Source organism: Thamnophis sirtalis, unplaced genomic scaffold (assembly GCF_051295495.1).
Source record: "Thamnophis sirtalis isolate CommonGarterSnake01/CBP01778 unplaced genomic scaffold, rThaSir2_p1.2 scaffold_5, whole genome shotgun sequence".
In the NCBI taxonomy this organism is placed as follows: Eukaryota; Metazoa; Chordata; class Lepidosauria; order Squamata; family Natricidae; genus Thamnophis; species Thamnophis sirtalis.
The window spans coordinates 49,626,082-49,698,170 of record NW_028261385.1 but is presented as its reverse complement, the minus strand read 5'-3'; the positions used below and the strand labels follow the sequence as shown (position 1 = coordinate 49,698,170).

The 72,089-nt window shown below is 36.0% G+C and overlaps 1 protein-coding gene across 1 annotated transcript; it reads right to left on the bottom strand.

Moving 5' to 3' along the window:
* Window positions 1-15,460: 15,460 nt before the first annotated feature.
* On the bottom strand, window positions 15,461-68,234 carry MAN2A1 (mannosidase alpha class 2A member 1). The gene is made up of 22 exons (XM_014059757.2): window positions 67,689-68,234; window positions 58,575-58,835; window positions 53,668-53,812; window positions 49,683-49,854; window positions 48,609-48,736; window positions 47,622-47,795; window positions 45,209-45,395; window positions 42,200-42,377; window positions 40,567-40,769; window positions 38,687-38,872; window positions 38,351-38,465; window positions 37,338-37,405; window positions 29,389-29,554; window positions 28,166-28,399; window positions 27,961-28,083; window positions 26,681-26,795; window positions 24,133-24,266; window positions 22,927-23,068; window positions 22,502-22,635; window positions 20,089-20,283; window positions 18,387-18,497; window positions 15,461-17,353 (listed from the first exon to the last, which is right to left on the bottom strand). Exons 1-22 carry the CDS (start codon window positions 67,827-67,829, stop codon window positions 17,201-17,203), a joined length of 3,465 nt encoding a protein of 1,154 aa, XP_013915232.1. The 5' UTR covers window positions 67,830-68,234; the 3' UTR covers window positions 15,461-17,200.
* Between the last annotated feature and the right edge of the window lie 3,855 nt (window positions 68,235-72,089).

Below are 72,089 nucleotides of genomic sequence, written 5' to 3'. Positions count from 1 at the left end.
CTTAAAGCTGTCAAGTTTGAACACCCCTGGGTTTTTTTAAAGGGTTAGGAGAGCAAGGGTCTTGTAACTTGACAGCTTTAAGACTTGTGTGCTTCAAATGCCAGAGTTTCTGAGCCAACATTTTGGTTGCTAAGCAAGAACATTGTTAAGTGAGTTTCACCACATTTTACAAGTCTGCCATGCCCTCCCGGTCACATGGCCAGCTATCCACTCCCACAAAGCAGGCCACACCTACAGAAGAGGTTCTAAAAAACTTTGAAACCCACCACTGGTAGGAAGTATGGGGACCATGTTTCAGGTTGACTTTTCAGGTTGATTTAAGCACTTCAGTTTCCAAGGAGAAAACAATGAAAAACTAAAATATTATATCTCCATAGGATAGATTTAATAATTGACCTTTGACCATATAGTTAGGTCCATGTTTGTTCATTTTATAAGGCATAAAATGCATCTTTGCTACTTGTAAAAACATGGATAGGTTCTCGGTGTCATGGATAGGTTCTCGGTGTCATATAGTTGCTCTATCTATTGACATAATTCAGAATTATGTCAATTTTGCCTAACAACCAGTCAGTTCAGTTTGAAGTTAAGAAAAGTAGGATGAACTCCCTCCAGATTCTATGTAGGTGAGAATCCTATTTGATGGGAATTCAGAAGTTGTCATTTAAATCATCACCTCCATCATCTGGAATTTCCTCCCTAGAGGGATCTGATCTTCTTTTCCCCTTCTGGGTTTCAAGACTGGTTAAATCCTGCCTAGCCCATCAAATGCAGGAGGAAAGTATGCTGGGGTAATGGAGTGAATTTGCAAAAGCATGATTTTAAGTATTTTCCTTTGCATTATTAGAATTTGGGGTTTTTTTGTTGACACTTTGGAATAGTGTGCTCCCAAAGTAAGCAAAATCAGCTAGAATAAGAAAAAGCATCATGAGAAAGGGAGGAACTAGGTCACTCTGACCTGCATTTTCTGAATAGTCAAGGCCATTTTATACGACCATCCATTTTCACTTGTTCCTTGACATTCCAAAGCCCACCAGTTTGTCACCTTCTGCTTTATGTGACATGTTCTCAACCTCTGATTCACAGTTCATGCTAACAGTCACTTTATTTTTAGGCATTGGAGTGCAATTCTACATATATTTAACTGCAAGTAAATTTCACTGAGTATAATGAAATTTATTTTTCAGTAAGCATATATACAGAAGTGTAGCATTCCACTCAGCTAATTATTATTCTGCTATTCACTGACATCCATCAAGATCATCATAATCAAAAATTAATATCTGATAGGAAAAAAAGGCAAGAAAGAAAAGAAAAGAAAAGAAAGAAAGAAAGAAAAGCTTCTTTTCCTAGGGATGAAAGTTGATATTATTATTCTCTTTTAAAAGGTAGGGAGGGAAAATAAAAATAAAAAGTAAGCTGACTATCAAAGTGATTAAAATTTTGTTAAATATTAAGTAGGGACAAATTTGCATGCTGTGTTTTTCAACTCTCAAGGGAAAAGGAGCAATTTATATGCTGTGCTTAGGTTTGTTCTTACCCTTTGAAATCTTTGGTGAAGTTTTAAAACATTACAAAAAGAATGATAAGAAAAAGAATATTCTTAACTTGCTTTTAAGAATATGTCCTTTCCCTGACCTTCAATGTCAAATTGCAAAGAAGCAATTTGAACAGATGTTTTTATGTCCCAGGTATTTCTTTAATCACATCTTCAAAGAATTTGTCTTAAACTATGGAAGATTTAATTGATCTGCTTAATTACTTGGTATATCGACTCCAAGGACCATTATTACTGCTTTAGGTTGCAATCTTATGCTCATACTTGCCACAATATGTCATATGAAAGAGCTACATTGCCAGCTACAAAAAATTAACTTTTCCTATTATGGGAAAAGTAGCTTCCTCCTCCTCCTCCTCCTCCTCCTCCTCCTCCTCCTCCTCCTCCTCCTCCTCCTCCTCCTCCTCCTCCTCCTCCTCCTCCTCCTCCTTCTTTTAAGGCATCAACCTTTCTCTTGCCTTTTGGATCCATAGATGTACAGTGTGTAATACACTAGCTAAGAAACAGAGATGTAAAGTAATTGACCCTGAGTTAAATGCTGCATCACTGCCACGAATTTATTACATCCTCTCGCTCAGTGGCCCCCAACCTTTCGGGCACCAGAGATCAGTTCTGTGGAGAGAGGTTTTTCCACGGACTGGAGGGAGCATGGTTTCATATTCTGCCTGCATCCTGCAGATGGGGTTCACTTGTTTGTGCGGCCTGATTTCTGGCATGGCGCAGATCGATACTAGTCCTGGGTTGGGGATCCCTGCTGTAGCCAATTAATTAACACTTGCAATATAATAGTGCTGCCTCTTGCCTATAAAAGCAGTGTTTATCAGCCTGTCTCATTGCTGAAAAGTCTGAGGACACAATCCACAATTTGAAAATTATCATGGTTAGGAAATTCTCTTCTGAAATTCTGAATGAGGAATTTGCACCTCTTGTCCAGATGTTGCTAAATTATTATACAACTAGTGGTGAGGGATCCTGATATTTAGAATTTATCCATATAAAAAGGGCAATGTGTTGCTTACCATACCACAGCTTTATACATTTATTCATAACATATATAGAATGCCTGTTTTGTCTTAGGACACACAATTCCCTAAAAGGCACAATTATTCTGAAAAAATAAATGAAACTTAAAGAAAAGAAAAAATAGAACGTTTCTTGCATAGCAGTTCAAAGATGCTGATTCAGAGGAAAAATCCTGGTTAGTCTTGTTTTTGCAGGAGAAGCTCCAGTTGGAATATTTTCAACAATACACTAACCTCTTAGGCCACTTTTATCCATAATGCCTTTTTTTCTATGCCATATTTTTAGTGAGTGGTCTGTTACAGCTGAGTCATATTCTCAGTGGGTGGCCCTGACTCAATTGGCATGTATCATTTGTTTTGTTGTTGTCTCCCTAATGAAATCAGAGCTCATTCTGGTCTCTTCATGGTTCAAATCTCTAAAACTGGTAGGCCTTTTTAAAAATATCATTAATTATCTCTCTGAGGTGAATCAGCTTGCAATGGATTTGATTATTCAGACCAGCTTTTTCCAAATTTGAATGTATGCTTGGACTAAAACTTCCAAAAGATTTCAGGAGACATGACCAATATATTGGTAGTCATTTAGGGAACATTAATGTTCTGATTTCCATTCAGAACAATTGGGACTTTTATTTCTGATACACTCTGGAAAGTCACATTTCTTTTGCTCCTCTGGTCTAAATGAGTCCAGACTAAACTGGATTTTCATGACTTTAATAGCTAGCCCAAAACATTTATTGTAAACTGACAATGGACTGAGATAACATGCCACTTCCACCCTATGTGCATCTTGCTCCCCTCCATCTCACCTTTGATTATCTTATAGTCAGTTTTAATGTTAATATTTATTATTTTAATATTTTGTCTTGTTTTACTTAGATATAAGCTGCCTAGAGTCACCTCTTGGTGAGATGGGTGACATACAAATGTAATGAATAAATTATAATGTTTAAATTACAATAAAGATGCTAGAATAGGCACAAGGCAATGCATGAAAATTCATCTTAATTATCACTTATTTCTCTGCTCATCTTTCCAACAATTCTTTATAAGTTCCAAGGTAGTAACAGTTTAGTCATAAAACCGCAAGGTCATGGCTTAGCTTAATAAGGAAGTCTTGGTTATATAAATTACAATGGCACCAAGAAATTAATATAAGATGTTTTTGGGAAAATAAGGATATTTGGAATTCAATGGGGCCAGCAGACACCAATTTTGAAAACTGAAGCCTTTAAATACATTATTAATATAAATGGGTTGTACAAAAGACTAATATGGCTTGCTGCTCTGAACAATACAGGCATTCATTTTAGTGATTAACTTAACAGTTGCTCTAGAATGCATCTTAGTCTTTGTTGAACTCATAATTTCCAGCTTGCACAACTCTAACTTAACATGTGCATATGGAATGAGGGACCTACATATCTGGAGATTACTAATTGGGATATAAAAGCATAGATGCAAATGTGAAGGAATAAACAGCATCCATATTTTTGGAGCAGAAATGCCTAGTGGATTATGCTAAAATTTTCAGAAATATTCTCAAGTGCTTTTTCTTTTTTCTTTTAAGGAAACTGAGCAGTGATATTTTAGCATGTTGATAGCTTTCTTGTGTTTAATACATTTTTGCTTGAATAACCTATAGTAATTTCTTTCGAAAGCAAACTTAACTACTATGGTAGTTGCTTAGACTCGCAAATTAAATTAAGCTTCTGGCATATGATTTAAACTTTGGTACAGCTAATTAAGTATCTAATGGGTGAGGATGTTAAGAATCAGCAATGTTAAGGGCTAATAGCATAGTCAAATCTTCCTTCTAACCATCGTCTACCTCCTTCAATGTCAGTGGTTTGCAATGTCCTACTAGGATTTCAAATTATTTTGGCTAATTGATCTTCAGTTGTAAGGACCCTAGTGACACTTGGGGGGTCATTTGCAATGTGCTAGCTCAGATGCTGTCAATACAAAGAAAAATTCACAAGCTTTCAGGAAAACATCTATTGAAAGCAGAGGGTAAATCAGTATGCACTGATAGATCACAAAGGATTTATGATTTGCTCTTTGGTAGCAATAGCTGTTTCCCATCCTAAAGAGAAATAAAGCAATGAGCCAGGAATGGGCAATCTGAAGTTGCTTTTCATGAGGAATTTGTGCTTGCAATTAAGTTTTGATATCCAAAATAAGCCTAGGATTGAAACTCTTTTTCCCCCCAAGTGCATTCCTTTTGAGCCAAGATCAAGTGCATAGCAAGATTTCACTAAAAAGTAAAGTTAATCCTGTTAACTTGGAAACACTGTAATGTTGATTGAAAGGAGTGGGGGAAATTTGTGGTTTTAAATATCAAGACCTTTGAATGTTCTTTGACAAAACTAAGGCATGTTTAGTTAATCTAGATCAAAGATTTCTATATGTAATGTCTTTTAATAAAAGAATAGCTGAATAGCATTAAGCATTTGTCATTTACAAAGTTGATTAGATAAATCTTAATTATTGCACCTCTTGGCTTCTATTTAGTGATGTTCCAAACAGCATAGTAGCAATGAAAGTAAAAGGCAAACAAATTTACAAAAACAGGCCATTTTCCAAGCGTCATTTGAAAGTGTTCTGCTCCAGCAGTTACTTCTTTACTCATGTATGGAGAGTTGCAAAAATAGTATATCTAGCTAAAACATTTGTAGAAACAGATCAAAAGCACATATTGTATATATAAAATCAGTTTGTTGGAATACGTTTCCTGAGATTAGGAAAAACAACAGCATAAATAAGTAAATAAATAAATAAATAAGCACACCAACGTGCCTACTGTCCTTGTCCTAATGTTCCCTTTTATTCATATCCATCTCATGTATTGAAAATCATGTTTATACTTATTTATGTTATCTAATACATGCTTGACGAAATAAATAAATAAATAAATAACATGCTTGGTGAAATAAATAAATAAATAGGGCTAATTGTAGAATTAGCGCACGCGCACCCCCCCCCCCCACAAAAATCACTCTTCAGTGGTGCTATTGCACTGCAAGAACTTCAGTAGAACATACTGTCCAGTAGTGGGTTCCGGATCTCATCACAACCGGTACACTGCAACAGGGCCGGGAGTCCACCATATCTTCGTGTGCTGCGCATGCATGCACACCCACTGCCTGCGACACTCCACCTGCTCGGCGGAGCATCGCACAGGCGCTTTATGCTGTGCACGCATGCATAAATGGTTGGTCAAATACAGCTCAGGAATGCGGGCGGGCAGGTGCCCTCCGAAGCACCGTACTGGAACAGTGCCTGCTGCTCCCAGCAGGCACCGGCACGCGTACTGCTCACAGCCCATCACTGATACTATCCTGTAAATTCTAATTATTCTTCTTAAGATGGGGCTCACAATAGTTAAAAATGCAATTGTCTCTACATTTTTAGGTGTCAATTCTACAGATTTCTATTTTTTAAGGGCTTCTTCATACCACCTTCACCAAATTCTTGTAAAAGTTAAATTAGCATTGTTAATTACAACTTTGTATGCTTTTAAAAATATACATGAACACCCTTTTTAGGACTCTGCATTTTCTATTCAGAGTACACATGGTAACTACCAAAGCAATGTTGCTAATTACTGCAATCATAGAAGGGGGAAAATTAATTTATTTTTTTCTGGTCTTACTATAGTCTGGGCAAAGATCTTAAAATGCCATTTGGAATAGAAACTACAGAAATAACAGAAAAGTTATTTCCATTACCAACAAAGGAACTACAAAGAAAGATTTCTTTCCTGAATGAAATTGATACCTTATCTACATAGTGTATTTTTAAACAAATGCCTATAAAATGTAACAAAATCTTCAACATCAAGATTTAGCTTTACGTCATGAGCAGCGGTGATGAGACCACAGCCTGGATCTGTGCAGATCTTCAACCACTTCAATTTGTGGTCCCTAAAGTTTCTCAAATGATGAAATGTATCAGTAATCTGGCAAATAATTAAGCTATATATTTTCTATCATTAAAAGGAGAGAAAAAACAGAAGTGGGAGGAAAAGGAAAATAATTCTGTTAATATTTACATGTTTAGGAATTTATTTTATTCATTTCAGTTTATGGATTACTTTATACAATTCTAAAGAGCCTAGAATATTCAGATATAAAAATTTCCCTAAAAACATTTCATCATTAGAATAATATATGTTGCTGTTGTAAGTAAAGTCTTCCATAGCTTTTGTATGGCACAGTTTTCACCATTTTTCTGAAATACAAAATAATTGAAGCCAATCTGACTTCAGGGGGTAAGCTATCCTACAAGGAATGTTATATACTGATCCCAGCAATCCTCTTCAGGACATTCATGGATGGAATATCCATGAATTAATGTACCAGCAGTGGCCCCATCATGCTAGAATTCAGTTTCAAGAAACTGTCTCTTCCTTACAGTTTCTGGATATTAGGACAGGACATATAGCACATTTTTTACTTAAACTGGGATAAAAAAGACTACAACTGAATAATAATCAGCATTTTGATGTTACCTAATTCCATACTGATAGATCATCTTCTCTAATAGTTTCATGCATGTACATTAGATAGGAACCTCAGAACAGTGGTGAGTTGCAGGTAGTACGCCCTGGTACGGGCGTACTGGAGCCTACCCGGAGCACTGGAAACAGTTCCGGATGGTGTTCTGGAGAGCCCATACTCCCACCCACGCTCCTTACTTAAGTCTTTGGTGCTTCCATGCATGTGCACCTGTGCGATGCTCCACTGAGCAGCTTGAGTGTTGCAGAGACTCGCAGAGGTGCTAAGACGCATGCGCACGTGCTGTGCACGTCCATGTGGACACTGCCGGGCCCATTCCAACCCTACCGTTTGAAACGGGATCGGGAATCCACCACTGCCTCAGGAGCACTCTACAGTGGCATGGCCAAAGCTTAAACTCTCCTCCCCCAGCAATATAGGTAGTCTCAATTAATAACTGCCTCATTAAGTGTCTGCTTGTAGTTACAATGATGATGAAAAAGTAACTTTCTGACCAATTCTTACATTTACCACGTTCATAGCTCGATAAAGCAAAAGAAAGATGAAGGTCATAAGCACAATTGTGGTTTCACTTAGCAAGTGTTTTTCTTATGACCAGGTTGTTTGCTTGACAATCAGCTGTTGATTGTTAAATGAGGATTACCTGTAGTGATTAGGAAGGATGAGAGCCACAATATCTCTGATTTTTGTAGATAGCTAGAAAGGATCATTACCAATGCTATTGAATGCTACTGAGAGGTCTCCCATAATAATGTGAACCACATCACTCCCCTTCAAGTCCCACTGCAGCTCATACATAAGAATAATCAATTCAGTCTCTGTTCTATGTCTAGGCCTGATTCCTAGATGGAAGGGATATAAATAATTAGGACCTTCTGAATAGAATCTAATCATTTTTTCAACCTTACCAAAAATGGTAGGTAGGAAACTAGATAATTATCAAGGAAAGCTAGGTCAAGGAAAAGGGGAGACCACCACTGCTTCCTTCAAATAATAGGCACTGCCTCTTTTGCAAAGATGCATTCACTTTTTGTACTCATACCATTATGTCCCTGTTATCTGCACATTATGGGGCTAATTTGCCAATGATTTGTTTCATCCTACACATGACTGTGTCAACTTTTTCCAGCCATCACAGACTCAAAAGAGCCCCAACTGATCATGCAAAAATAATCTCACATGATTCTATCCATTCAGTATCCACTTCAGAGCAAACATGGGTGATTTTGTCTTTTTAAAAACTAGCCAAACTGTGCCAAAAGGCCAGCAGGAAGATCTTTTAGGTTCTCAAGGCCGAGAATGGAATGTTGTTACCTAAATGACATTACCCATTGACACTTTATTGAATAAATGTGTACTCTACCATCATGGTATAGGCCCAGGCATGGACTTATAACTGTCTTTAGTCCTTGTCTTTCATCAGCATTACTCCTGGCATCTCATCTGGTGCTTCATCTTTTGAAGATAATCAATAAATAAGGAGCACTTGGAGACTAGTTGGGAACAGTAGTGCCATAGCTTAAAAGTAACAGAGGTTTTCTGGGGTTGCTGGGAATTTCCCAAGTGCCTAAGTAGATCTATAAGCTGCTTGAGATGAACCAGTTTAATGAGCCTGTTCTTCTAAGATGGTTATTAGTGGCTGCAAATCTCAAAGCAATTAGATAGTAATCTGCTACGATAATGGATTGAAGTTAATCTCCTCTCCTGTCAATTCACAGTCTTGTCAGTAGTAAGATGAAAACCAGTTCCAGTATATATGTGAAGATAAGATAAAGTTGTGATGATTTTGGATAAAACCCTAATTGTCATGATAACCATAAGATCCTGAACTTACACCCCATCTTTCAAAGGCATGGAAGGTTAAATTCATGTCTCAGTACATGAAACCTGGGGTGGATTGGGTAATGAATAATTTCTAGCTTAGTATAACCTCTAAATTCAGGCAGTTGTGCCTTATTCAGCTAACCACAGCTCTGCTTACATTAATGTATGAACACAATTGCACAAACATTTTTGTTTCAGCTGGCTTTGAAGTATGGTGACAATACAGTTTTTTCTTAGAAAAAATAAAGAACAAACATGATTCATAATGATAAACATATTTAATTGTTTGCTTATAACTTTGCTTTACAGAGTGTTAGGCTCTAGAGCAAAACCAACAAAAACATATACCATATTTTTCAGAGTATAAGATGCTCCGGAATATAGGACGCACCTTAGTTTTTGGGGAGGAAAATAAGAAGAAAAAAAATTCTGCCTCTGCCTACCAGCATCCATGGTATTCAGCAGGCTAGCTTCCTGACTTGGAACACATGTTAACAAGGTCAGCTAATGAATTGGCATATCAACTAAATTAGCCAATGAGGGCTATTTGGACTCTGAAACAGTATTTGCTGTGTGAGCAACAAAGAGACCGGAAGGAGCCTGGCTTAGCTGAGAACTGAAAGTGAAACTGCTTGTGTTTTGCTTGTATTTACTGCTACCTTGGAAAATCTGGTATTGCTTTGTACATTATTATTATTCTGAATCCTGCTGAATCAGTTACTCCTGTGTGTTTGCTGAATGTGATTGCTGCTGCAAACTCTGACCAACCAGGTCAGCCTCATCACTTATTGCAGCCTGATTCAACACAGCTGATTGGTGTGTGGATGGGACTGCCAGAATACCCCAATCAGCTGTTCCAGGCTGCAGGGATTGCCATAGACCATCACTGCCTCCATGCCTAGCGTTTTTGGCCTCTGGTGGGGGAGGGGGAGGCTACATTCGGTGAATAAGATGCACCCAAATTTTCACCCTCTTTTTGAGGGGGGGAGGTGTGTTTTATAATCCCCAAAATAGGGTATTCTAATAAAATATCTAAAATCAAACATAGGTATATAAATTATTTTAAAATGTTTAATTTCTTGTTAAAGATTAGGTGTGGTACTATTTGTAATCTAAAAGTTAAATGACTAAAATAAATAAAAAGGACAGTTTTCTCCAAAACCCTTCTTTATAATAAAAGACATGTGGCCACTGTACTTACAAGATATGAAAAGTGTTTCTCCCAAAGTTGTCTTAAGTTTTTTCCAAACTGTTCTCTGCTTCTTGCTGTAGATTGTAGTATTGTTTAGGAAAATTAAACTTGGCTGTAATCACAGAAGGGAGAGGTTGGTATGTTGGCTAGATTGCCTTCCTTCATTCCACTTGTGATGGGAGGTCAGGGGCTGTAGTGGCACACTTGCCATACTTGGGTAGCCTTTGTATGCAAAGGCTGAAGAGCATGCAGGAAGTCTTCCCAACAAGGAGGGTCCATTGAATTATTGTGGAAACCAGAATGCACAATAACGTGCCCTACAAATTGCTTTCAGCAAACACACAAACACCAACTGTAATGTGGCTAAAATACATTGGTGATTGGAAGGTTGTCTGAGCCTTTTGTAGCAACAAAGGAGAATATTTGTAGCTCAGGGTTGAAATAAGGGACTTTGGTGCTCTCTGAGCTTGCTTGTTTTCTTGCAGACATTTCATTACCCAAACTAGATAATAGTACCAGTGTTGTCTTTTGTCTTTCTGGAAATCATTTATTCCCATTAATTATATATTTACCATGTAAACTGCAGGATAATTGAATAGATCCAAACCCCAAATCCCAAGTATTCTTGTACTTCAGAAAGTATTCGACTCATGGGGAACAAATTATTTCTACTTGGATATCCACATAACCCCAACATCAAACTATTTTGTATTTGGACTATCCAGTTTCCATATTCAAATAGAGGTTTGCCATACACAACCGTGGTTTTGTTTATTACATGTTGTTAATCTTCTGTTAGCTGGATCTTCACTTTTGTAATGACGATTTGGATGCAAAATCAAGTCAGCCTACATACAGCAGAGCCAGGATGAAATATCAAGGAGAGAATAGAGCCATTGCCATAGCAACTGCAGAAAGATAGGAATGGTGGCGATCAGTGGATAAGTGAAACTCCATAGATTGGGATAGTATCAAAACTTATGCAATCATTTTGCTTCTATCAAGTCTTAGTTATAGCCAAAATAAAGACATTTACTTTTCCTGCTTGGTGTAATTGTATGGGAACTATTAATGTCCAGACTGCTTGATAGTGACCACATTAAATCAGGGCATGCACTTTATTTGATTAGAGGCTGCATTTTAATTTGATCTTGAGGCTAAAAGCAGCAGAAGCAACACAGATTTAAGAGGAGAGGCAATAGGAGGAATCTGAGGGAATTTAATAGCTTAAGTGTCTTATTTTGTATTATAAAATACCTAAAATGATCATACTACTTGCAGAACATATTTAAGGAATTGCAAAATGACACCCATAATTTGTTTCATTGCCTTGTGCTTTTACTTTATAAGCTTATTGCTTTTGTAATTCACAATATTTATAATTGTTAATAACTACATTTGTATCCTATCCTGTATGAAAAACATCACTGGCAATTCTTTCTGCAGTGTAACTTCATCACTGAAGCCAACTTGCTGGCATAGAGTGATGAATGTGTGGCAGAGGTTAGGATAAAAGATCTGGAACATGATTTTATTCTACAGATTTCACAATGAGCTTTAAAAGTTAGTTTCCTATATACAGGTAGTCCTCGTGTATACAGGTAGTCTTACAATTGAGCCCAGCATTTCTGTTGCTAAGTTAAACTTTTAAGTAAATTTTGCCCCATTTTATGGCCTTTCTTGCCACAGTTATTAAGTAAATCATTGAAGTTGTTAATGACATGGTTGATAAGTGAATCTGGCTTCCCCATTGACTTTGCTTGTAAAAAGATAATTACATGACCCCAGGATACTGCAATCATCTTAAATATGAACTACTGGTAATTGCCAAGTGTTCAGATTTTGATCACATGACCATAGGGATGCTGCAACAGTTGCAAGTGAAAAAACAGTCATGAGCATTGGTAGGTTGTAGGTGGAACACCCTGGTACGGACGTACTGGTGTCTGCCCGGGTCACTGGGTACTGTTCCGTTATGGTGCTCCGGAGGGCTCACCTGCCCGCCCATCATTCTTAACTGTATTTGAACTCTTCAGCGCTTCTGTGCATGCGCATAGTGCGTACGGTGCCTGTGTGATGCTCCACCAAGCAGCTGGAGTGTTGCGGAGGCGTCAATGGAGGGTAGGACACATGCACGCATGTTCATGTGGTGCATGCCGGGCCCCGTTGCATTGTACCGGTTGCAACGGGATCCGTAACCCACCACTGATCATAAGGCACTTTTTCCAGTGCTATTGTTACCTTGAATAGCAAGTTAGACTTATATACCGCTTCATAGGGCTTTCAGCCCTCTCTAAGTGGTTTACAGAGTCAGCATATTGCCCCCAACAACAATCTGGGTCCTCATTTTACCTACCTCGGAAGGATGGAAGGCTGAGTCAACCTTGAGCCTGGTGGGATTTGAACAGCCGAACTGCTGAACTGCAGTCAGCTGAAGTAGCCTGCAGTGCTGCATTTAACCACTGCGCCACCTTGGCTCAAGGTTAGTGAATAGTCATTAGTGAATAGTCACTAAATGAACTGTTTTAAGTCAAGGACTACCTGTATTCCAGATTACAGGGGAAAATAAACAGAGAAGTCAAGAAACTTTTTGATATTCCAAGAATTGTTATGAGGCAGTTCTATAGACACCTTCCTCAAAATGCAAAACAGCATATACTGTGGAAAAGCTGCCCTGCCCCAACTTTCAGCTCTATTGATATATGTATAAACCTAACCTGTATACAATGGATGGGTCTTGTTTATAGTAAAGCATTTGTCCTGAAGAACCACAGCCTTATTTTGAGACAAAGGTTTATCTAAAATGACTATCAAGACAGCATCACGCATGGTTATCATAACAGAATTTTTTATTGGCAAACACATTATACTCCCCCTGCAAGAAAAAGAAAAGAAAATCTATGGAAATAAAGATATGAAAATGATCATACAAATTAAATCACTTGATTTCAAAAGAAATCAAAATATAAAGAAATGTTCAAAATTCACAACATACCTACAGAAGAAATTTGGTTTCAGCTTTACTAAGGGTAGCAGATACAATCTTTTAACTGCTTAGTATGTGGTATATACAAACTGATCTTAAAATACCCAAGATGGGATCCAGAATTTACCAGCAGTAGCATTCCTTGAACAGACCTTTGCTCATAATGCTTTCATTTACAGAGACAGGAAGCTAAGCAATTTTCATCAATTCCCTTCCCCATTAATCACTCCACCTAAAGTACTCCAGAGACTACCAATCTTTGTGGAACAGATTTAAAGTGGTTGCAAGGAGAAATTAACAAAAATGATCTCTTAATTTATTAGCAAGTTCCTTCTTTTGAATCAGATGCCTACTATGAAAGAATTTTGCTTTTTGGGGGCAAACTCTGGATCATATCTGAATAGGTACTAGAAATTATACCACCAAAAACTGAGAAGTTATCAATTATATAGAGAAATAAATATTACAAATTGGACTGTTTTTGACAAACTTCAGAATGTAAACAATCAATTACTATTATTGCAAAAGGCCATATTATGAAATAAAGCAAAAGATCATTAATAATTTAGACATGATTGTACAGTTTAAGACTTAAGGTCATAAAACAAAGATCAGAATCCTTTATTAGAAAGATACATTAGATTCTATAATTATAAGGTAGGTTTAGGGTAGGACTGCAGCTCCCTTTGCAATTTAGTTCTCCAAAAGAGGTGACCAAATTTTCAATGCAATCTTTTAAAATTAAGTTTTGACAGCCAAGATTTGGGTGTGGGCAGTGTTCTAGCATAATAAAATAACCTATAGGAAAGGAAAATTTGTAGAGTTGTATTCATAACATATTTTAAAAAAATACTAGGTATTTCTCAATCTATTGAGCTAATCTTTTGTCATTTGGATGTTTTCTGTAGGGCATAGAGATTCAGGAAGTATATACAGGGCGGGGCATAACCTTTTCCTAGGGGGTCACAGCAACACTTGTAATAACAACACAAATAATTCATACACCATTCGAAAGCCCATCAAAAACTGAGTTTATTGACACGATTTAATAGTCAGTATGACCACCATTAGCCCTTCGAACAGCATTCAAACGAGGTGGATAAGAACACAACAAATCTTCAAACAGTCATTATTTTGCAATTCTAGGGCGGGGCATAACCTTTTCCTAGGGGGTCACAGCAAGATCGACAGCAGTTTACAACTTCTGCGACACCTCATTTTAAAGCCCATAAAAAACTGAATTGAATGAGCTATTAAATGTTAAATTTGCTTTAAGAATGGCTGGAAAATTCGATTCAGAAGAACAAAGGATCATTGACAGAATAAAATGCATTGCCTTTCGAGAGGCACCTCGTTTGAATGCTGTTCGAAGGGCTAATGGTGGTCATACTGACTATTAAATCGTGTCAATAAACTCAGTTTTTGATGGGCTTTCGAATGGTGTATGAATTATTTGTGTTGTTATTACAAGTGTTGCTGTGACCCCCTAGGAAAAGGTTATGCCCCGCCCTGTACAACATATGACTTCCATTCCTATTCAGCTACAATCCTGCCTACTTCAATGCCTTCCATATACGCTAGCTTAGAACCCCCATACATCAAGGACTGTTAAGAATCTAAAACTTTTAAATATCTGGAAGGAACTTGGTTGGGAAAGAGGCTTATACTAGTAATACTATAATTATTGAATTGAATTGATTTTATTTGTAGGCCGCCCTTTTCCCTGAGGGGACTCAGGGCGGCTCACAGAAAACCAGGGAAGGGGGAATACAACACTAAGACGACAACACATAATAAAATAGCAAACAACATGCATACAACATTCGGGCGGGGTAATGGTCCTTATCCCCAGGCCTGACGGGCGAGCCAGTTCTTCAAGGCTGTGCGGAAGGCCTGGACGGTGGAGAGGGTACGAATCTCTACGGGGAGCTCGTTCCAAAGGGTCGGGGCCGCTGCTGAGAAGGCCCTCCTCCTTGTAGTTGCCAGCCGACACTGGCTGGCCGATGGAATACGGAGGAGGCCTAACCTATGAGATCTTATAGGTCGTAGGGAGGTAATTGGCAGAAGGCGGTCTCTCAAGTATAAATTATGTGGTTGGCGCTTATTTTACTATTTAACATTTACTTATTTTACTTAATTTATAGGCGATCCAACTCCTAAACAACTTTGGGTGGCCTATAAATAAATAAAAATTAAAGATGTTCTATAGTAAAAAGTTAAACACTTATGAAATGGTTATTGGTATAATATGCTGAATAATTTTGGGAGGGACAATTTGTAAAATGTATAGTTCTATGACAACTGTAAGTAACAGTGACAGAAAGGTTCTGCACTTAAAATTCCATTTAAATAAAAGTATTCAAAAATATACACTTATTGCATAAATTTATTTTCAGTTCCTTATGCTCTTTGACTTTTTAATAGCACAGATGATACTCTCCTAGAACTGAAGTAGAGAAACTATAATGGGGATCTTCAACACTGAATATGATATATGCACTAAAAATTTGGAAGGGTGGCTAAATTAATAATACACACGTAAGTTGAATAGAATATAAAATATATGAACCTGAAAGCAATACTCTAGTTATTTGTTTTAAAGGAAGTTAAAAAATGAAAGAAAAAAAAAGGAATCGTACTGAACTAAATTTATTGCGCAAGCTTATACAGTACATTTCTTGACTGAAATCCATTAAGCTCAGTAGGACTTAATGTTCATACAGCAAAAGATACCAACTGATATCCTTTAGATACTCTGGACTACAACTTTCACACACAACCTCTTGTTTTCTTTTTTCAATGAGATAGACAGCAGCTGAAGTCTAAAATACCCAGAAGGTACTAGATTGCAATTGTTTTCAATGGTTTTATAGGACTACAGCTTTAAATAATTCTTAAAAAAAACCTTTAGAGATGAAAATGTTAAAGCCAAATGGCTTCAAGAACTTAACAAAAAATGCTTGATGCAAAGAAACTAAATTGGCTACATAACCATAAATACTGAGTTTGTACAACAGTATTTTAAAGAGGCACATGATGTTGTAATGCACATGACAAATTTCTGCCAGCCTTCAAATATTTATTTGCCAGCAAATGATTATTTTTAATCTTTTATTCATGTGTTTGTTTTATAAGCTTATTTTTCTACATTCATAGTGTTCAGAGCACCATTAGGTCACATAGGCTGCAGTAGATCAGAATGTGGCTGTTACTGTCAAATAAAAGGTACAGTTTCTTTTAACTGTTAACTCCACTTTGTCCTGTTTCTTGTATGGACACATAAAAAGTAACAACACTTATACAAAAAATAAGGCACATTTATTTTGATAAGGTTAAATTGAAATAGAAAACACAATTCAGAGAGCATTAGTATCCAAGTATTCAGTAAAAAAAACTTGTACTCAGACTTCCATCTTCCTTATTCTGTATTCTGGAGTAATTGCACGTATCCCAATGTGTCAAGTAACAGAACAGATTTAACGTATTTTCCAAAAAAGATTTATAATTCCAGAATTAAGTTCCACAGTTCAAGATGGTTGGCTAATATTAAAATCTTCCACATTTCTCAAAGGTTCTTGGATTTCACTCTAGAGTTAGATAGAGTGGGATAAATGCAGACTCCTTGAGCTGAAATAATTTATAGAAGTCTTTACAAGTATTTGGACAATAGCTTCACCAGAGAATTTTCAGGTTCAATCTCAAACTGTGATTTCAACAATGTATATATTTAAGAGTCAGCTAGGGATCAGAAAACAATTTAAATTCAGTGTTAGCTCCCTTTCAGGTACAAATTATGAACTTAGAAATCATAAGCTAATATTTAACCTGAGATTCATTTTGTTGATGAGAGATAATATCCTTTGTTTCTCCCTCAGTTTTTGTATTCATGTATACTGGTGTTGGCATTTTATTAGAGAATAAGAAAAACTGTTTGCATCATGGCTTTTATGGCATTTAAGATCAAATAGATTCTAAAATGAATGCATTGTCAAAGTATCTAGAAGCTGGAATTAAAATGTGCTTTTTATTGCACATCAATCTTTGAGAAGACACAGAATTGTATATTCTTCTTTAGTATCCAAGTCCAAACATCAGGTTTCATCTCAATTGAATTCTGTATGTGTTAATTTCCATAGGATTCATATTAATCTCACTGATATTTCTGGCATCTGGAGATGAATGCATCAAAGACAGGGACGCAGGTATTAGACTTTCCACATGGAATTTGTTAAAGAGTTTGTACACCCTTAACTGAAAATGGAAGAAGACAAAAAATAAATTACTGCCAATATCCAGTTGAATGCAAATTTTACTTCATTGTTTTAAAGATTATTCTTCCAAAGTTTTTAAACTGTATGCAGTATTTCTCTGGTTTAAAGAAACTCTCCACTGAAATCACCTGAAACAGGGCTAATGCACAAATGCCTACTTTTGCTAAAAGCAAGGATAGAGTTTGCCTAGAATGCCTAAAGGAAATTAATCAAGATCCAAAACGCTCTTCTGTTGTCAAGCCTGGATAAGAAAGCTTCACACAAGGCCTAGTAGCCACACTTTAGTGACAGGGAACACATACAACAAAAGTGATAAGTACATATTTTAGTTTTAATTATCTATTCATGGATTTTTAAATATCTATTTTACATATTATTGTTTATTTTTATTGGCTATTGTACGCCACTCAGAGTCATTTCTTGCAATATGGGTGACTAAAGAAATCTGATAAATAAGTAACCCCATACTACATAAGGCAATAATTGATGTGTTTGTGTGCATATTGCTTTTAAGGACAGCAGATAAACCAACTAAAACTATAAAGGAAAATTGAATGCCATTCTGACAAGTATAAATCTAGAGAATTCAATGGAATCTTAAGATTATTCCGTAAACTAAATTTATATTTTTCCTTACAAAATTTTAAAATTATGATGACATATGGCAGCAGAAAGTAATAAAAAGTTAATTAATATTAGGTACTACTGACTGAAAAACAAACCCATTCTTAATTGACAATATATGTTCAGAATTAACTCACAAGCTGAACATTTTTTCTTTCTATAACTTATATTAAGGATACCAAAATATGCACCCTAATATAATGTAATATGTAAAAACTATAAAGTCTACTATAAATCTGGTATCCCCAAAGAAATTCAAGCTCTGATTTGTTATAACAGCATGAAGCTTTACTCCTTAAAAAAATATTAACTCCATTGAGCATACTCAACTGGAAACCAAATAACCAGTTCAAGCAGTATACAGACCTTATTCAAATACTATATCTTACCTTTCCCTGAGTGGTGGAACAAAGGAGCCCTAAGTCTGTGTTTGCAAATCTACAATCAAAACCCTTTCTGTGAAAAATCAAGGCAGCTTCTTCAGATGGCCCTGAATCTGTCTGAAATCAAATTTGGAAAACAATTAGGAAGTTTAGGCAACTTATCTTACATAATGTTTAGGCTGCTTATAAGGTATTCTACTGCCTGACACTGTTCTGTCTAATCTGTATAATGGCTAGATTGAAATATTTATACACACCTGAAGTCCTGAATGTTATTATATGGTGAACGATATTTACAAACGTTAGAAAACAGTGGTTAACATAACAGGTAAAATCCTTTAATGATTTTAATAATTAATGATTTAGCAAACTTCCATACTGTTAATACACAATGACACTATTAAGAAATATTATAAATGTTTATTTATCTCTCAAAATTATTAAAAAGTTTGTTCCCTAAAAGTTTGTGTATATGTTTGTATTTATTGTACATATACCAATAATATTAAACAAATTCTTTTGTAACAAAAGAATGGCTAAAATAGTTTCAATTGGCAACTGGTACAAAAAAAAATTGCAGAAATTCTCAAGCAAAATCTCCCTGAAGATTATTCTTTGTTGTTACTCAAAAGAGCTATAGTAAATCAGATGAAAATTCATTAAATCCAACATGTGTTCTCTTATGTTCAGTCAAAAGTCCACGAGGCACGAAACTGGAAATTTTACAGAGACATCACAACTATTCCAAATTAAGTTAATGCCCATTCTAAAAGGAAAACTATGTCTTTACCAGACCTGATAGCAATCCCTACAATAAAGTAAAATCCCATTTTTGCTCCCTGCTATTCATAAAGGAATAGTATTTTTCTTTTTATGTTTTACTATTTTAAAGAATAGATTCTTTAAAATAGATATTTTTAAAGAATGTCTTCAGTCAATCTTTCCAATCTATTCAAAGCTGTCAAAAAGAATGTGCATATGCCATAATATTCTACTCTTAATTTAAAGAAGTATGAATAGAATGTATATGTCATGAAATATGTACCACTCCTTCCTGGTTACTGAAATATGTGACATATGTTGTCAGTCTTAATATGTTAATAGTACTAATTCATTATCTCACTATTTTAGCAATTTGGTGATATTTTTAGTCTTAGTGCTTCAGTGACACATACATTATTAGCCAGATAACTTCATAATATTATTGTTACCATTACAAAAATTGTAGTTTGTGATTTACAAGACACAAGACATTTATCACTCTTTCCTTCAGCAGGTTTGCATAATAACAACCCAGTTATACAGCAAATTCAATTCATTGTGAAATACAGTTTATGTTATGGAGAAAAAAAGAAATGCCCCTATAAATCAATGCACATTAAGAGGAGGCAGCTATTACTATATTATGCTTGTTACACAGAATAAGAAACTGTGGATCTCATCTGCAAGCATATCATGCCAGTTCTACACTACTCTGGAGCAGGGCTCTCCAATCTTGGCAACTTTAAGACTTGTGGACTTCAACTCCCAGAGTTCCTCGGCCAGCTCTGCTGGGAATTGAAGCCCACAAGTCTTAAAGTTCCAAGGTTGGAGACCCTTGCTCTGGAGAACACCACCTGAATGGTATCAGTAAGATTTCACAAACATTTATATATATAATATTTACAGGAATATTGGGATTTTGTAAGAATGTGCATTAGAAACTCACCTTTGACTGTATTGTCCTCAGGTTAACTATATGCATATCACATGGCATAGATGAAATTAAAGGAGAAAAAGTATTCAACAGTGAAGGGCTAAAGCTGCCTGCAGAAGTAATCATTGGAATCACAGGATGATTTATAAAAGATGATGTTATGTGACTGAGTATAGAAGGGTAGCTGACAGGTGACTGTTCTTCTTTCTATTAAAAAGCAGAAAGAAAATAATTAGATTTTTGCCTATGTGGTACAGTGGGCATATTTACATCTATTTAAATTGATAAATGAGTCTATGGATAAAACTAAATGCGTGCAAATTTTACATATGCCGAGTTGTCACAGTAATTAGTCCATTTATATATCTGCAACTTGGATTTGGGGTAAAGTGTTACTTACATTTTTCCCTTATCAACTTTTCTGTCTGTGTCAGACTTGGTCATGCTATATAACAGGGATGTCAAACTCGCATTATCACAGCATCATCATGTGATGTATTGCAACTCCCCCCCCCTTTGGTAAACCAGGCATGGGTGTGGCCAGTGTGTGATGCATCAGGCCTGTGGGCCGCGAGTTTGACACCCCTGCTGTATAAGAATGAATGACAGCAAAAATGCTGATTTTAATTTAAAGTCAGCATTATTTAAAGAATGAAGCACTTTATTTATTTATTTATTTTTACTATGGCATATGGGGCATTGTTGATACGTTTACAAGTCTTCTATTATTACTTTGCCTAATTCCCCTGAAAGTTTTGGTTCAAGACAATGTTATTCAGATCTTCTACCTAATTTGGTAGTCTATACTACCTCTGTAATATCTCAGTTGTTTCCACTCCATTATACAAGTAATCCTCACTTAACAACATAATTGGAATTGGACATAATTGGAATTTCCACCCCTAAGCTTCACGTTAGGCAAAATGTCACTGTTGCACTGTGTAAGTGATGAAAGTTCTGGCAGTTCACAATCTGCAACTGCTTGCTTACTTTGATTTGCCTTTTCTCATATACTGGGATGTGCTAACCCCTTAAAACTAAATATTTCAACACCATGGCAGCCAGGAGGTGGCACTTTGCTGCTAGGAGCCCCAACAGGCAGATTGGACTGGGTGGCGGGCTAAGAATATTGAAGTCTGGCAGTTGGGTCAACAGTGGCAAGCCCAGCACCAACAGAGCCCCAGAGCCAAGGAGGAGGAGGAAGTCTGCAAAGATCAGCAAGGGTTAGCAATGGAGGCCAGGGGGCCCTAAAGAGCACAGATGGGAGGGTGGGGGTGAGACAAAAGTGGGAAGAGTTGAAGTGCACAATGTAGTTGTAAATATGAATGGGCTGCCAAGCACCTGGATTTTGATCATATGACCAGAGGGATGTTGCAATGGTTGCAACTTTGAGGATGGGTCATATCTACCTTTTGTCAATATCGTAATGTCAAACAGTCACTGAATGAATGGCTGCTCATCAAAGACAACCAGTAGTTGTAGTGCAATAGTGCAATCTCTTGATTGCATTAAGACTTCCAGTTTTTCCTATTTGTTCCCCTTAATCTGTGCATTGGTAAAGAGATATTGGGCCTTTTTGGAGAAACCCTCCCCCTTACAGTGTTGCACTTCTTAAGCTTCTGAAATTATATACTATCATTAATTAAAATATGTATTTTCCAAAAGACAGCAAAGATATTTCTGTACTGTAACTTAAATCAGGGATAAGAAACAAAATCAAACATAAGGTCCAAGCCCTTTCCTAGTTTTGCTTCAGAAGCAGAAGTTTGAAATAGCATCTCCTTGAATTAGATATGCATTTTCAGTGAACCTGCTGAGGTATCTGCACACATAACTCTAGTTGTTTTTCATCAAACCAACATCTTTCTTTCAAGGAAAAGCACTGAGCAGTGTAGAAACAGCTACATTTACAAATGCCACATTACAAAATTAAGGCTTTCAGAGAAAGGCCTAGAACAGTGGTCCCCAATCTTTCCAGCTTGGCAGCCTGCCCGGCATGAGGAGGCATGTGAGTGGTAGGTGCATGCACGTGCACACAGCTCTATTTGTGCAAGTGGCAGACGTGTGCCCTCTTCACTCACATGAATGGAGGTTTGTGCGTGAGCAGAGGGCGCTTGTGCTTGCACTTGAAGCTCCACATGTGAGCACCAGACACTTGTGGAGTGGAGCTTTGCGTGCTGTTGCCTATCACTTGTGTGGCCCAGTTTTGAACAAGCCGTGACCTGGTAGTGGGCTGTGGCCTAGGGTTTGGGGACTCCTGCCTAGAAGGACAATACAATTATCCTGATGAAATTAACTCTGATTTGAACACTGAAGATGATTGCTTAATATAAGATTATAAAAAATATTGTGGAATATATTGATGATACATAAGTGAATATATTTAATAGTTGGCAGATTATAAGATGATGAAAGTGCTTCTTACCATATCTACTTCATTTCTTTTCTCCAGCAGAACTCGAAACAGATTAGCTGTTATTTTATTGTCCTGTACACCTTGCCCTAAACCTCTATTATCATCTTGCATAAGTCGACGATCCATGATAACCTCTAACTGGCCTAAAAAAAAAATCAAACACTGATTTTATTTCTACACATTTTAGCTATTAAACATTTACTGGATTATATTTCCCAGAAACTGTTATAAATGAAGCAATAATACAGGATATTTACAAAATAGCAAATTTAGAACTTCTCTACATTAATATTGTTATAAATTGTCAAACTCAAAATAGCAGTCCCAAATACTTGAGAAACAGAAAAGACTTTTAGATTATAGCGTACAATGGAATTATTAAAATAAATTGTGATTTTCATCAGTCATATCAAAATGTTACTACCATTTCTTACCACTTTTTAAACTTGCAACACCAAGAGACTGAGCAGAATGAAGGGTCAAGCGAATCTTGCTATCTTGTATATAAGCCATTGTACTCATTGGATAAAAATTTGCTTGAAGAGGCAATTTACTCATTGTCTGTCTAGGCTGAATCTAAATTAGAAAATGTAACTTCAGTGAATGTTGACTTCAGTGAATGTTGAAAAATTAAATAATACAAGAAGAAAAGCTGCTTTTGCTTCACAAAAATTACAAAAATAGTAATTGTAAATACTACTTTATATAATTTATAAAAGTATATATTTTGTGGATATTTCAATCACATTTTTAACATGAGGCTTGTCAATAACAAGAATACATTACTTCTTAGTTGTTACCAAAATGATTGCTAAAAATATTTCTGCAAAATTCAGCCACAAAAAGACCAGGCAAAGATGTTATTTACATTAGCCGTAGAAAATACATTTTAATGATATATTTTTTGAAAGTCTGAACAGTAAAAACTGTTGTTTTAAAACAAATGCCTACAAAAAAATAAGAGTTTAAGAAAAAGATTTTTTTACTCAATTTGGTGAGGCAGGCTACTCAGCCTCGGCAGGGGGTGTTAATTGGAACCCTGACACAATTCTTGTTGTTATGGTAGCATCTCAAATACACACACACATACACGCACACACACGCAGTTATCCATCAAAATTTCCCAAATATTATTTCCCTAGAACAGGGGTGTCAAACTCAAGGCCCAGGGTGTTTCTGCCAATGTAAATGGTCTCAAAGCTGTTTTCGGCTGCCACAGCCTCCTGCAACCCACTGCCAGTGAAAATGGAGCTCCATTTTCACTGGCAGAGGGTTGTAGGAGGCAGTTTTCACTGGCAAAGCGCTTGGGTCACCACAGGCACCCTTAAAAGAGTGATGTTGAGCTGGCGATACCCATCCTGGCCATGCCCCCCCAGCCCACCTGAGGTCAAACATAACCCTGATATAGCCCTCAATGAAATCGAGTTTGACACCCTAGCCTAGAAAAAAGTACATAATTTTTTCTAATAAAGAAATATATCTTTTCAGTGTTTAAAATAAGTTACTAGTTTTAAATAAATTTTTGTGTCCCAAAATTCAATTGGATTTTAGGCAGTTTATTATATAATTACTTTCAACAAAATATGTAAAAGGAACATGAAAATATATGCGAATGGTATTCATTAATTCGTGAGAATTACCTGATAACCATTGAGGTCAGTATAAAATTTGTTATGGCTTTCTGTATCCGATGAAATTCTCATTGCAATCTCACGATTGTATTCTCCTCTTATGTCCACAATATTGGATATCTCAAGAGACTGACCTTCTAATCCTAAATGTAAAAGGTATCTCATAATACACTGACATGACATTTCACAATAAGTCATTAGTTAAACTCATAAACCTAGCAGATACAAGTTTCTCCTAATCTCCTACTTTGGTAAAAAAAACTATTTGTCTGAAATGGTATAGGATCTCCTGCTTGAGCAGGAAGTTGGACTAGAAGACCTCCAAGGTCCAAGGACAGAAATAAGTAAGCATATAACTAAGTAAGTAACCAACTAACCATACACATATCTAAGCCTTCCAAAATCTGAATGTCCTCCAGCACTGTGAACTTAAATTCCTAAAATTATCCCCCAGCATGGTACTGCTGAGAATTCTGGGAATCGAATTTCACACATCTGAAAGTGCATACATCATTAGGAAAACATATGTATGTAAGCACACAAACGGACACATATTTTATTGCTCATTGGTTTTTTCTATTTCTTCATCGTACTCACAGAAGCAGAAACTAAGTATGCAATATAATTCAGGTGTTTCAGAAAGCTAAAATACTTTCCAAATAAATGTTATACATGTTTTATTTTCTATATTTTCTTACAAAAATAACTGAAGTATTACGTCTTGAAGGAAATATTCTTTTCAAATATTAATATATGGTTAACATTTGAACTTGCTAAAATACAATATCTTTGAGATGACCTTGCTGATAGTTCGGAGACTTTCAAAAGTCAAAGTCACCAGAGCTTGAACACTTTTCAAAGGCAGTTTCACATACAATTTATTACAATAGTCTAGCCTCAAGTACTCTGCATAAACTGAGCACATTAACCTCTGTTGCAGTTAAAACTAGATTAGAACTTCCCTAAACAGTCAGTAATGGGCTGGATGAAAAATAATAAATTGAAACTGAGTCCAGACAAAATTAAAGGGTTTATTGTTAGGAGTCAGGGTGTGTTAAGATACTAAGCTTGCCAGCTGGAAAGCCAGCAACCCAGATTCAAGACCTAAGCACCTCAGCTCCTGCCAACCTAGCAGTTTGAAAGCATGCATACCTGAGTAGATAAATGGGAACCACTACAGTGGGAAAGTAACAGTGCTCTGTGACATCCTTTATTATGAGGAGTCATATTTTCCCAGAGGTAATAGGTCTGCCTATTTGGAATGGAATAACTGTCAGCTCTGCCTGGTTTGGTTTGATGCCTCATAGGCATCCTGCCATCAAAAGAAGGAGGGATGAAAGAGGGAAGAAGGATGAAAGGGCAATAAAGCTTTGTGTGTATGTGATAGGAAATTGAGAGGGGGGAGTGACAGGTGATAAGGGGTAGAGCAGCCAGATCCCGATTGTACCAGTATCCCATGGCCAGGTGCCCTAAGAAATACGTGTATTACTACCAAACATCTCAAGAGTTCTCAAAACATCTTGGTGAGTTCCAATTGGCTGGAAATAGATGGTCAGGGGAGGAGGGATGGGCTGGGGAAAATCTACAACCTATTTTTGTATCTAGTAAGCATGGTAATTTCAGAGCTGGCTTGGCTTTATTGCAACCAATATCCTTAGTAAAATAATCTTTTGTTTAACCAAATGGAGTCAAAGGCTTTTATTTCCTAAGGGATCAGATTGGGGTAACATTCGCTCAAGAGCAGCAGGTATGAGGTGAAGCTCCTTGAATTTCTCTCTGGTTTCCCACATATAGGCAACAATCAGTATCAATCTTTTTATAAGGTCCAGTTGATATGCTAACTGCATTTCTTTCTGGAAGAAAATGTAGCATTAGTTCTCTACGCTTGACTATATTAATGCACTCTAAGTGGACCTGCCTTTGTGGTCAATCTAGAAATTCAGTTGCTACAAAACTCAAGAGGTTTCATTGGTCTTAGGAAGAATGCAAAAAAAACCCCAACACAATATCATGCATAGGCTTCATGCTCTGCACTGGTTGTCAATTTATTCCAGGGCAAAAAAACAAAATGTTAATTGTTATGGTGACCATGACCAAGGTCCATTATGATTAAGGGAACAACTCATTTCACAGGAGCTTCCATTCTCAGGGGCAAAGTTCCTACAGAGGATGAGAGTTCCTTCAGCAGGGACTTGGGCTTGTATCTTTTCTAGTGGTGCCTCAGTTCTCCGGAATGTAACTCCTCTGCAGTTGAGTTAGTATATGTATTAGCTTTTTGAAAGACCTTTAAAAGACATATTTTAGTGAGGCTTTTTAACTGTAGATTACTTTCAGCAATTGATTCTACTTGTTTTATTGTTTAATCAAATTGATTTTAATTTCTTAATTTGAAATTTGGTTTTATTGCAAATCACTGACAGATTTTAATGGTCAATAGCACAGCAAGTCAAACAAACAAATGATAGTCAGTCATAATCATCTATTCACTAGGAAAAAATATTTATTCTTATCTTTAAATAGAACAGAAGAGCTAACAACATTTGTTAATTTACCTTACCATGAACTTTATAAAGTCGTACAGTGTGTGTCACATGACTGAAAAAAGTAGTAACTTCAGAAAAAATTATCCCATGCGTCACTCGTATGATAGGTGGATCGGAAAAAACATAAGGCTGAAATAAAAGAAAAGAAAAGAAATTTGTACCTTCTAGTTTCAAGTTTCATGGTCTTGCTTGAAACAGAGAAGTGGAAGGGGAACTTATCATCCCTTCTATTCCAGTTAGTTCCTCCAAATGTTTAAACTAGGGCTCTCCAAACTTTAAACTTTAAAACTTCAACTTCCAGAATTCCCCAGCCAGTATGCCCACAAGTCTTACAATTGCCAAGTTTGAAGAACCCTAGATTAAACCATTCATGTATTTTACCATGAAGTAAATACAAGTATTCCTCCACTTATGAACACAATTGAGCCCAAAATTTCCATTGCTAAGGGAAAAGTTTGTTACATGAGTTTTGTCCCATTTTATGACTTTTCTTGCCACATTTGTTAAGTGAATCACTGCAGTTGATCAGCAACACAGCTGTTAAGTGAATCTGGCTTTCCCATTGAATTTGCTTGTCAGAAGGTCACAAAAGATGTTCACATGAGGCCAGGACACTGCAGCCATAATAAATAAGAACCAGTTGCCAAGTATATCTGAATGTAAATCACGTGACCATGGGGATGCAGGCATAAGTGTGAAAAAGGGTCATAAGTGGCGTTTTTTCAGTGCTATTGTAACTTTGAATGGTTACTAAATGAATTGTTATAAGTTGAGGACTACTTGTAGTAAGGCTAATTTTATTTCTCCATGTCACTCTTCACTAAGAATGAACACTAATCGAGTTAACAATTACCCCTTTCCCTTTTTAGCTTCCTGCTAGCAGATCTCAAATTCTAAATGGCAACATGAGAAATCATCCAAAAATTAAATCTTCTGAAATTCTAAATCCAGCCTAAACTCGTTTATCTTAAACTTAATCATATAATGAATGAGATTACAGTGTATAATATATAACACATTATTTCATTTAATTTGCCTGATTATTTATCAAAACAAAGAGCAGGCAGAGTACGTACATCAAATACAACTGTAATTTCAGCAACCAGTCAGCAACCCCATCCTCCTTTAATTAGTCTGGAGGCAGTTTTCTCAACATTCTTTTTACTAAGTCAAATTATTTTATTTTTACTGGGAAAGAATCAACTTTGATCCCAAGTGAATAAATCAACAGTCACTTCACTTCCCTCCTACAAAAACTCCAAAGGTAAACTTATTGCAAATGTAGTAATATTACCTTGGCCTCTCCATCTGGCAAGAAGAGATAAGCTCCACTTTTATCTCTGTTACTGGTAGTTCCATACCAAGCAAAGTCCAACTTTACCCGATAATTTTTATTATCTTCTTTTGTATTTACTTTCTAAAGGGAAAGCAATTAATGAGTTTAATCTTTGTGATAATTCCAGTATCAACATTATTTTTAAAATAATTTACACTCATACCTCAACAAGTCCGGAATTCCCCGAGAACCAGATTTTCATGTAATGGTTCTCTAACATGATCTCATCCAAAGCGTTCTGTACCTCTTTAACAGTAAATATTCTGTATGGCTTGACTAACTTAGCTTTATCATTATGATACAGATTATAATCAGCAAGTGCAGTTTCTGAATTCAGTCCCTCCAGAAGCTCATAAACTCCAAAACCCAAAGGAGGTAATTGAGCCAAGAAAGAGATCTGTTTAAAAAAAAAGAAAATGTTACATTTATGATCTCAAAAGCAGATATCCGAAGTGTCAAAAATATTTCTGGTTCTCAAAACAACCAATAATTAAGATCTTAAAATCAACACTAGAGATAAATCAAAAGAAACATCAACAACCTGAAAAATGTTATTAATAAGAATTATTTCCTACATTAACTACACTTTTTAGTTTGTTACATACATCATATAGTAAACACACCATCAGGTAAGCCCAGCTCCTCATGACTGCATGGACACAATAGTTTTCATGATGAAGCTATGGAAGTGGCGCTGCCTTATTTGAAGATTTCTTTTAAAAAATGTAGCCTCCTCATCAAACCCCACACAAGGATTTTGTGGGCATTTCTGAAATTTATGCTTAGTTTCCAAGCCTACAGCAGCAATTTCCTAAGTAGTCTTTTGTCACAGATATCACTAAAATATGTTTATTTCCTATTTTAAGAATTATACAGGTAAAATAAGTTGGTATAATAAAAATGATAACTGCATTTGGGCAAAAGGAAACAAACTCAAAATATTATACTTAATAGTTTAAACTTTATGTTTCAGACCTTTATTGTATGTTTCAAGTAGACATCTTATTTGCTTTATATAACCCATTACATGACATAATAGGTACAAAGCATATAGTACCAGTAAGTATGAACATCTTATTGTCTTAAAGTGCTTAACTAATACTTTAAATCAAAGTGAAATTAAAGTTATTTTCTCCTACCACAAAACAGAAAGAAAGAAAAGTTATTTGCATACTTTTATATAAAACATCTAGTTAAAATATCTGCAGGGATTTTTTTTTGTATTTGGATTTTTTTAAAAAAACAATCCAGAAGACACTCTTTATCAACATTAATAAATTATTAATCAAAATTTAGTATTTTTTTTAGTTTTCAATTAATAGGACATTTTCCAAAATTCAGTTTGCTTTAGACATGTATGAACACATATGTATTAAAATAGCTTGCCTGGTATGCATCATGTGATATTTTAGATGTTCCATCCCATACTGCACTAAGTTGGACCACAACTGCTTTTCCAGATGGAGAGAGTACTTTAACTCTAGGTGTATTCACATAGAGTGAAACCACTGATGAACGTTCTTGTTCCACAGGATTATAAATCAAAAGGTGCCTGGAAGAAAATTGATGAACCTTGTAATTTGGTCAAATAATTCTGCTTCACTAAAAATAAATTTCATAGACAAACAAGAAATCATTAGAAATTGGATCAATTATATTCATGACTGGGTTCATGACTGGACTAAGCCATAATTTATTTTATGAATAGTTTGAACAAGGCTGACATTAATCAGATTTGGTCTGTAGAGAAATAAAGCAGTCATCAATTGTTTGGACAATTCATGATTTCTCTTCACCACTTTTATCTCTTCTATGCGCTTGTATTGATTGCATAAAGGGTTGGAGAAAGCACCTAAAGTATAAAAAATGGGTTCTTGTTACTATATATTGCTAAACAGCAACCAAGAGCCAGTTTAGTGTACACTGTAGTGGTTAAAGAATCTGGCTAGAAATCAGGAGACTGTAAATTCTAGTTTTGTCTTTGGCAAAAAATCAGCTGGGTGACCTTGGGCCAGTCTCTTTCAGTCCTAGCAATGATGCAATGGATAAGGCAACCTCTTTTGAAAAACCTTGCCAAGAAAACTGTAGGACTTGTCCAGAGAGTGTCTAAGAATCAGACACAATGGAACAGAAGAACAACAGAAGAAAGCGACTGCATCAAGAATTTCAAATGATTATTTATTGTCCCAAAATAATATACACTTTACTTATTGTTCCATTTGCCTATATGAAATAAATATGGCTTATGATGTATGAACCCAGCCTGTTTTTAATTTTAAAAAACACAGTGTATATATGTATGTATGTATGTATGTATGTATGTATGTATGTATATGTGTATACATACATATGTGTACACATATATATACATACATACATACATATATGGATATATAAATAAGTCCCTGATCAAGGTGAATTAGTACAGGTAGTCCTTGACTGACAACCATAATTAGGCCTGCGAATTACAGTTATAACCCATGATAGCCAACAGAGCAGGTACATAACCCACCGAAATTTACATCTTTTTTTTTTACAGTTGTTAAGCAAACACTGTGGTTGTTAAGCAAGCCAGAAATAAGCACCAAAAACATCACAAATTGCAGTCACATAACAGTGGGACACTGCAAATGGCTGTAAATGAGGGGCAGTTGCCAACCATCCAAAATGTGGTCATGTGACCATGGGGGTAGGCAGCCATTGGAACTTCAGAACCAGGTATTAACTAGCTTTTTTGGTAGGGGAGACATTATAACTTTGAATAAGCGACCAGTCATAAATTGAGGACTGTGTAATCCTGTTGTAGGATATATTCAATGGACTTATATAACACCCGCTTAAATAATTACAATGCATAAATGTACCGTTATTTTAAAAAATGAAATAAATTCATAGCACAGGATTGGGTGAAATTAAGCTTCTTTCAAAGTAAACATCCTCCAATGAAGGAAACTCGCCAGATTCAACCCATTGTTTAGCAGCTTGCTGACTTGGCAGCGTCCAGATATATTGGGGCTAAAACTTAAATTCTGTGGATTATCCAATTTGAACTAACAAATCTGGTGAATCTAAAGATAGCTACATAAATGCTATTGCACTGTTAAAACCACAATTAATATATTAATGGACATGAAACTCTAAACTTAACTCTATATTCATACAAATTACCAGAAAAAATAGTTTTATTATTAGAATAGTATATCTAGACATGGCATTTCTGGCACCTTCTCATCTTTTTATCATATTTCACAATTGGTTTCATTACAGAAATGCTTCCTCTGTAAATTTGTACAAGTACCAGCTGCAAAGGTCAAAATGAATATATTGAGATGTGTTTGTGTGTGTGTGTGTGTGTGTGTGTGTGTGTTCTATACTTACAGAAAACATAAGAATAAAAGCAACTAAGTTTCAAGAGTAAGGTACATTCCACAAAATTGATATACCTATAAAATCAATCTGGCCATATCAGAAAGAAAATATCTGCTTTGATGTGTACTATTCTGAAATACCTCCAGTAGAATAAAAAGTGTGACGTTATATATACTAGCAATTATAACTCCAAGTAGCATTTAATTGCAACTGAATCTGTATCACCAAATCTTCTATCAATGTCAAGAAGTACACAATTTTGTTATGAACGAAGACAACAAAATAATACAAAGATTTACATAGAAATCATTCAAGCAGATTTTCTGTTCTATGCTTTGCCTATATAAATCTTTTACACCAAAGTAGGTAATATAAGATCCATGGATGCTAGTGTAATTAGGAACTACAATATAATTAATTCCAGCTTTTAAGGTTGTTTATACTGTACTCTTATTTACAAAAGTAGATAAGGACATTCATATAATATTAAATCCAGGATCAAATATAGTTGAATGTTGGAAATTCAGGAAGAAGAATGTAACATCTTTAAAATTAAATCAGAAGAGTACTATTAAGTTAATATTCTGTTTTATATAATAGCTTATAATAGGAATGTTACTGACCATTATCAGAATAGAATGCTGGAATCCATAAAGACTCCAGTGTTTATGTTACATACCTTTTCGTTACATACCTTTTCATTCTCAAATAAATATTAATTCTATTTGCTGATTTAAAACTGTAATTCATATCCCCATTGACTATATGAACCAAGATATATTCTAGTACCTTGTCACTGGATGCAAACTGGAATGTATATATTTCTAAATCTAAGAGACATGCAATCTATATGCTAATATATAGATAATCTGCATAAAACACAAATTGAGATGAGAAAACTTTCAATCTGACTAATAATGATGCAGAAAAATAAGGGCAATATAAGTAATCCTTGACTTACAAACTGCAATTGGAATTGAAATTTTGGTCATAAGTCATAATGGCCGGATGTCAAGACACCCAAGTGACCATATCTGATTTTATGAATGTTTTTACAGTGGTCATTAAGCAAATCATTCTTCCAATTGTCAAAAAATACTGAAAATTGGCCAAAATGTCGCAAACTTTGGTCACATGACTGCAAGTAGCTACAGCCAGTTTTAAATGTGAGCTGGATGTCAAATACCTGAAATGCGATCATGTGGCCATGCTGGAGGTGGGGGAGCATGCAGCATTTTATGATGGAAAGCACATTTCCTGAGGCTGTTGTAACTCTGAACAGTCATTAAGAGACTGGTCATAAATTGAGGACGAATTGTATAATATTCTATTTTGAACAGAACCACCAAGAAAAATGTCACTAAATTGATTTATGACACGTGAACATAAATTAAATGGGGGAATCTAATTTATCATGGAGAGAAATGTTTTAGGGAATAGAGAAAAGTTAAAAGCTAAGAACACGGTTGACTCAGCCTTCCATCCTTCCGAGGTGGGTAAAATGTGGACCCAGATTGTTGGGAGCAATATGCTGACTCTGTAAACAGGTTAGAGAGGGCTGTAAAGCCCTGTGCAGTGGTATATAAGTCTAAGTGCTATTGCTATAAGTAGAAATAATACATCGTTTTAGTACCCTGTTTCCCTGAAAATAAGACCTCCCCAGATAATAAGCCCAATCAGGCTTTTGAGCGCATGTACTAAAAAATAACCCCTCCCCCCCCAAAATAACCCTTCCCCAAAATATTGCAACACAGCAGCAGCCATGAGGTGACCAAGTTTGCTGCCTCCTGCACCTCAAAAATAATAAGACCTCCCTGAAAATAAGGCCAAGCGCTTATTTCGGGGTCAAAAGAAAATAAGACCCTGTCTTATTTTGGGGAAAACACGGTAATCTTCAAATGTATGTTTGCAATTTTGGAAAAGAAAAATAAAATCACAAGATACAGAGATTCCAGTTAATAAGTTTGCATTTCAGATACACAACAGTATGCACACTGTAGCCATAACTAACACTAATCTACCAAACTGTTTTAGAGCATGTATATATTATGCCACCTATAATATCATAGTTTCAATAATCAAAGCATCACAGTTACAATAACAAAGCATCACACTCACAACAGACGCTACTCATTTTGTGTAGCACAGAACACCACTCATGTGGAAGACAGTGACCAGATAGAACTCATCACAAATGAATTAAAAAATAAAAAATAATAAAAAATCCTGAAGCATAGTGGCAGGTTTATTGAAGGAAGTTTTTCCCCATTTAAATTTCTGGAGAACTTGGAAAAACTGAACAACTACCTCTGTTTTAGAGGCAATAGGCAGCTATGCTGCTCTCACCATTCAGAGCACTTCTTTGTGGCACTGGCCTCTGGGTTTATGCTGGAATTGATTCTTCCTTCAAAAATTTAAAATTGTTCTCCTGTTTCGATCAGCCAGAAAGACCCTGAAGAAAAAAATTTCCAGTCAGAACATTTTTTTTCCTAGAATTAGAAGTGTGGCTTGGCCTATTCCAGCATTAAAGTGCTCTCCAAAATTTCAATCAAATTATGTTTTATTCTTACTGCCACTTTGGCAAGGGGAAAAAAATTAAAGTTAAAAAAAAATCTACCTTGATATGATCCTAAGCAATGGGATGGTACACTGAAATTTTCATTTGCAAAAGTACCACCTCCCTTTATGAAGTTTCAGGAAGTCTACAAAAATCTGGTGGAACTATTGCATTGATTGCATGCTAACAAAAACAAGAGAGATGCTTTTTAAAAAAATGCCCTAAGTAATTTCCCAGAAACAGACAACTGCAAGCATTAACCTTTACAAAGAAAATAAATTACTTACCTCTAGTATCAAAGATACTTCCATGAAAAATTCATACCAATATGCCTAAACATTATGTCATTCAACTTTTTTTAACTAGGAAAACTGAACTGCATCAAACGCTCATTGTAGCAGAACTGAATGCAAAACCCTCAATGCTAAAACATAATCTCTTCAAAAAGCATTAATATATAACTGGTAGGTGAGCAAGATCTTCAAAGAGAGACAGTTTGCTTCCTTTCTCCTGATAAACAGGAGAAACAATTAGCAAAATCCACAGATCATCATAAAAATAGATGAATTATTTCACAAATTATAGTACCATCCATAAATGGTACCAAAAGAAATTAAGATCATAATGCAGCCTGGAATCCTAAAAAAATAATTGCCGTCTGTAAAAATAATAATATCTAAATCCTAAATGATTAAAGACATATTTGAAAAAGGCAACAAGGCCAGAGAACGTTGGGAAAAAAACCTCAAAAAAGAAAAAAGAAGAAAAAAGAAGGGCTTCAACAAAATCGAGCATCTTTTTGAATCTTGTAGTTTAATCAAAAACACATAGTAAAATTTTACCTTCAACTTACAAATGATCTCTGAACCTTGAACTTTATAAGTGCATACAATACATTTTCTATTTTTAAAAAATTCCCAGTATAATACAGGTAGCCTTCGACTTACAAGAGTTCATTTAGTGACTGTTCGATGTTACAACGGCACTGAAAAAGTAATTTATGACTCCTTTTCACACTTACGACCATTGCAACATCCCCATGGTCATGTGATTTCCATTCAGATGCTTGACAACTGGTTCATATATATAACAAGTTGCAGTGTCCTGGAATCACGTTATCAACTTTTGCAACCTTCTGACAAGCAAAGTCAATTGGGAAGTCAGATTCACTTAACAACCATGGTATTACTTTAACAACTACAGTGATTTACTTAACAAATGTGGCAAGTAAAGTCAGAAAATGAGCCAAAACTCACTTAACAAATTTCTCACTTAGCAACATAAATTCTGGGCATAATTGTGGTAATAAGTTGAGAACTACCTGTACTATTTTTGCCAATAAAGTCATACCGCTTGTAATAAAAAAATATAGTATTACGGTAATATTCACTTTAAACAACATCACAGATTATTTGTTCAACAAATGTGCAAACAAGTCTATGCCAGAGCTAGTTTTTCTTTGGTTACAATGCAATTGGTATCTTTTTCATTTTTATTGTACCTAAAACTATTTGCTGTCACTTCTGCTATTTCTATCTAAACAACACTGTAAGAAAGAATACATCCAAGTATGTTTACCTCTGAGACCCAACTAGATCTATGTTTCTCATTATTGTGCTTGCAGCCCTCCACATTGGTCTCTTTTCAGCTTCATGCCCTCTTGTCTGTGTTGGGCTCTATGTGAATGGACAACCCTCACCCAATGCAAAACAAGTACCATACTCAGAACAATATTGTCAAAATGTGTCCACTGGCCATATAAGTTGGGAATGCTATAATAGAAAGATTATATAAATATGCACAGGAAGTTACATACACATTTTCCATTGCACTGAGCCATAAGCTATGAGCAATATTAGCAGAAGCAAGTATTTTTAAATCTCTGCTTTCATCCATCAATACGAGTCAGATGACATATAAATTAGATGATAACCATAATAATAATAACAACAACAACAACAACAACTATAGAATGTGAGCAAGGTTTCAAGGAATTAACTCTTACAATTCTATTCTCATTACTTGTGGCCCTTAGGAGTTTAAATATTTTATTTTAACTTTCATTGTTAGCAATGATTAATTTTCAACAGTCAGGCTTAATCTAAACAAATTTACTTTATTCTGCTGTGGTCCATGTAATGTGCATGCATATCAGCTTATTTATGACTAATATAAAGCTTTGTGAACATGCTACAAGTTGATGTCCAATACTCTGTTTGCAAGACTTGCTTTTCACATGAGCAGAAAAAAGCTAACAAACTGTATACAGTTCTGTAGAAAGCAATAGGTGGTTTTGTGGTTTTGTTACTCAAAACTACTTGCAGAAAGAGAAAATGCAATGCACATCAGGATGCATCGCATATTTTGGTTTATTATATTGTATCAATTGGCTAAGAAAGACACTTGTAGCCTTTTTCATTTCATGTTGCTACTGTTTCTTCATAATGTCAATTGAATCTTAACATAAAATCAATAATATCAAGCAGATTTTCTGAAACTATATAATAATCTATCTTTAAATTTAAATATTAAATTAAAAAAATAAAATCAATAGAAAAGTTAAGATTTAAAGATTGTTTTAAAAAGTTAGACATTTTAGATATATATTTATTAAATATTTAGTATTGTCTGAATGTTTTAAACATTTTTTTGCCTTAATGACTTCTGAATGTGTCTTTATTACTCTCTCTCATATTTTATTACCAATAAAAGATGTTTGTGTTGTAATTATTTTTCGTAGCATTTCCTTTGTTTCCGGCTTAGTTTTGTTTTATACAAGAAGTAGTTCAAATGCAAAAAAACATCTGAATTGTGTTACATTGTATTATTATAATCAATTAATGGGCTGCCAAAGCAAGATACATTAAAGTACACGCTGTTATAATTAAAATAAAAAAGTTCAATGGTGACATGTGCTAATAGAATTGAATTATTTTTACTGGAAAAGAGAATGGAAATCCACTAGTCTTCTTTTCTGTTCACAGTCTCCAATGAAGTTGCATATTCTCTTGGGAAGTGTCCAATTCCCCAGAAGCAAAAATTGCACTTCTCACTATGATGACAGCATGTTTTTGTAGAGTTCTGCTTTATAGAACTAGATGCAACTCAAATTATTTTTATGAATCTAAGCATTTATTTATTCAAGAAGCATTATTTCATAGTCAGGTTTCTTTATTAATGACATAGTTAACCATTTATAATAGAAATTGGTCTACTGTTAATCAGAAGTAACATCTGTGCAAGTAATCTGGGTTGGGGGCACATGCTGGGAGGGGCAAATGCTGGAAATGGATAAACTAGAGCAAATGGTTTGTGCTGAATAATGCATGCTTTCCCATTCACACATACACAACTGAGAAACATCTAACATTGTTAAATATTTTTAAATATTAAAGAACCAAATATTTACCTTGGCTGTTTTCCCAGCTGTATGACAGTCTTATGTAGCAAAGAGTCTTGCGAGGACTGAGTAATATCCTACCAGCAGGGAAAGTATTTTTGGTTAATTACTGATGCAACATACAAAACAAAAATCAGAGCCAAGAGACGCTGCAATCGTCCTATAATGAGGGATGGTGACTTTAGCTCTTACATTTTACATATCTAAATTCAAAATCTTCAGTTTAAGTTATAGTCAGATTTTATCTGTGCTGAGTGAGCAACAGTGTTGCCGGAGAATATGCCAGACAAGAATCAGTCTTTTTCCTCAGGAATGAGTAAAACCTATTCAGTTGGGTAAAGGGAGACTCACACCAAAACATTTATGTGAGATGCTAAACAAATCCATTGTGCCCAAAGTAATGCAAGAGAAATACAGTCAACGTCTAACTAAACAAGGATATTTGAAACTGAGACACTCACAAAGTGTAATTTTTTTGTAATTTAGACTGAAGAGCTTATTTCAGATTTTATTTTCAGATTGCCTATTCAATGGAAATGCCACTTTTATAGTTCACAATACAACTCCCATGAAGCACCAAAGTTTCCAGAATATCTCCTCTCTGTTTTACTTCAGATTGTTTTTCAAAGCAAAATAAACATTTCCGTTCATTAACACCTTTCTTTCCTATGAACAAGTATTAAACTCACAAAGACATAGAAGTATTTTTTTTAAAAATAAAAAGGCAGTTAGAAGCCAGTTTGCTTTAAAGTAAAGTACTCCAGCTGATCTCCCCCCCCCAAAAAAGGCTAAGGTGGAAACAGGGAAGTTATATAAATAGATCCTGGGAGTGTGGCAAGGCATGTTGTGCATATATGCATGTGTCATGTGTACATAAAGTTGCGGGTTTCACTTCTGCTGTTCTATTTCCTGGTTAAAAGACCAATTCAAGTTTATATTTATATAAAGATATCTTTCATCAGCACAATTTATGGCTTCTGTTACAGTAACTATGATCACATTAGCTGCTTTGTGAAACCCACCATTGTAAAGAATGGTGTTGCTGCATTGTAGCTATACATTTCTTTGTCCTTCAGAGTAAGAATGTGAGCAGATTCCGTGATGATCTCCTTCAAGTTCATTAATGAATGAAAAAGCCTGTGAATAAAATAAATATACCAACTATGAAGACTAAATTCAAATATTTTTTGTGTTAAATTTGCCATAATGTATTTTTTTGAATTAAAATTGACATGCAAGCATTAGACTGCTTAAACTTAAAACAAGCAAACAATTTTTAGTGATCTAAAACAAGACTCCAGATACCGTAATTAGATTCACCTTAAAGAATCAAACCTGTCAAGACTCTGAATCCTCACCTTGTGCCATAATCTACAACCACCCAATCTTTTGAAGTTCCTGTGATAGCATCATGATGCTGAAAAAGTCCCAGATTTCTTCTCGCCTCTGTCAGCAGTCTATAATAGTCTACTGAAGGAAACATTTTTGTTTTCTCAAACTTTTTGGATTGTACCACAGCCAAAGAATATAGAATTTCTGCAGTTCTGAAATTAAAGAGATTGCTTATTATAGAATAATTAGCTAAATAAATATATAGTTGGGCATTTGCACTTTTGATTTACATGTCATACAATCACTCAAGTGCTGTTAGGAAAATATTTGATTAGAGGCATTATTTTGATCCTTTCACACATGGAAAGCTCACACGTAAAAAAAATCATAGCTTGAAAAACAAACTCTGGGATGCATTGTATTAAGTATGCATATATCTATATTTTGGTATCTTAGGCCTTCTATAATATTGTTCAATGGATAAGTGAAATCACTGGGATTCTGGCAATGTAAACATTTTATAAACAAACAATTCCTTTAAACTTAAATTTCACTTACTTCATTGGGCTTTTTGGCAAAGTATAAATTTAAGCATTTGTCATCATCATGATTACCATAATCTTTTGGAGTAGATAACACATGAATAACATTTGAAAATCCCAAAATAATGAGACAACCATTTTCTTTGGTTGCCTCTACACTTCTATTTCCTGGGGGCCATAGCAACTGTATTACTTCTGTATCTTTACAACTTGATGAAGTAGTAATTTGCTCATGGGAAATACCTTTCTGAATGCTTTGCATGCACTTTTTGACAATCACAAGCTTTGACTCTCACAGCAACAACAGTTTCCTTTCCCTAAGATGTAAGAATTTCTATTGAATGTTGCTAACTTAGAAGCTGTCATAATCAGAAATGGAAAAAGTAAAATAAATGGATATTGTTTACATATATTTTGGAATTATGTGTTTGAATGTCTTAGGCTTTTAAAAGTGGTTTTTAAAAACCCACTTTTGTAGGCTGATTATCTGTAATCATTATATCCCCTAAATTTATTAATGGGAGTGTTTTGTTCCACTCTACTGAGCTTGTGAAGTACTTTAGGGTTAGTTGCAATGAGAAGTGATATAAATGTATTTTAAATTGAATGATTATTTTAAAAATGTAGAATTCATGATGTAATTAAATTAACAAAAACAGTTTTATCAAATTGTTGAGCACATCAGAGAATATTTAATAGATTTAACTGCAATTACCCAAAAGGTGGAAATGTATTTTCTCCTACAATTTTTAAGCTGGATCTGAAAAAACCCGTTTGACATTAAAGTATTTGTTGCTTGACAAAGAGAAGTATTTTTCTATTGTCTATTGTCTGGATAGATTATTTCTATTTTCTATTGTCTGGATAGATTATTTCTTGAATAGAACAGAAGCTCCTGAATTACTCCAAGAAACAAATAGTCAAAGAATCAAGAGAAAATTCCAGGATTTTAATACCAACCAAAAATAATCTATTAGAAAAAGTATGAGACGTTAACAAAATGAAATAAAATCTTGGGGAAAAGAGAGAGATTATGGAAGAAATAGTTTTGGAATAGAAGCACAACATAAAAAAATAAAAAGGTTAACGAATCCATCTTATAATATTAGTAATATGCCTATTCTATAAATGCCATCTCTCTCTCTCTCTCTCCATTATTGCAGTAGAAGATATTAATTATGTAAAAGCTTTTATAATTTTCTACAGTAGTTAACATTTAGGCCAAGTTTTCTTGCAATATTCTATTGTAGAATCTATAAGTAATAAGTGCTACTGGATTGACATAGAAATATAATAACATAATTATAAAAGCATGCACTACTTGACAGCATAAGAGCATAAATATTCAAAATTACAATATTTACCTTAAATATGATTCTAGAATTCTATCAAAGCGCTTGTAGAATGGTCGTGATGTAAAATATCCACTCCAATAATGATGATCTCTGTCTGCATAGGTGAAGAAATCTCCACTCAGAACAGGGAACACTGAATTACCGCTCTTTCCATCCAATTTGCCAGCTTTATGCAGCGCCTCAAAATAATCTGATAGTGTTCCAAACTGAGCCTAAAGCAAATTAAAGTGTGGTATAAATTCTCTACCATGTGATCAATTAGAATAGATTTTTTACTTCAAGCAAACTTTGAAAAATCTACTGTGATCTACTGAAAAGCTGTGATTTTTCTCATTGTTGTTCTAGGTTGACCTACTTTAGTTTCCCCCCTCTCATTTTTCTTTTCTCTATACAAAAATAACTTTTTCCATCTCAGTTTCACTCCTGTAGCTTATTAATTCCTCAAGTGAACAGATGAGATGGGGAAGACTGATGTATATATTTTGCATGCAGACCATGAATCATCCAAATGTGGAACACTGTAATGGGGAACATGACACAGATGAAGAATGAACTTCTTTCTTTTGATTTGAGGTTCCTACTTAGCACTGGTAGTCAGCTTGTCTCTTTTAAATTTTAAAAGCTCACAGAAAATCTTGTCTAAGAAAAATCATATATTTTTCCTGAAAAGACCTGATCTTTTTTTCTATTACCAGTCTTGTGGCTCCCCAAGCAAACTTAGCTGCTTCAGGAGTAGTTTTCATCCCTGATATAATTTTAGAAGATTTTATAGATCATTACGGTGTATTACAATTAATCTTATTCATTCGTCATTATTTTTCTGAAAATACCAGAGTAATGCTTAGCATAATAAAGCAGCACAATTTATCTAAATTATAAATCTATATACTATTAAAACACATCCATTTGATACTTTGTAACCTTCAATTGGGCAAAATGTTGCATTATAGGACAAAATAATTGTCAAAAATGTACCTCAAATGAGTTAACTCACAGAAAGCTGGAACCCATTACTAATGAGGTAATGAAATTTGGTGAGGGTTTTTTGGCACTGTAGCACTGCTGCTGTTCAGTGCAGCTCCCACTGAACCATTATCACACATCCTCATTTTCAATGTTGCCTGACAGCTTCCCCAAAGTCAATAGGGAACATGGAAAGCAATGATTGCTGATATGCCTATGCTCCATGCCTTCATCACACTAGCAAAATATTTGCTTGTGTGAAGCTTGCAGCAAGAAAGCATTAAAAGTTAAGTAAACGTTAAATATTTGAATGTACTCCTGAATTACATATCAAAAATTTGGAACATCATAATTTTGCATGCAACAAAAGCTGCATATAACTGTGTGTGTTTAAACAAACTGCCGTTAGTTTACTATCCTATCTTACATTCCCATGTTTTGAAATTCACTTTCTTTGAATATGACATGAGTTTGTCTTAAACCATCATATCCATCATATTATTTAAAATGACATCAAAACCTTGAGGAAAAGTATGTACAGAATCCCTCTCTTTTGCATAGAAGGAAAAGGAAGAATGAGAGTTGCATAAACCTAAACTGAAACAGTGCAGTTCAAAAACTGTGAATAACACAACTGTGAACACAACTGTGAATAACACAAAGATAAATTGCTTCTTACCTTGACATGGAACTCTGGATGAGAATTCATATAATCAAACAACTTCTGATAATTCTGATATTGCTGATCCCATTCCGAACTTTCACTATAGCGAAAATCATCTCCTAGTGGAGCCAATAAAATATTGGTACGAAAAAGCTTTGACTTCTTTCTGTATTGATCTAAAATCATCCAAGCCCTTAGAAATAAAAGAATAGATTTGCAAAATTTTACTGATTGAATTGAATTACTAATGTTTTAAAAAAAGAACTATGCAATCAAATTTTATCTCTGAGTTCATAGTCTGACGATTTAAAATCTACTCCTTCAAATCAAATTTGCAATTCTATGAAGGTTTATGAACATTCATTTCAATTGATATAAAATGATGAGATCTTTAGCTTATTTATATTTAATCAGTATGATTGAGCAAACAGATTTAGAAAATCTGTGTCAATGAAATGGGAACATGCAAAATTCAGAGCATTCATTAATTTCACCATTTTTAACTGTATCCATCCATCCATCCATCCATCCATCCATCCAATAAAACATTACAGATTACAGTTCCACTCTTCATCGACGGCTAAATTTATGCATAGGTCATTATTCTAAAATATCCACAAATTTTCCGAAATACTCTATAATCAACAAAAACTTATTAAATATTGATTTATTTTATTTACTAACACTTATATGCTATTCACTCCCAAAGAATACGTTTAGAGAATCCCCTATAGCTAGGTCAGAATCAAAACAATGAAACAATAATTAAAGTATAAATAGAACACAATAAATAATAAATACAACAACCCCAGGACTCAAGGAACACTCAAAACAAAATAATAAGAAAGCAAAAACATTACTACTCTGGTATGCAAACTTGAATGCCTATGCAAAGAAGGCTTTTCTACATTCTTCTGTTTTATCAACCCTGTTGCAATAAACCAAGAGCTTTCCTCACAGAGTAGAAAAAGAAACTGCTCTAGGAGCTCTTCAAAGAATTATGAAGCTTTTCCATTTCAGAAACTGCTAGAGTTGCTCACAGTATAAAATAGAATCCAGTAAAAAAGAAAAAAAAGTTCAAATGGTAAAAAGTAAAGTACTCCATTTTTTAAATTATGCCACTAATATAAAACTTTAGTTTAATTAACATATTAGGAAACAGTGAGATAATATACAATATAGTGTCTTTCTCAGAAAGTAACAAGTCATCCATTTTCTTATTTGCATTTTGCCTTATTTGCATTTCCCAGACATGTTAAATCTGAAACATTCAAACTGACTCAAAATTCCAAAGACGCAATCCTTAAACATTTGGAGTAATATTCCTTCAGAGGTTGACAAAGCAACTTCTATTGTGGATGCAAATGTCCACATAGAAGACAACTTTGTTAATGCCTAACAAAGAATTGTCAACTCTTGGTTTTGTCCATACAGTACATAGAGTATACACAGTTAAGGTGATTACAAATAGTTCTCAGTCCATGAACATAATTGAGCAGTCATAAACCATGCTGGTCATTAATTGGATTACCAAATGACCGCAATTGATATTAAGACTTTTGTAGGAGTCATCAAGTGAATCTATGGTCACTAAGTGAACTCATTGTACCCAATAGGCAATTTTCCCCAAAAACTGGATGGAAAGACCAATTTCCAGCAAAAAAATATATCATCAATTGCAGTCATGTGACCATGGAATGCTACAAATGTATGTTATAATGCCAGAACATAGATATTGAGAGACAGAGACTGGATCATGTTGTCATAATGATCTGTCTAGATACAGATGCTTACAATTCCATCCCGCTATATCCAGGAGAGAACGAAGAACAATAAAGTTATTATTTTGGTCCCACTGACAGCCCAACAGTTCTTTACTCCAACACACTTAAGACTCCTCCTGTTTCAGCTGACGGTTTTAAGAATTATATAGCTGAGACCACTGCTGGTTTTTTAAAAAACAACTTTTCTATCTTCTGTGAATACTTCCATCTTCCATTCCTGCTAACACCTTTTCACATGTGTGTCATTCTTTAGATCTTAAGCATGAAATGGGGTGAGCTACCTTCTTTTACTTAATTCGAAAGCTACTCTGACATCTGGTTTTGGCTCATATGCCAGGTAAAATGCTTGAAATAATGTTTAAAAAATCCAAAGTTGTATTAGTGCAAAAAACATTTTTGTCTATCATGTTTTCCCGAAAATATGACATGCCCTGATAATAAGGCCATGCCACATATTTCTGGTGGGCAAAAATATAAGCCCTCCCCTACAAATAAACCCCCTGGACAACCCCCCCCCCCCCCCGTCCAGCCAGGCAGAGCGCCGCTCACCAACCTAGCGTTATTCCGAAGACGCCAAACCACTGTATGGTTGTGGGCTGGCTGCCAGCAGAGCGTACTTCCAGAGTGTACAACCATAGAGTGTACGCCCAGAGTGGCCACTGCCAGAAGACTCAGTTTGGAAGCCACTGAAAAAGCCATGCTGGGATGGTGGTGGTGGCAGTGGAGGTGCCCTGGCTCTGCAGGGAGAGCTGGGCCAGGGCATCGTGAGGCTGGAAGGCACGCAAGCAGAAGTGGAACAACTGCTCGCACAACCTCCCCTCTCCAGCTGTGCAGAGCGTCATTCACTGGCATTTCGAAGGCGCCAAGCTGCGGGAGCTGGGCAGCGGCAAACAGGCACTCATGCGGCATGGCAATACCCCTAACTCAGTGAAAGATGCTGTGCCCAGCTGGAAAGGGGGTTTGCCGGGTGGCTGCTTGTGAGAGTGGTCGCTTCATGGCTGCCATCCATTCGCCCCTGAGGCTGTGTCCGGCTCTTTGGGAGCCTGCTCGCAAGAGAGAAGCTGCCCGGCAACCCCAAAACAATAAGCCCTCCCCTGATAATAAGGCCCAAGCCATATTTTGTGGTCAAAAGAAAATAAGAGCCTATCTTATTTTGGGGGAAACACGGTAATTATAAAATGTTCACACTTTATAGTTAGGGCATTATTGCTGTTGTAGATTGATATTTTTATACACTTACCTGTGCTGAACATTTCCGGAATGAATAGCTTCTGGCGGAACTCTCCAGGGGCAACTAACTCTTCCCCCAGGAAGTCGCTTAAAATCAAACTGGCAGCAGATTTTAGGATCTGGCCCACAAGTGTGAGGAACATCATAGCTATAGAAAGGCATCATGTGGCAGAGAATATCTGTATCAGATCCCGAATCTAAAATTAAAATACCAAGAAAATATAAAAATAAATTCTTTTACCTATATCATTCACCAAACTACTTAGAATCCATATCACCCAAGTTCTAGCCTTAGAGAATTTTTCTTCCATCATCAATTCCCAAAATACTTTTCTTTCTTTCTTTCCCCCCCCCCTTTTTACTATGAGCCATCTGTCATATAATAAAATATATATTATATGTCTTTTCTCTTGGTCATTCTCAAAGTTGCTAGATCCATGGATCATGTCATGTCACAAAAAAACAATATTCTATCTCATCACATGATAGAAATTAATATTACATTGCATTTACATACCATACTCATTTTCCAATGAATAATCAAGATTACAATTGACAGCCATATATATAGAATTAGAACTACTTTTTATTTAATAGATATATGAAATGTAACACATGCTTATAATCTGTGCTGTTTCACTACTACTATACCTCGAAAGCCTACTAGTTTGTTGCTTTCAAAGTTAACAATGAATGCCATATGCCAAGATCATGCACTCAATTTCAAACTGTTTATGTGATTTCATCTTAGTAGCCAAATGATTCTTGATAATATGAGGTCTCTAGAATGATAGACAAGTACTTCAGAAGCTCTACACATAGAGAAATCTAATAGTGTTATATACTATGAATTTTAAAAGAAATCTAGTAATGCTGGATAAAGCATGCTCTTAGCATTCAGAATGTCTTAGAAAAGTCAAACTAAACAGACATCAGCTAAAACAGGATTAGGAAGCAAAGGTATAGTAAACCTTGGAGAAACCGGTCTTAAAAATCTTGGAAACATTACTTAATTTAGGTACCTGTCTATAGGTTGGAATGTGTTTCTTTCATCATTACATCCAAAAACTGATTTTGGAAAGGTGATTTGAAAGCTTATTCCCCTGCCTAACTTTCACTTCTGCACATTTAAGTTCATAAATAAGGTTTTAAAATGAACAGATTAAGTTGGCATTATAACTCCACCACCCCAAAAAACAGGCCTTCTGTTGTAAGGGTTATTCCAAATTGATTACTTTTAAGTGTGCTCCACTCTTGTTTAAATAGCCATTTGATTAGAGTACAAAACAGAGAAAAGGAAAAACTGTAACAGTATTCCCCTGCTTCCTGGTAGGAAACCAGTTCACTTTTGCTCTCTCGCGAATATCACCTAGCCTGCAAGCATTGTTATTCTATTTTGACTATTTCCAGCTGAGCTGATTATTATTAGATTTTCTCTCCTTGTTTCTCTCCATATCCTTCCTTGTATGTTATGTCTTGATTATAAGCTATATTATATTGTTAGTTATATTCGCTATGGGAAACATATGGCTAAAGATGAGGCTTAAAAAATCCTATAAATAAATACAAATGGGTAAATGCATCCTCTATTCCTCTAGGCTTCCTTAACATACCATATTTTTAAAGTCCTATATGACATAAAATTTAAAATACAAAATTATTCAGAGCCGACACTACATTACTCCGGACAGCAGACTTTGTAGCACAAAAAGTTCATTCCTTGCAGGAATTTAAAGATTGTGTGTGTGTGTGTGTGTGTGTGTGTGTGTGTGTGTGTGTGTATGTATGCTGACTGTTATCTGCAGTTCAGCGGTTCTAATCTCACCGGCTCAAGGTTAACTCAGCCTTCCATCCTTCCGAGGTAGGTAAAATGAGGACCCAGACTGTGGGGGCGATATGCCGACTCTGTAAATCGCTTAGAGAGGGCTGAAAGCCCTATGAAGCAGTATATAAGTCTAACTGCTATTGCTATTGCCAAGATCTTCATAATACCAAAGTACATATTTAAAGGAACTAAAGCTATACTCTCAATTATTCAGTTTTGAAATTTACATCCATTTTGTTAGGAAATGAAGGGCAGAATTTTTCTAAGAGCTTAACAATACTACTAAATTCTGGCAAATCAAACCAATGGCTTTTAGCAACCAGCAGTCAGAAAACTCACCATAAGTAGACAAAATTAATCATAGTTGCAACTGGAAAACTTCAGCATTTTACATCAAGCTAAAATAAAAAACGCTAGGAAATTACTGGAAGGTTGACATTCAAACAAATCAGCCATGTCAGGCGCATGCACGAGTGAAGTGAGTGAGTGCATGCAAAGCACGCACTCAGCGAACCAGTTGTTAAATCGGTTGGATCCCACCCCTGCCAAGGACTCCAAAGTATTTGTTGCAATGAGCTAATATGAAAATAATACTTACCCCAATTCTGTCTCCAAAAAAATTCTAGTGCCTTCTGGGTTGCAAGATATTTTTTAACTGAATAATGAACTCTCTGTATTAGCATATTGGAAAATCCAGCACGTTTTAGAAGATAAGTCATAGTTGGTGAATGTCCAAATGGATCAACTGCCCAACCAGATTTTGGCTTTACTCCTAATAAAAAGAATGTGTTAAAACCAACATAATGCCAGACTATATAAATACATAAAATTTATTCTTACAGATTAACATAGGATCCCCAATATTTGGGGACTGGTGCACAAATTGGAATGGTTAACATATAGTCAATTCTAAAAAAAAAATAAAAAAATCCTAAAAGATAAATTGTTGCCTCATAGAAAGCTTTGTTTCTTTTTCAGTAGAACAGGAAACATGATTACATGGATGAGGACAAAGGTCCTATTTAACCTCCCCAAAATGTAGAATTACATTTTTCTACAAATACAAATTATTAAATTTTCCAAAAAATACACAAATTAAAAAGTGCTGGCATACAAAATTAATGCTACCTTGACTTCCTACCATTTATATTTTTTAAGAATAAGTGCAGTCTTTTACTCTGCAGCAGGGCAGCCTTTTATTTAAAAATGAGTAATAAAACATTAGGAGGATAAGGCACCTTACAGCCTGTGAACAATGTGGGCTCCAAATTTCAAAACCACTCTCTTCTCAACTTTAATAATCAATGACAGACAGAAAATCTAGCACTGAAAATTTGGTATATTACTATACTAAACCAGAAGTCATATTGAACTTATTGCAATAACATTTAGGAGTAGAGTTATCCAAATGTTTTTACTGACATCTGTCTTTACTATAAACCCAGTTAAGCATATTATATACATTTTTGGCAATTGTGGTTTGACAATTTATAAAGGAAAATAATTGATTCATTCATCACTTAAACCTCTGTACTCAAGTGGAAGAGTTGGCAAAACTCACAAGACAAAAATTACACAGACCTACCTACAGCTTTCTCTAGCCACTGGTGTCCTTCTATCAACTGGTCAATTAAAGCAAAATAATGAGCAGAAGCTTCATCAGGCATGACCCAACCTCCTGTTACAATTTCAAATTGGCCATCTTCTATTAACCTGAAATATATGTTTACTTTTTTAAATCATCTGTGATATTCTTGTTTATAAACAATAATAAAACCAGTCATCTTTAAATACTGATAGCAAGTACTTCATTTCTCAAAAAAATGAAAATCATTTGTATTAGAAAAATGTGTGACCCCTAATTTTACAAGATGGTATGAAAACCATGTGACGTTGGGAGAAAAATTAAAGCACTCGCTAAGAATAACTCTGCAGCCTTAAAATTAAGATGGGGGGGGGGCGTGAATGTAGTCACTGGTTCATCTCTTCAAGAGCTTAACTTAGTTTCTTTTTAAGAAACTAGGAAACATGATTGCATGGATCAGGAGATATCAATAGATACATCTGTACATGCAGATGTAGAGTGACATTTACTGATATGAAATGCAAGACTCCAACTGAAGCGATTGGATCTCGTGGTAAGCCTTTATCTTGTTCCATTTTTTTCTCCTCTCTATTCTTTCCATTTTATTCCACTGACTTGGAAGTAAAATGACGTGAGTTATTGCCAATAGAGAAATGTGGATTTAGTTATCATACTATGTCTGTTGGGAGAAACTTGCCTGTTTTATTAAATGTCTAGAGTAAGTGAATAGTAATAATGGAGTAGACAATTAAATTATTATTTCATTGAAACTTTATTATGAACTGAACCAGCATCACTATTTTTTTTAAAAAAATGACCTTGCCTATAACTAACATTTCTATTCCAAAGTGTTCACTTATTAAGCTTGGTAATTTAATCATAACATTAAAAAGAAATGAAGCTAAATTGTGCTTTAAGAAATAAAGGCCAAGTCTAGTTATGTATAAGAACACTCTAATTTATAAACCTATACAAAAATGGGTCACAATGACAATGAATACTGATGTGTTTTTTTACTAGGGCATACAATAGGTTGAAAGAAAATATATACATGCAATATTAAAATATCCTGACCTTTTCACAGCATCCTTCTTCTGACTATCTATTCCATCCCACCACTTTGAAAAATAAGAAATTTCAGACCACATAAATTTCCTTCCTTTATCTTCTTGAAGTTTAAGAACCATGTTATTGAGAATGTGTTGTGTCTGATCTCTGAAATAGTCATCAAATGTCTTCAGCCAACCTATTAAACATAATATCACACGCTGAAGAAATTAAACTGAATACATTGTGATAATATCAGGATTTCTCAAAAAGAATCATAACTGCTTTTTGTATAACAAAAATTTCACTATGACTAAAAAAAACTAGACAGTAACAAAAAGTAGACTGTGATGGGTTTGCAAACTTGAATTGAGCAATTAGAAAAAACTTTTTTAAAGTATATCTATATTTAAAATAACATTTTGAAAGCACAAACTATGGTGATAATGGTAATATCTTATCGAGGAAGTCAATTGCTTTAAAATTTTAAAGCGGAAGAAAGTATTAATTTTTAGTCAATATTAAGAAAAAGTACCAAGGGGATTCACTTTAGTTCAACTGCCTTTTGTTATAAACAACTTAGGCAATAAATGTGCATATGTTGGATTTGTTTCATTACTTCAGCCATATCAGTAAGGGTAAGTCATAAACTATTTTCTCAGCAAATGCATGCAGATTTTTTTTTCATTTTCTTAGAAGCTCCTAAAACATATGTCATTCTAGAACATTTCAGAAAAAAATAATGATTCCTAAAGTGCTTGTAACACTTTCATAGAATTCTGAGAACAAAATGATGGCCAATAAGAGATAAAATCACCTTGTTATTGCTGCAACCACTAATAACAATGAAGACAAAGAAAATCTTCGCAAAGTCAATGCAAATGGAAACAAAATGTTTTATTAAAAAATCAATTAAAAAGCTAAATGTAATTTCAGTGATGAAAAATGAGATCTTTGATGTTTTATTCACTTTTGTTATCAAAATGAAAATTATTTTCTTATGCTAGAAACTATGTAGTTATGAATCTCTTCAGAACAAAATTTCTGAAAGTCACTGAGTTTTCTAAAAGAAAAGAATGGGACAGTTAAAATGAATATGTGCTTAGACATGTATGTGATCCCAAATATCAGGGATTTTTAAAGGCCCCAATTTGAACATAAAGAAGAATGTAAAATACTAATCTAAAAAGAATGAAAGGTGTGAGCAAACTTAAGAACTGAATTAAATAAATTGCTATAAAAAGATCTTGGGTTTTTTTCAGAGTCTACAATGATATTTACAACTACTGTATCTGAATCTTTCATCAGAAAAAAAACCCAGTGGCTTGATTGTTTTAAACTAGAAGAAACATACAAACATTTGTCCTTTATATTATATTATAATATAATATATATAATCAGTGACGTGCAGACAGGTGAGGCAAGTAAGGCACAGCCTCACCACTGTCATCATAAAAATAAAAATAAATGTAAAAGGAAAAAGGCGAGAGCTGAGGTCAGGCTGAGATAGTTGCTGCCTCACCGTGAATGACTCTGCTTAACTGTTTAAAAAAGCCTCTAAAAAAGCGCCCTCTACTATGAGGCAGGAGAACTGTGTGCCTCATTTGGTCTGACTTTAGGCATTTTATGAGCACTTGAGCAGTGTTAAGCAAGGGTTAAAAGCCAAAAAAATTCCTGACGTAGGTGAGGCACGCAGTTCTCCTGCCTCATAGTAGAGGGCGCTCGTTTGGGCAGGGCTTCTTCAGAGGACCCGAGGCAAGAGCAGAGTTGAAATCCTCTCTGAAACAGCTGGAAAAGGTACGTGTGGGTCGGAGGGAGGGGAAGGAATTCAAACTTCATCCTCCTGGTGCAGGGCTTTGGGCAAAGGCTGGAGGGAAGGACCCTGCCTCCTGGCTTGCTTGTGCTCTCCCTCTCCAAGTGTAGTTTGATTGCAGGCAGAGCCACGTTGCCTTTTCAAAACCTGTAATCAGTAAAGGTGAGCTGGATCCTTCCTGGGCTGGGGGAAAGTGTGTGTGCTCCAGTATGGCTCTTTGACTGGTTTCCTGCCTCCTCCTGTGGTCTCCTCACTGGTGCTCTCCCTCCAATCCAACTGTGTGTGTGTGTGTCTGTGTTTGAGAGAGAGTGAGTGAGAGGGAAGGGGGTAAGAGAGATAGTTCAATCCACCTTTTGTGTGTGTGTGTGTGTGTGTCTGTGTTTGAGAGAGGGGGGAGGGAGGGAGAGAGGGAGGAAGGAGAGGAAGTGAGAAGAAAAAGAAAAAGAAAGAAGAAACTTCTTTCGCAAAGGAGAAAAACAAATGCTGTTGCTTTAAATTGGAACTAAGAATGCCTGGCTGTGGAATTCTGGGAGTTGAAGTCCACAAGTCTAAAAAAATTTGAAACCCACCACTGCACCAGCCATAAACCTCACCGCACGTCAGTGATATGTGTGTGTGTGTGTGTGTGTGTGTGTGTGTGTGTGTGTGTGTATATATATATATGTATATGTATATGTATATGTACATGTACATGTATATATATATATACACATACATACATACATACATACATACATACACACATACATACACATACATACATACATACATACACACATACACATACACACATACACACACACATATATACATATATATACATGCATACACATACATATATATACACATATACACACACACATATACACATACATACACACTCACACACAAACACACATATATATATTGGCAACAAGAAGTCAGGTAACCATTGTATTTAAGAAATAACTTAAAAATAAATGTCAAGTATTTGTCAGAATTTCTGGGACAAGAATTTGTAAAGTAAAGCAGAACAAAATGAAATACATGGTATGTCTTGCTAATCCACTGCTACTCAGCTTTTATTTAATATGCTCTCTTTTGGTCAAGTTAACCACTAAATGCAGGTAGAAAAGCATAATGAACTATTGTGTATAGGTCCTGAAAATCATGTCAGCTATTAGCATTAAAGTCTTAAATTATGGATACAGTGACCATAGACCCTCTTTATTACAAAAAGCTGCCTTTTAGATTTATATAATTTACTTATTTATTTTCTTGGTTTTGTTCTTGAAATTTCCTTTGTAAAACAAAGTTACAAACAATTTTTTATTCTTATGAACCTCTCTCAAATTTGCTCCCTTTCAGGTTTTGTTTTTTAATTTTTCCATAAAAATATGATCACTGTAATTATGCAAGACTCAGGCCAGAGATTTAAATTTTCACAAATATCCCATAATTTTAAATACATTTATTAAATTCAAGGACCAAGACACTTGATAAAATGTGCCACCAAGGCATTCTCTAGATATTGTGTGGTTTACTCTTGGTTTTTTTAAGAAGCATAAAATAGTGACAAAATCTCCCAGGTGCTGTAAACCTTGACAAAGATTTAACAATCTGAGAAGGTATTATGCAATTGTCAGCCAGTTCCGTGGAGGGGGGGGACATTTGCCATCATTTTGGAGTTGAGATGATGTAGTCTAGTGTATTTTCTTTTTCTCCTGCAATTTTCTTAATATTTACTCAAAATGAAAGAAATCCTTTTTGGCATTCACCCTTATTTGAGTCTATTGTCTGCAAACACTATATTTACTGGCTACTGCCTGGCAGCCAGTGCCTGCAGAACCATATTGTGCAATCTCTTTATTTTGGACTGTAAAATCCAATCCAGTATTTATTGGTGGTAGGCTGAAAGATTATGGCACAGAGATTAAGGCAAACAGAAATTGTTGTGAATTTTGTAAAAACAGCTTAGTATGTCACTGGTCTCTCATTTTTGCTCATTTGGTTATTTCTGTACAATTTGTATTGAAATCTAGCCAGCTAGAGTGATTACCTGCTGATTCTGTAATTCATAAAGCATTTTTAGTAGCAGTGGAATCAAGGAAAGTACATTAATTAAAAAGAATTATATAATGATAAAACATTATGTTTCATGGAACTGAGGACACAAATATGATTGCCCCAAACATATTTTGAAGCTTTCTGAAATGTTACCTGGATCATTATGTGAGTGAGGTACAACAAAAACTTGAAGAGGTTTATCATCCCACTCATGTTCATCATAAGTGATGTCAAACCCTTGCTTCCAAACTCCACCATCTGGATTATCAAAAGGAAGAATGTCATAGACTTTCAGCATCTAAAATGCATAAAAAGAATAGCCATGATATATAAAATTATTGATGCACATAGTTCTGTAAGTATGGTTGGACCACTAATTTACTATTAAACAAAGTTCAAGCAAATCATTGAGAGCCAGTTTGATCTGGTGATAAAAGGCACTGGACTAGAAAAGAGGAGCCAAGAGTTCTAGCCTTGCTTTCACTGTAAAGCTGATTGAATAACATTGAGTCAGTCACACACTCTCAGGTTTAGGAAGCAAGCAAGGACACACCACAGATTTATCCGGGCAGTTGAGTCAGCAAAGACCCTAAGGCATGGATGAATAAACAAACAAACAAACAAATAAAGAGTCTCATTCCAAAGTTCTGTTTGAATACTACATTTAAAGAATGCTTTTCATATATTTTTATTTAAAAATTATTTTTCTAGATATCATACATTGAACATTATACATACCGTATGTGATTGGCCACAATAGTCTAAAGTATGCCACTCATCATCTTTTATAAATATACACACATATCAAACATTCCTAAGGTTCAACTAGTTCTGCCTACAACCATTAAAACACACACCACAAACACAAATATTTATTTTGTACACATACAAATATTCAAGTATCACTTGACGTAACACTAATGATCATGAATAAATAATATTCAGCCTTTACTGCAGCTTCAGGTAAGCCATATGTATTAGATTAAATCTGCCAATAACAGATTCAAAACAAATTATTAAACAAATTCAAATCTGTACTAAAAGTCAAAACAGTTTTAGTACAGTTTACAGTTGTAATCTGTGTCATTTTAATCTTTTAGCTATTTGTTAATTGTTTGATAACTTGCAAACCTCCCAGAGTCACTTTGTAGGGGACATGTGTGGCATAACATTTAATAAATAAAAATAAATGAATAAAAATGAATTATAAGCAAAGTAAAGAGAGACAATACACAGTTTCTACCTAAACTGACAGACCAATACATAAGAGAAACAAGTTTCTCTTATGTTTTCTGCCACTTGCTCTGGGCAAATTGGATTCTTTCTTCATGAAAGTTACATCTGTAGAAATTATTTTTAAGAGAGTAATACAATTCTACATTATCAGAAAACTTTAAGAATGTAGCTAATTCTTAGAAATTCTGATAAACAAATTATTCCTAGGAAAAATGATTATTTTACATATAGTACTTCCCGAACTGCATTCTCCTCTTTCTCAAACATTATTACCATGGTTGCAATTTCCCTGGTATAAAGAAAATTTTAGGCATATTCAAACAATTTGCAGTGAAATTCTATTAGGAAGGGATTGGGGTCAATTTCTTTCAACATCTGCCTCAAGAATTTGACCTGTCAACATCAGATAAATGAATAGACAGTAAAAATTTTAAATCACACTGTAAGCAATATTTCTTTGTAATATTTTATTATTTAAAATTGATGCCATTATCATATATCTTAACAGCGTTCTCTAAGCAGATACTAGCTGATTTTCTGAAGTTTTTTTGGCATACATAGGCATAACTTCTTGTGATTTTTTAAGGCTCTTGGACTCCACTGCTTAGGTTTTTTTCCCCTCAAGGTACCATACAACAAACTTAGCTATGCAAACCACATCTATACTCCCTAACAGACCAAAGTTTGTTACAGTAAGTGTGCTGACAATTTAGTTACTTGCCAATACTACTTTTGGGGGAAAAGACATCATCTTGAAGAATCTGTTAGAATTGTAGACTTGACAGAATATTAGTGGACTATTGGACTATTTCTTGTGGCTACTATATAGTTAAATATAACAGATCAAAATAGGCAACCTTATCTGTGATTCTTAGCATTCTTAGTCATAAGCAAAGTCTGGAGTCTCACAGGTTTCTTATCTTGCATTAAATACTTAAAGGCATGTAAACAGCTAACCATATTTTTCAGCAATAAGACGCACCTAGTTTTTGGGGAGGAAAACAAGAAAAAAAATCTGACTCCCAGCAATTTGTCTCCTTGCAGCAAATAGCTAACAGCCTGGTCAGCTTCAGCACAGATTGATTTAGCACAAGCAGCTGACTGGCAGTTGGATCAGCCTCCCAGAATACTGCCAATCAGCTGTTCCAGGATGCGGGGATTGCTGCTTCCACCTGTTGTCACCTCCGTATTCCCCATTTTCAGCCTCCACGTGTCCCATTTTTTACCTCTGCGCATCCCATTTTCAGCCCATTCCAGGCAGCAGGAATCACCACCACTGCCTATCCCCACTTCCTGGAATGGACCACAAATGGGGCTCACAGAGACTGAAAATGAAACACCTGGAGGCCGAAAATGGTGAACGTGGAGGCCAAAAATGGGGCACGCAGAGGCAGCAATAGGTGGCGGCGGCAATGGACAGCGGCGGCGGCAATCTCTGCAGCCCAGAACAGCTGATCAGTGGTCTTCGAGGAGGCAGATCCAACCACCAATCAGCTGCTTGTGCTAAATCAGGCTGTGCTGAAGCTGACCAAGCTGTTTGCTGCAAGGGTGAGGGCCAGTGGATGGGCAGGGCTTCATCAACATTTGCTCTATATGTCGCAGACATTTCCACCACTTTTGGTGAGAGGGAAGTGTGTCTTATACACCCAAAATACAGTACATCTCACAATAAGGAAAGTTGGAATTCCCAATACTGTGAATCATAACTGGCCAGGGATTTGAGGATTCTGGCCCCAATAATACAAGCAAGAAGCTATTCTTTTTAATAATGAAGTTGTAGCACTGTCATCTACACACATTTCAGAAGTTGATGACATGGCAATAAACTGCAATCCCAGTAAAGCACCTCAAATCATACAAATGCATATCCAAAGAAATAATTCTAGGAAATGCCTAATTATTTTAATTTGTGTAATCATGAGTGCTAAGTGTATATATTCAGACATTAACCTGGTACAAGGTCTGGCATTTCAATACATTTGATTTGAATGTATTTAAATGACTGCTCCTTCAAAAACTTTGTATGATATGAAATACTATAGCCATCATATAGAACATAGCTGCCTAACATGAGGCTCCTGGGTGATGTGCAGCCATTAGAGTCCGTTTGACCACAAATTTCAAAACTCTTGTGATATGGTTTCTCATACTTTTGGAACAGAAACTATTGTATTGTAAGCCCTCAAACAGACAGACAATTCAAGCAAATTTAAAAAAAGTTGAAACGGGGGGGGGGGGACTTAGTCTCATTTTCTTCATACTATCTTCCTTACCCTCCACACAAATTGGCCTCTCAACAGTTAACTCATGAATATATTTTTTATTTTATTGAGCAAGCCATTATTGGTAATTTATTGAGCTTCCCTAATGTTGGAAAAACATAAGCAAAACACTGATCTGACTCATAACTGGATGTGCTAGCTTGTTCTCAGAACAAGGATCTAATAGTGGTGGATCCCAACCACTTATAGGAAAAATGAACAGAGCAAAATATAGGAAAAAGAAAAGACCAGACTTTCAGGAACCTGGAAGGAAGAGAACTAAGGGAAAGATAGGATACATGGCCAGAAACAACAGCTGTTAGAGATTAGTTGTGCACAATGATTTGAAATAAAAAGTCAAATTACTGGCTACTAGGCTGTAATGGTGTATTATTTTCAAATATATTTTCTCAAAAGGTAAGCATTTCCACAGTAAGTACAGGTAGTTCTCAACTTAAAAGTTTGTTTAGTAACCGTTCAAAGTTACAATGGTACTGAAGAATATGACTTACGACCATTTTTCAGAATTACAACTTTTGCAGCATTCCCATGGTTACGCGATCAAAATTCAGATGCTTGGCAACTGGTTCCTATTTATGACTGTTGCTGTATCCCAAGATCACGTGATCATTGTTGCGACCTTCTCACAAGCAAAGTTTAATGGGGAAGCCAAATTCATTTAACAACCCGGTTACTAATTTATCCACTTCAGGGATACTGCACAACTGTGGCAAAACTGAGTTAACTAATATTTCACTTAACAACAGAAGGCTCAATTGTGGTTGTAAATCAAAGACTACCTGTAACCCCTAAAACACAGCCTACTTTAACATTTGGTATAGTAGACATCAATATAATAACATTTGCAGCTATGGAGAAAGTGTTATTTTTAATTGTAATCTACAATTTTTAAAAAATAGTTCAAATCACTCAGACAAAAGCATTGTAAAGAATTTTCTCTGAAATAGTTATTCTAACATTTAAATACAATTTCTCCTTCACTAGAGATCAACTGAATCAAATAATATAAAGTCATTCAATCAATCTGAAATGAATATCCCAAATTATAATTTTAAAAAATCATTCAAATAAAAAAGTAAGGGGAAAATTCATTAGCAAGTATACTCAAGTGTACATTCATATGCAAAAACTGCACATATCACAAATGAATATATTACTTTAAGTTTAAACAAAACATATAACCCATTTAAACCAGGGCTGTCACACTCCTGGCCCACGGGCTGGATGTGTCACGTGCTGGCCACGCCCATGCCCGGTTTAGCAATGGGGGCAAAAATTCCCAATATGTCACATGACACCACTGTGACAATGTGAGTTTTACATCCCTGATTTAAACCATATTTGCATATCATAGCGCATTTTCATTGGCAATCCTAGTGATTTCAGTATCTGCATGTATGTTTGATCAACCTACCAGTCAATTATTTCACAGTTTGGAATTCAAGTATAATTTGGATTAGGCTACACAAAAATCTCTATATTTCTTTGGCAGAGGACTAAAAATAGATGAAGGATAACAGCTAATATTCAACTGATTCTTACTTGAACATCTGAAGCTTGACTTCCAATTTTTGAAGCAAACTGACAATCTTCAGGCTCAATTGAAAGATATGCAGTGGCAAGAGGCAATACTTCTGAAAAATTTCTTTGATTAAAGTTTAACACTTCTGGATTATGTTGTCCATCTTTGACAGATTCACTCAGATTGATCACAGAATCTCTTATGTTTGAAATAATTTCATTGTTTTCTGCCAGCAACCGTTCCAAGTGGTCTATTTTCTCTTGCAGCATTGAAAGCTGACCCTGTTGAAAAATACACAATTAGACATCCAAATATCCTTGTAATTGAAAAATATTTATTTCCTCTTCCTGTTCTAAATATCATAGCAAAGACCTTATAATTATCATCAAATCAGTGTAAGACACTTTCTCAGAAAAGAAACAGTATTCAAGATTATTTCATTCTTTAATTAAAGTGAATGTGTGTAGGATTTAGAAATTTTCTGAAATAACAAAATAACTGCAAATAACTGTGGGTACTCTATTTTGCTGCAATCACAAAAAAACCCCACCATTTTTCCAAATACACTATGAATTTAAGAATAAGTTCCAAAATTGTCTCAGCATTAAAATAATTTATTCAAAATTATACTATTATGATATCTTAGTGGGCTACAATAAGGCATTATTTATTAAGAGAAGAATTAGTTATATTACAAAATATCGGAACAGAAAATCAAAAGGAATAATTAGCAGCCTTTCAGAGAACCTTTTTTAGCTACAGAATTGCACTCTAGATACATGATCAGTTCAAAACATTTTATGGGGTAAGTGAACTATTTGCTGTAGTTTGAAATAAATAACAGATTAAATCAAATTTAGCTAATGAGGCTAAATAATAATCTTTTTTCTAATTTTTCCAAGTAGATGATATACATTTCCTTGTTGATTCATTGCATCTCCTTACAGTATTACTACTGTTACACGCATATTTTTGAAAGCATAATCCCCTATCATAACAACCATACTGTTTTCCCTGTTGTGGCCCCTGCTATATACTGGTAGCATACAAGAATATTCTTTTCTTTTTATTTAGTACATTTATTTGCAACTATAGGTTTTAGCAAGAATTAGAAGAATATGGCATTATTAACATAATTAACAAAAATACAGGTGTTTTATATTTTCTTAGATTTTTAAAATAGACATGAACGCTATATTTCCTGTTCTCACCATATAAATCGTGGCCCCCAACCTTTTGGGCACCAGAGAGAAAAGTTTTTCTGTGGCCCGGAGGGGGTGTGGTTTTGCATGCTGTCTACATCCTACTCATGGGGTTTCACTCTTTTGGATGGCCTGGTTGCTGGCATGCCACAGACTGGTGCCAATCTATGGACCAGGGGGTTGGGGTCCCCTGTTATGATTTATAGAAATTCTGAGCAGCAGCAATGTATTTTCAATAACAGTATGTGCATATAATGATGTAGTGGTTAAGGCATTAGGCTAGAAACCGGAAGACAATGAATTCTAGTCTTGCTAAAGCACAAAGCCAGCTGGCTGACCTTGAGCTAATTATTCTTCTTTAGCCTGAGGAAGCAGGCAATGGCAAACCACTTTGAAAAACCCTTGCCAAGATAACTGCAGGAGCTAGAGCTAAAGAAAAAAAACCTGTCTTAAAGGCACAAAAGAAAAAAGTATAAACAACAAATGTATATTTGACATATTTGCTGTTCATTCCTAAACAACTTGGAAGGATTAACTATAGAATGTGTTGTGCCTCGATACTCAATTGCTTCAAAATTTGTCGAATTTGGTACTTGACATATTTTCATGTGAAAACATTCTAGTACTCATTTCTTTGGTCCTTGATGCACTGAGATAGGAAGAGGGGGATGGCTGCAGAGAATGGACAGAAAGTTGATCATGCAGAAAGGTTGCTACAAAAGGAAGTGGGGGACAACTGCAGAGATTAAACAGGAATTGGCCATTCTAGGAAGGTCACTGACATAGGAAAAGGGACAGACAGGAAGTTCTTTCCAATTGAAATAAAGAACATGTGATGAATCAAGTGGTTTCTCTGGAATTCATTTTTAGTATTTGTTGCACATCCTGGAATCAATTAAGGATAAGTACCAATGTATCACTCTAAAATCTTCCTTGATTTCATATTTAATTCCAAATAATTTTATGTACCATATTTTTCAGAGTACAAGACGCAGGTTTTTCCCTCAGAAAAGAGGCTGAAAATCTGAGTGCATCTTATATACTGAATACAGCATTTTTTGGCCCCTGAAACTCCGCCCCCTTCACCAAAATGGCCATGTTTGGCCTTTAGAAAGCTTTCAGAGAGCTCCTGGGGGCTGGAAAGGGCAGAAATGATCAAAAAACGGCTCATTATTTCCTCAATTTTACCCCCCAGCCTCCAGGATTACTCTATAAGCTTCCTAAAGGCTATCCATGCCCTTTTTAAAATGAAAAACAGGGCCATTTTGCAAAAAATGGGCTGTCTTTTTGCTCATTTTTGGTCCCCCACGTCCCCCAGGAGCACTCTGCAAGCTCCCTAAAGGCTACTCATGCCTTTTGGGGGGGGGAAACGGGCCCGTTTTTGCGAAAAACAGGCCATTTTGGGAAGGTTTGCAGAGTGCAAAAACTTTTTTTTATTTTCCTCTTCAAAATCTTGCTGCATCTTATACTCTGAAAAATACAGTAGTTGGTATTCATAAACCCTTAACACATAGTACAACTGTTGCTTCTATCAAAATTCATTTAATTTTATTATCAAAAGTATGAAATCAAAGAACAAGATTTATTGCCAAGATTATGATTCAGAATATCAAAGATGTTATACATATTTTGTAGCTTTACCTTGATATTTAAATTTTCAAAGAATCCCATGACAAGAGTTTCTGGTTTGGAAAAGCTGTTTTAAGATCAAACCAGTACAATGTTGAATTTTGCAGAGTACTTTTTAAAAGTTTTGTTTTCAGATTATATGTGCAATCAATTAAAAAACCCTGCAATTTCTGCATGCCAGAAGGCCAATGCCCCCCTATATTGTGCAAGTAATCTGCAAATTGAAAGAAGTTTACTCAGGAATCAGTCCCACACTAATCAACACTCCTGTAGCTACACTCAGCTCAGCTCAGCATCAGTAGCAACTTTTGTTAAGAACCAGAAGTATAAGGTGACATTTTAGAAGTATAGGAAATATTATAATCTGGAGTAAAACAGAGCTTTTGTCAGGAAATGGTACAGATTTGTATTTGTGTTAAAAAAGGCTCAAGTCCAATTTATTTATAAAATGTATTGAAGTAATTTTTTAGTCTAAATCAAACTGTACGTTTCATATTTGGTTTAGTATTAACAAAAACACTAAATATGTTAAACAATATATGATATCAATATTTATTAATAATCCCAACCATTGTATACAACCTACAATTCAGTTTCAGTATCTTCATGTTCCAGAAGACAAGAGAAATATTTCAAAGACAAGGATTAGATCCTTACCATGAAATGGTTCTACTAGGGCTGTACAAATCTTTTAAGAGAGTTACTTCAGAATGTGTCAGAGTGAGGGTTTCTGCAGGGAAAGTCAATGACATCCAAATGGTATGTGCAAGTAAGGGATTGAAACTATACCCCTTTTAAATCAAAATAACTGTGCAAAGATTGCAAATGCAAGGTGGTAACTGTAGCATCACTATTATCTTTAAAAATTGATTTCTACTAGTGGGGACATTTTTGTTACATATTAGCAAGGTTCTATTAATTGCAATGGTTTCAACTCAAATAAAACTGTTTTCATAATTCTATCATTCAATGGTTGCCTGATAGGTGTTCATTACATCTTTTTATGGCCTCACCTTTGGAATTACAACCAACATGGCTGACATGGTTTAACTTCATTAACCGATCAGTTTTTAACTATTTTATTATTGTTTTATTTCCCATTTCAGATAATCTGGGAAAAATAAGTCAGGCCTTGCCTACAGAGGCAATAGAGCAGAGAGAGCTGTTCTTTTAAGGCTGAAATAAGATGGTATCTTGCTGATGTTCGTGCATGAACAGCATTTAGCATCCCTTTATCTGGTGATCAGAATGTACTACCATTCACTAAACTGACTGAGGTTTATTGAAATTGAAATCCAAAATATCTGGAGAAAAGATTGGGGAAAGTAGCCTATATATTTCCTTTTAGAGCATTTTCATGACTTATCAGCCACCACTGAAGCAATTCTCCAATTTTATGTGATTTCCAGCTTACCTTTATAGTATGTTAAACATACTTCAAGTTTCTATTGAACTAAGTTTCCAATTTAATGGGTGGTTTTTAAGCAAGTACTATGATTCATATATTTTAAAATCACATTTGAACATGTAAAGATTGATAATCTCAAAGAAAATTATATACACTATTAAAATGCTGAGGAAAAAAGTTTAGAAAGTCATCATACATGTGAAGTATCATTTTGTGCCCCCTAGTGGTATATTAAGCAAACTAGAGAAAAAGATATTTTTTTAGTTCTATGTAATTCCTATCTACTACTATAATTATTAAAGTTATTACAAAAGGAATCCTCCATCTATAAAATTAATATTTTGTAACTTTGTGGGTGATATCTGATTGCCTACAAACAATTTTACAGCTTTTTAATGTATTGTCAAAGGTTTAAAAGAAAAAGCTGCTCAACTATTACAAAATCATGTATCAGCCATACATTTTCCCCCAGCTTGGCAAAACACAAATCTTAATAGTTTAAAATGTTCAGTATACAAAATTATTTTAAATTAACATGGCAAACTAAAACATACATTTTAAATGTGCACCATATTTCTCAAGGCTTAGAATAGTATTTTCTCCTAATTTCAGTCAGTTCACTTCTGCTATATGCACTGGTCTTGGCTTTACATCTTCAAGCCTGCTTCCATAAGCTATCCACCTTGAGAAGATGTTCTAGGCCCCTCATCAAAATGGCAGCAGTCTGGATTATTCGGCAATTGTGCCTGGATTGCTCATAAGAGCTACACAGGTTTTTGGGACTACCTCTATGGTTGGTTATTTGTTCGCTCTTTTCATATTCTCATTTCTCCCTCAGCTCTGTCACAATCTGTGCCACAGCCCAGCATTTGTAAAGAGATGGCTCAGTATTTCAATAAGAGTGGGGCTTTCACAGGAAATGTGAAACATGGATACTAACAATCCAAATAGCACACATCCTTCCTTCCACAGGCATTAATTCATTTTATAATTATTTTAAAGACTAATATAATCAGCAGTTTAAAATGCATATGTAACTTTTTATTTGATTTCTGGCTGACATGTATGCACACACACACACACAAATATGTCACACAGGCAAATTAGAACAGAGGAATCTCTAGATTTGGTTTGGTTGAAACTCAAACCCTGAGACTAAAATGGTGAAGAAGGTGGGCACTACAAATAATTTTTGGACTGCATTTATATTTTTTGCCTATCTATTTCTTCCTTAGTAAAAAAGAATCTTAAAATCAATGATACCACCTTTGCAGATGAATATGTTTTAATTCAAACCCTCACCATATACAGTAAGTACAATTTTTAATTTTAAGTGTTGCCACAATCTTGCATCCATACACTTTTTGGAGATAGGAACCTATCTTCAAGTGAAAATACACCTTAACATCGAATGAGTTTAATAATGGCAACTCTTAGAAGTAAGACTTGTTTGAACAAGAATTTCATTAACAAGAGCACTGAGTCCCGTTCACAGGAAGTAACTGTTCCACTCAATTCTGCCCTGATCAGATCCTATTTGGAATACTGCCTCTGGTTCTAGGCATCACATATCAAAAGGTATAGTGACAAACTGGATCTTTTAAAAATATTGGAATAGAGAAGAAGCTAGTAAATTGGGTAATTATAGCAGTTATAGATCTAAAAAAATAAAGTAACCATGTAATATTCCGTTCAGATAGCAAAGTAAGAGTTTATTCAAAATAGTGAAGATTTAAATTTACTTCACTTCTATAAGATTAATCACGACTTCAAAACATTCTAATAAATGTATTTCCAATCCCATTAAAAATTCTAAGATAAAGATATTTTACAGTATATTGAGAACAGTAACTTTTTGGTAGCCTTAATTACAATGCAAACTTAACAGCATGATAAGTCATTCAAGTTAAATGTCACCTTTGCAAAAAATGAATTTCCTCTTTTTTTAAAAAAAAACCAAACCTCTCTCATCCTTCAAAGTAAACTATCTATATCAACATGGCCTGTGTGCTTCTGTTTCTAATGAAAAACACTGCATTTATAATTTGTTAGCTTACAAGCCAAGACAACATCAAGACATCTACCATGTTTATTGTCTGTGAATGCAAGCTGGAATTCTGCGCTGATCTACTGCTCTGAATCAGATTGTGCCTCCAGGCAAGTTTACAGCTTGCATGCAACCTAAGCCATTGTGAGGCCTGTGTCAGGGAGATAACTGAAATCTACAGCTGCACAGTTCTGCCAAATAGAGATTCCTGGATGGTTTGTTTATATCCATTTCTCAGCAAGCTTAAGCATCTGCCTATCATATTATCCACAGGCAAACGCTAAGCTAGAAATTTTAGCTTCCTTTTATTGCTCTGGCTGTACTTTTGTTTTCTTGCTTTAAGCAATCATAATACTAACTTGTGGGTTAAGTAAGCCAACAATGTTCCAATTCTAGCTAAGCGCTGGATATAAATGCTTTTATTTGCCCTAGCACCCAATTATCTGAGATAAATAAAAATGGATAAGAAAGGGGAACATGCAGACTTCAGTAACCTAACTGGTTCTTTTAACTGAAAATCCTATCTATCATAGGAAGAATTCCTATTACTCTCTCAACAGATGGCAGCACTTATAGGTGTTACAATGTTTTAGGGTAGAATTAGTCACAGCTATAAAACTGTTACAGTAAAGAGATACTCATAATTTACAGTCTATCAAGTAAGAGGTCTTTCAAAAGAGAAAACAAAGATACCGCCTACCCAAAAATCACCTGAATCTTTTTGTTTCCAAACTCATTTTTACAGAACTTCAATTCACATGTACTCTGTTGCAAAAATACAGTAAGAAAAGCTTTCTAAAACATTACTATAAAGCATAAAATACTGTGAAACTTACCAGTTTATAGCTCACATGTTCGACTTATTTTTAAAACCGCTGTATTGTACATACTGTAAGTTCTGACAGTGCTGACTTATCTTTTTAACACACCTTATTAAATGTTCTTCTACATTGTTTGAATTTAATACATTTAATTTGTTTTTTATATAAACCACTTCGACATGCTTCAACTAGGAAGCAATACATATTAAATAAATTGCTATTTTTTACTTTTTTAAAAAAAGATTCCTTTACAACACCTCACGGACCAGTACTGGGCTGCACTGGGCTGCACAAATGGCAGGTGAGCAAGCAAAGCTTCATCTGTGCATGCACAGGATCTAAGTAGCATGCAAAATCATTATCCTCCCCCGCATCCCAGTTCTATGGAAGACAATTTTTCTTCCGAAACCGGTCCCTGGTGTCAGAAAGGTTTTTTTTGGGGGGGATGCTGCTTTACACCCCAGCATGAAAGCCCACTGAGTGACTTTGGGCCAGTCACTCTTTCAGTTCAACTCACTTCACAGGGTTGTTGTGAGAAAAATAGGAAAAAATATCTTAATCATCTTGCATTATTTATAAAAGAATTTTTAAAAAATCAAAAAATAAACCTAAAAAGGTAGAAACTTGGAATTTTAGAACCATAAAATTAGGCAAGACCATGAACCTTTCTCTGCATAATACATTTTGTAATATACAGTTTGCTAAATATTCCAGAGTCTGGCAGTTGTAAATAATATTTATAATGCATACGTGGAAATATACCAGATGTATCAGACTTGGTTCAAAAGCAAGCAAACCTAGCATTACATATTTTTTAAAAATGTAGAAACTCAATGCCATAAATTACCACCTCAATGCCTTATACAACTCTATTTTCATGCATAGAACAAAACAGTTATAGAAAGCGCTACACTTTGATACTTTGTTAATTTCTTAGCTACAAATTAGTTATCAGAGTGATGCAGTGGTTGGAACTCTCTACTTTCACTGAACTCCTGAGTTCAGGTCTAGCGCTGGGCCAATCTTCCACTCACCATCTATCACACAGGCTGTTCAAAGAATTCAGGGTGTGCCCTCAAAGTGTCTTAAACTACAGTTATGTGATAAATAAAATACAATTGGCTGGGTTTATTCATTAAACCCATTAATCTAGAAATATGGTTTACCGCACCATAAAAGAATGTAGCTTTTTTGTTGGAAAGGGGTTACTCCACTATCCACAAATCAAAGTAAGGATATGAAAGGAAAAACAAAACTGAGCAGTTTATACTCAAGTACCAGTAGTGAAACTCATTTAACAGTCAAGCAAACTTACACTTCCTAGACTTAAACGAAGTTTCCTCTCAAAGTCATGGGAGAAAAGAACACCTGATAAAGTAGCTGACTTATATTTTGAGTCAAGATCCTATCCTTGCCTACGGTTTACCCTTTTCCTACAGGGCACCAGAGCAACCCCTCTCTGGAAAATCCCACCCTAAAGTCTTCATCCGCAGTCACTCCTGGAGATGTAACAAAAGGCAGTAGTTCATAGGCATAGGGCCCCGGACTAGGGCAAGTATTTTCTTTAAAATCCGATCCCGGAACTGGGCTCGTGTGAAATCTATCCAGTACAACTACGATTGCGCTTCCAATCAAAATCTGCTAAAGCGGGAGGGCGCTGCTCGGTCGCGCTCTCTCTCTCCCCCTCCCCAACTATTAAACCGAAACGGTCAAGATTTAGCGTAAGCGTCTTTACATCTCCAGCAAGCCTGCTTTGATGGAAGGGCTTGAGGTTCACCGCTTCCTCCCGGGATCCGAGACAAGGAGACTCCCCAACCCCCTCCCCCCGCACTTCCTTTCTGAAGATATGCCTACTCTGCTTGAGTCATCCGCACCCCCCCTTTTTTTTTACAGCCCGAGCGCTCTGCATTTTCTCCCCTCCTTCCTCGAAGGTCCCAGCTTGCCGGGCGAGCCACCCTTTCCATCCCACCAAAGCCTCCCCCTTCTTTTACCACCCGGCTCCGCGGCTCCTCCCGTCCTTCGCTCACCTGGGGGAAGGAGCCTTCCCGGCGTTGATTCTTGGGGTTGTCCAAGTGGCTCCGATCCAGCATCAGGTAGAGGGAGAAGATCACCACGCAGAAGATCGCGCTGCCGAATATCGTAAACTGCCGGCTCAGCTTCATCGCCATCCTACGCCAGGCGGAGAAGAAGCCCAAGAGATCAGCCCCGGGTCTCCGACGCGCACCAGCCCAACCTCAACGGCCGCTCCAACGATCAAGTTCTGGCCACGTTGGTGGAAAGTCCCGGCCCCGCTGCCTACCCGGCGGGTGGCTGGAAGGACCAAAGTTCCTCCCGGGCCCGGACAGTTTGCAAGCGGGGCCGGGACAAAAGGGGTCGCCCCCCAACCCGTCTCTAAAAGCCGCCGTAACTCAGCTGAGCTCCCCCGTTCGAGGTGAGCTGGACGGCCGAAAAGGCGTCCAAACCTCGACCTCGAAAAGAGCCCGTTGTAAAATCCGCCCGGGAATTTCCGGAAAGGGGTGCGGACGCTACTCGCGCTTCGCCGGAGCGGATAGAGAGGGGCCCGGCAGAGGGAAACCCGCCCGGGCTTGCGACACTACCGAAACCCCGTCCGCGCCAGCTTCGCTCGCCTCCCCGGAGCAGGACTGGCGGCAAGAAGCGAGAAGCAGCGGCTCCACAAACCCACAAGGCGGCGCGAGGAAGGAAACGGGGAGGAGCCTCGTCCCCGTTGTCCCCGCCCTCTCGTCGCGTAGCAACAGCAACCGCGGCTATGGCGGCAACCTTAGGCGAGAGCGCCGAACCTCTAGCGCTCGCCTCGCGAGTCGGGGGAGGGGGGCGAGAGGCGACGGCGTTTCGCCCAATGGCGATCACAGGCTCTGCGATTAGGTCCCGTCCCCCACCAGTGCCGTTTAGCTAGAGCGCGCTGTGCGCCGAGGGTTGTATTCCTTCGCTTTCCTATTACGGGCGCCGCTGCTTCGCTTGACTTCCTTTTGTGTGTTTGTGTGTGTTTTATGACTAGGACACGCGTCCACCGAGCTCGGGATCCGTTTGTGAGGCAGCGGGTCCGCCGCCCTCGAGACGGCTGAGGCATTTGCGTGCCTGCTGACGGGTGGGCGCAAAAATAGGGGCGTGCATAAGCTCACCCGCGTGCCTGACGTCCCTGTCCTGCTGTCCCCATTTATTTCCACCCGCTATCCGTATTTATTCTTATTCCTGTTCTCTTGTACATAAGTTACAAACTAAATAAATAAATAAAGTAAAAATCGCGGAAGGAAGGAAGGAGTTTGGCAAACGTGTCGGGGCGAGAGAAAGCCCCTTTTGTATACACTGGAAAGGCTGGGAAGGGAGCAGCTGCTCCGGCTGCAATTTCTGTGGATATTTTCCCCCCCAGCTGTTACTACTTTACAGTTTGCTCGGCAGATGTGGGCGGTGCAGAAGCCCGGCATTTCTTGTCTATTTTCAGGCTAGATAGAACAAGGTGTCCCCTTAACGCCTGATGTTTCCGCCTACTTGCCTTTATCAATAGGACACAAATTGGGGCATTTTCTTTCTCTTTTCTGCAGGATAATAACAACAACGATAATGATAATAATGATGATGATGATGATGATGATGATAATAATAATAATAATAATAATAATAATAATACACCCACCATTCTATATTTGACATGCTGACATATGTCAGTAACTGCTCATAGCTAGAAGAGAAGGCCTTACTAGTTCACTCTCTATAAATTGTCTTAAGTAATTGTGTGGGCCTGCTGAATCGGGCCAAAACCCACCTTGGTCTGTCATTTTGTTTCTCACACTGGCTATGCTAGATATTTCTGGGGTGTTTGTAGGCACCTTCTTTTACTGCCTTTACTCTCCTACTTGGGATATTTGGAAACTGAATTTTCAAAAGTCGTACCAATAGATTCCTCTTTCACGAATGTATCAATCCACTATAGTGGCTCATCATCACATTTTGTGGTAATGATTTCTGATTAATTAGACCGTGCAAAGAATTTTTTTTGTACCTAAGGTGGTATTCCAGCTAGCATAATTGGAAGAACCCTGCTTAAGTGTTTTGAAAAGAGTAAAAATCCATCTGTCCATCTTGTGCAATTAATGATTTATACAGCTTGATCATGCCTGCTTCAGCTAACATTTTTTTCCTAACTGTAAATTGTGGTTGGGAGCAGGGGTTGTGCTTTAGGAGATCAGTATCAAAGAATTGTTCAGATTTTCTGCAGATGGTTTAATGCTTCTTCAGTACAGAAGAGGAATTTTCTTGCAAGATCTCTAGTCTACGTAAAATTTGGATCCATTCCCTGGGAGGTTTATTGGTGAAGGTTGTTTACAAATGTGTGCAGTAAGTGTATTAATATCTTGGTATCTTGCAAGACCAAACCACAAAGGAAGTACAAGGCATCCTTCCTCTCTCTCTCTCTCTCTCTCTCTCTCTCTCTCTCTCTCTCTCTCTCTCTCTCTCTCTCTCTCTCTCTCTCTCTCTCTCTCTCTCTCTCTGTCTCTCTGTCTCTCTGTCTCTCTCTCTGTTTTGCTTTTACTCTTACTGATCTCTTAGAAGACTCATTACTATCAGTAAGATGCAGAAATAGGGATGAAAGATTTTAGCATAGGTATATTTAACCAAAAATAAATCCTTAAATGGATACAGGAAAATTTCTGCAAAGTATGTATTCCAATGAAAAAGCATTTGTACTCAATTAATGTAAACATAATTTTTCCCGCCCAACTTTTTCTGAAGTTACACATGAATTTTGCCTAATTTATCTACTTACAGCTTTATCATGTTCAGGTAGACTGTGAGTTATGATGGGCGGCAATTGGGACCAGGATTGCCATTGCTAAGTGATGCAGTCATAAAGTGTGACCTCACATAACAATGGCAATCTTGACAGTCTTGGTTGCCATTGTAACCCCAAGGTGCCCAGTTCATTAAACAGGAAGAAACAAAACATAGGGAGATTGAGGAAAAGTGGCTGCGATTCCACAAAAATGCAGGTAAGTTGGGAAGCAGGGTATGGCTTCACATGAGTTAGGAAGGCTGGGGGAAGCGGGGTGGCTCTTGATTTGCATTGACTTCACTTGTGGGAAGCTGGCAGGAAAGCTCATGAATGGCAATAAGATGACTGTGGTACACTGCAGCCATTGTAAGCACAAGTTATTTGACAGGTGCTTGAATCAAGATCGCATGACCATGGAGGTGATGTGATGGTTGGAACTTCCAGGACTGGTAATAAACCACTCCTTTGGTGCATTACAACTTTGAATGGTTGTTGAATGAGTGGTCTGTAAGTGACGACTTACCTATATTGATGTTTTCAGTTTCTCTCCTTAAAAGTCAAATGGTGAAGTGTGATGCACATTCTTATTTGTAATGTTTGCAATAAATGTAAACTCCATTATAAGTACACCGAAGCGTTTTCGTAGGTACAGTTGAAGTGAACTCCATGGATAGAATCTCTGTATCTACCATCTAAACCAAGATTCAACATTGTATGCAATAATTGCACAACCTCTTACTTTGAACCTCCCAACCACCCCAGTTACCACACTGTCATTGGTAGGTGCCCTCCCTCTGTTTTCTAAAAATATAAATAATAAGTCAAAAACAAACTAGTATGATCACATTGGGGAAGATTTCTCTGAGATAACCTCTGGGTTGAGGTAGGCAGGAATTTCTTAGAGATTTTCTATAGATTACACCTAGTCATCACCAATTGCCTCATTTAACAACCGTTCAAAGTTGCAATGATCAGCTTTACAAATGACACACATTTATGCCGATTGCAGCATCCCACAGCCACATGATTGTCATTTGCATGCTTCCCAACCAGCTTCTAATAAGCAGCTCTGTAAAAATCATGCTTCCATTAATATAATGTTTCAATGTAATTTTAAAAGTTATTTTCCATCACTCAGAGATAGGAAATTCAGCTTTGCGGATCATTTTGACTTAGATGAATAAAGCAATGTCACTAGCTGAGTTTCAGAACAATGGAATCAGAAGTGGGTTGCTGCCGGTTCGCCCCAGTTCAGCTGAACCAGTAGTGGAATTCAGGCCTGAGTCGCAGAACCGGCAGCGACCCAGGCCTGCCACATCCCTGAACTGGTTCCCTCACCATTGCTGGGGCACTGCCATTTAGTTTTTTAGTGACTGTGCGCACGCAGTTCACTATAAATTGTTCTGCGCATGCACGAAGAACATTTTACATTGAACAGCACACGAGCGAAGCAAGCACGCTCATACATTGCATGCAGGTTGTGAACCGGTAGTAAAACCGGCAGCAACCCACCCCTGAATAGTGCTAAGCGCACTTACTGTTAGAAAGATTAAGACTCCATAAATGTACTAATGACTTACTTCATTGCTTACAAAATCTGGGAAATTGCACATGGAAGATAGTCAGGTACAACTGCATT

Excerpts from the sequence above, each read along its gene's own strand:
- MAN2A1 (XM_014059757.2), bottom strand. The coding sequence starts at position 67,829 with ATGGCGATGAAGCTGAGCCGGCAGTTTACGATATTCGGCAGCGCGATC. Across the intron at positions 28,400-29,388 it reads TATCACATGATGCATACCAG|ATCTCTTTCTTGGCTCAATT; the intron begins GCAAGCTATTTT and ends TTTTTTAAACAG. Across the intron at positions 17,354-18,386 it reads GTTCCACCACTCAGGGAAAG|TTAAGGGTGTACAAACTCTT; the intron begins GTAAGATATAGT and ends TTCCATTTTCAG.